General features: G+C 33.6%; 12 protein-coding genes and 1 non-coding gene across 23 annotated transcripts in view; 4 read left to right on the plus strand and 9 right to left on the minus strand.

The window, feature by feature from the left end:
• Nucleotides 1-812: 812 nt before the first annotated feature.
• On the plus strand, nt 813-1397 carry LOC120258106 (E3 ubiquitin-protein ligase RNF181-like). The gene has a single exon (XM_039265451.1). It carries the CDS (start codon nt 813-815, stop codon nt 1395-1397), a length of 585 nt encoding a protein of 194 aa, XP_039121385.1.
• A 4755-nt stretch (nt 1398-6152) lies between these two features.
• On the minus strand, nt 6153-7408 carry LOC120258310. Its single transcript, XM_039265673.1, has 3 exons — nt 6851-7408; nt 6584-6753; nt 6153-6470 (listed from the first exon to the last, which is right to left on the minus strand). Exons 1-3 carry the CDS (start codon nt 7301-7303, stop codon nt 6374-6376), a joined length of 720 nt encoding a protein of 239 aa, XP_039121607.1. The 5' UTR covers nt 7304-7408; the 3' UTR covers nt 6153-6373.
• A 4144-nt stretch (nt 7409-11552) lies between these two features.
• Nucleotides 11553-14072, minus strand: LOC120258312. Its single transcript, XM_039265676.1, has 4 exons — nt 13732-14072; nt 13509-13647; nt 12101-12186; nt 11553-11975 (listed from the first exon to the last, which is right to left on the minus strand). Exons 1-4 carry the CDS (start codon nt 14008-14010, stop codon nt 11847-11849), a joined length of 633 nt encoding a protein of 210 aa, XP_039121610.1. The 5' UTR covers nt 14011-14072; the 3' UTR covers nt 11553-11846.
• A 91-nt stretch (nt 14073-14163) lies between these two features.
• On the plus strand, nt 14164-14258 carry TRNAY-GUA. The gene is made up of 2 exons: nt 14164-14200; nt 14223-14258. It is a non-coding gene; the product is annotated as a tRNA-Tyr (tRNA).
• A 3072-nt stretch (nt 14259-17330) lies between these two features.
• LOC120258311 (cinnamoyl-CoA reductase-like SNL6) lies at nt 17331-18897 on the plus strand. 2 transcript variants are annotated; one of them, XM_039265674.1, is made up of 5 exons: nt 17331-17472; nt 17587-17748; nt 17894-18082; nt 18154-18494; nt 18563-18897. In XM_039265674.1, exons 2-5 carry the CDS (start codon nt 17680-17682, stop codon nt 18633-18635), a joined length of 672 nt encoding a protein of 223 aa, XP_039121608.1. In that variant the 5' UTR covers nt 17331-17472; nt 17587-17679; the 3' UTR covers nt 18636-18897. The 2 variants fall into 2 exon arrangements, with proteins under 2 accessions (XP_039121608.1, XP_039121609.1); XM_039265675.1 differs by having other exon boundaries at nt 17590-17748.
• A 181-nt stretch (nt 18898-19078) lies between these two features.
• On the minus strand, nt 19079-22796 carry LOC120259470. Its single transcript, XM_039267081.1, has 7 exons — nt 22558-22796; nt 22378-22479; nt 22173-22287; nt 21959-22074; nt 20449-20637; nt 19618-19760; nt 19079-19412 (listed from the first exon to the last, which is right to left on the minus strand). Exons 1-7 carry the CDS (start codon nt 22677-22679, stop codon nt 19231-19233), a joined length of 969 nt encoding a protein of 322 aa, XP_039123015.1. The 5' UTR covers nt 22680-22796; the 3' UTR covers nt 19079-19230.
• A 1822-nt stretch (nt 22797-24618) lies between these two features.
• On the minus strand, nt 24619-27871 carry LOC120258893 (WEB family protein At3g02930, chloroplastic-like). Of its 3 annotated transcripts, none has more exons than XM_039266357.1 (3): nt 27586-27871; nt 27193-27406; nt 24619-27078 (listed from the first exon to the last, which is right to left on the minus strand). In XM_039266357.1, the coding sequence occupies exons 1-3, from the start codon at nt 27810-27812 to the stop codon at nt 24832-24834; spliced, it is 2688 nt and encodes an 895-aa protein (XP_039122291.1). In that variant the 5' UTR covers nt 27813-27871; the 3' UTR covers nt 24619-24831. The 3 variants fall into 3 exon arrangements, with proteins under 3 accessions (XP_039122291.1, XP_039122290.1, XP_039122289.1); XM_039266356.1 differs by having other exon boundaries at nt 24619-27081; nt 27193-27403; nt 27586-27870; XM_039266355.1 differs by having other exon boundaries at nt 24619-27081; nt 27586-27869.
• A 320-nt stretch (nt 27872-28191) lies between these two features.
• LOC120257942 (8-hydroxygeraniol oxidoreductase-like) lies at nt 28192-30730 on the minus strand. Of its 3 annotated transcripts, XM_039265251.1 has the most exons (7): nt 30582-30730; nt 30329-30472; nt 30181-30218; nt 29623-30025; nt 29286-29525; nt 28623-28784; nt 28192-28483 (listed from the first exon to the last, which is right to left on the minus strand). In XM_039265251.1, exons 2-7 carry the CDS (start codon nt 30383-30385, stop codon nt 28355-28357), a joined length of 1029 nt encoding a protein of 342 aa, XP_039121185.1. In that variant the 5' UTR covers nt 30386-30472; nt 30582-30730; the 3' UTR covers nt 28192-28354. The 3 variants fall into 3 exon arrangements, with proteins under 3 accessions (XP_039121185.1, XP_039121184.1, XP_039121183.1); XM_039265250.1 differs by lacking the exon at nt 30582-30730 and having other exon boundaries at nt 29623-30218; nt 30329-30409; XM_039265249.1 differs by lacking the exons at nt 30329-30472; nt 30582-30730 and having other exon boundaries at nt 29623-30250.
• A 3252-nt stretch (nt 30731-33982) lies between these two features.
• On the minus strand, nt 33983-36774 carry LOC120257926 (8-hydroxygeraniol oxidoreductase-like). Of its 6 annotated transcripts, none has more exons than XM_039265232.1 (8): nt 36575-36774; nt 35735-35835; nt 35490-35634; nt 35366-35403; nt 34873-35275; nt 34555-34794; nt 34326-34484; nt 33983-34240 (listed from the first exon to the last, which is right to left on the minus strand). In XM_039265232.1, exons 2-8 carry the CDS (start codon nt 35770-35772, stop codon nt 34109-34111), a joined length of 1155 nt encoding a protein of 384 aa, XP_039121166.1. In that variant the 5' UTR covers nt 35773-35835; nt 36575-36774; the 3' UTR covers nt 33983-34108. The 6 variants fall into 6 exon arrangements, with proteins under 6 accessions (XP_039121166.1, XP_039121165.1, XP_039121163.1 ...); XM_039265231.1 differs by having other exon boundaries at nt 33984-34240; nt 35735-35903; XM_039265229.1 differs by having other exon boundaries at nt 33984-34240; nt 35735-36363.
• Nucleotides 36775-48128: 11354 nt separating this feature from the next.
• On the minus strand, nt 48129-50298 carry LOC120259159 (transcription factor MYC2-like). The gene has a single exon (XM_039266705.1). The coding sequence runs from the start codon at nt 50258-50260 to the stop codon at nt 48338-48340; it is 1923 nt and encodes a 640-aa protein (XP_039122639.1). The 5' UTR covers nt 50261-50298; the 3' UTR covers nt 48129-48337.
• Nucleotides 50299-59552: 9254 nt separating this feature from the next.
• LOC120258073 (exosome complex exonuclease RRP46 homolog) lies at nt 59553-62989 on the plus strand. Its single transcript, XM_039265415.1, is given in 9 exon segments — nt 59553-59757; nt 60403-60516; nt 60946-61046; nt 61229-61249; nt 62086-62158; nt 62236-62249; nt 62251-62304; nt 62439-62571; nt 62717-62989. Coding segments are annotated over 9 exon segments (732 nt in total). The 5' UTR covers nt 59553-59651; the 3' UTR covers nt 62833-62989.
• Nucleotides 62990-63401: 412 nt separating this feature from the next.
• On the minus strand, nt 63402-65723 carry LOC120258109 (subtilisin-like protease). The gene has a single exon (XM_039265454.1). It carries the CDS (start codon nt 65721-65723, stop codon nt 63402-63404), a length of 2322 nt encoding a protein of 773 aa, XP_039121388.1.
• A 2438-nt stretch (nt 65724-68161) lies between these two features.
• LOC120259297 (inosine-5'-monophosphate dehydrogenase-like) overlaps nt 68162-69523 on the minus strand; it is a 3943-nt gene continuing 2581 nt past the window's right edge. Inside the window, 2 exon segments of the mRNA XM_039266878.1 lie at nt 68162-68448; nt 68948-69205. Coding sequence (XP_039122812.1) covers nt 68377-68448; nt 68948-69205 — 330 coding nt within the window. The 3' untranslated portion in view covers nt 68162-68376.

Raw genomic sequence — 69523 nt, forward strand, 5'->3', positions numbered from 1 at the left:
AATAACAAATACAATTAATACAATATTGTAACTTACTACGGACATCTCTCTGTTATCTATCTCACATATCCAAATACCCCGACAAGAGGATGAAATATCAAGAAGTTTGCATGCTAATTAAATCCTCTTTCTTATTTGCTTTTAATTTTAATTCAAGTATATATATATATATATATATATTCGAAAATACACATGTAAGCATGTACTTTACAAGTTTCTAGATACAAACTATACATATATTTATGTTTAGTTCTACTAATATTAATTCAAAATAGCCCATCTTATCTAAATTCAAATTAAAGAAACAAACTCAAAATTACATCCTAGTTTGAACCTCATAATAATTTTTAAAATATTTAGAATAATCTATAAAAACAAATATATCCTAGCTACCCTATCAAGGTCTTTATACTCTAAAAAGTAAAAACTCACTTCTCTCTACGTATATAAATATATATAAACATCCGCTTCCTGTTCCTGTTCCTGTTCAAGAAGAGTAAACAAAGAAAGAAGCAATGGACTCTTACACTCCTTACCGTCACTCTGGCTTTCTGACAAGAGAAAACGGTGATTTTCAGTGGTCCTATGGACTGTGGCATCCGATCACAAATACAGATGCCAGCCACCTCTCAGCCTTGTCTATGCCTGCACCACCACCACCACCACCACCACCACCTACCTCTATAATAACTTTTATAATATATTTTTTTTCTCATGACTTGCACTATCCGAGAGACAACGGTGAGGGCAGGACTCATCTATACGCAACACTATACACAACTGAGAGAAAAGAGTTCAACAAGATGAACATAATGCCTTTCATCACAAGTAAATCATCCGCAGAAGATGCCCTTCGAAATATGTTTTTGAACACCAGAACATGGAATGACATGGTCATCTCTGAGACTTGTAGTGAGATGCGTGAATCAATGTTCTCTGAGCTCTCGGAAAGTATCTTCTCTTTTCTAATTGATAGAGTATTTGAACATGAGGTTTCTGAGATAGTCTTTGAAATTGATGTAGAAAAAGAGAGAGTGTTAACAGTAGATGACATACCGGAAGAAGAATATGATTTTTTAGAGTATTTGGTGGACTCCATTGATCATGAGCTTGATGAGATTGAGGATTTGGTGGACTCCATTAATTATGACCTTCATGAGCAGGACTCTGAATATAGTTGTCCGGCACCACAGGTGCTTTTGGAGAGCATGGTGACGGAGGTGTTTCACAGTACTGAAGAAGAGGGCATGGGTTGTGTCATATGTTTAGAAGAGCTTGTTTCCGGCACAGAGGTGAAGCGTTTGCCATGCTTTCATTGCTTTCATGGACAATGCATTGATCGTTGGTTTCAAGAAATGGATAAATGCCCAATGTGTAGATTCACCTTGCCTGCATGAAGATAATTAACAAGACTAGTCTGAGTGTTGTTAGTGCCGAAGATTTCTCTTAATAAAAAAAAATACTAATGTTTGATTGTGAATATCACTATATATGTTTTTTTTTTTACTAATATATCACTATGTATGTTTGTTCATGCTGCCGAAGATGAATATTAAATCAGAGTTGATTTTTGTTGTTCTTAGTTCCTAATAATATTTATTTATTTATTTTTATTTTTATAAAAAATGGATAAATCAATGTTTTATTGAATAAAAAATACCAAATAGGTAGACAAATGCTGAAAAAAAAAATATTACAAACCGAAACATAGAAGGAGAGAAAAAAGACATGCAAAAATAGAAGGATAGGAAAAAAAAATGACGAAGTCACCGTCTAGTAACATAGGCATGTCTAATTTGAAGCATGTAGTGTCCAACTTTGAGGTAGTAGTATCTTGGTCCATCTTGCCAGTGAGATCCATGGCCCTTGCGTTCATGAAAGTTAAGAGAGCACTTAATTCGCCATGCCAACTGGTCCGCTCAAATTGATTAAAAACCTAAAATTAGATTCCAAAACTGAGGTCTCTAGTTATATTTAACAAAATTAACTTGCACTGTTTATTATTTTGACATTGTGGTAACTCAGTGAGCAATTTGCTAATCTTAAAAAAATAAAAATAAAAATATACGCATAATTTTTTTAAAAATAAGTTATTAAACAGAATAATAATAATAATAATAATTATTATTATTATAATAATAATAATAATTATTATTATTATTTAATAAAAAAAGTTGAAAAGTGATATGAAGTTAATTAATTTCAATTTTCAGCATTGCATTGATATTTTATTTTATAATCCAATTATAAATAAATAGATAGATCTAATTAAAATATTTAATATTTTATTTTATTATTCTCAAATTTAAAAAGTTTGATAAAATTATATACCACTAATTAAAATTTTAAGATTTTAATTTATTATAATAATATAATTATTGACAGATGTCTGACATTGAGAGGCCCAAATTGATCATTTAAGACAAATAAGATATACATATATCAATTTACATATACATACTTTTGTATTTCTCTGGGTTCTTGATGCATGAAATCAAATTTATTGATTACTTTCACTCAAGCTGGCACGCTACTTTGGCCCAAAACTTAGGTACGGGAAAAAATTCCCCTCATACCCGTTCTCGTGGGGATTACTCGGTTTCGAGGACTCCCCTTCAGGGATTACTCATTTTCAAGGTTTTTTGTTCTTGATTTTTTTTAATTAATTATTTTTTTACTATAAAAATACATCAAATATATTATATTTAATCATATATATATATATAATATAAAAAAAATTATAATATTATATATAATATTTAAATTATATATTAGCCGGACGAGGTGAGGGAAGGGATTCCCTGTCCTAGCCCCCACCCGCCCGACGGGCATTTACATCCCCGGGACCCCGCCCCTAGCCCTGACCCTTCTCTATATTAAGTTTAGCCTTGGCCTTAGCCCCATCGGATGGGGAATTGGGTTTTTCATTGACTCATCGTGTCTCGGGCAAATTGACAACCCTAGCTACCTTTTGTTTCACGTGTGTGTATATGCATATCATTTGAGGCTAATTGTATTTTATTTCTTTTAAACATTTGTCTTAAAAAAATAAAAATAAAAAGAATACTTGAATTAAAATAAAACTAAATAAATAATTGTATGTTGGTCTATTAGCATTGAATCTTTCTTTTATCTGGGTGTTTGTTTTAGAAAAGATCCAATTCAAGTATTTATTAAGTTTGCAGTTACACTTTAAACTTGTGGGGAGTATTTATTACCTATTTATAAAAAAATAATAATAAATACCAAAAATACGGAGGTATACATACAAGGGACTACAACGAACTTCCATTCAAAATGAATAAAGTCACTACAAGGGAAACAAAATCTTCAAAACTTCAATTAAATAATTTAACAGTAATCCTGGGAGAACATTAATTTCCAATAAATTTTCGACTTTTGTGCGCAGTGTGCATATTATATATATATATATATATATATATATATACTTGTAATAAAGGTTGACCCATATATTTTTAAGAATGTACGTTTTTACATGTTAGACACTCAAGCCAGATATCATATATGTATATTTGTGTTCATGTTCAGAAGCATGGTAGTGATAAGTGTTAGTGCAACCGCACTATTTATTGGCATGATTTGACACCTAGATCAAGTGACGTGGCAAATAAGGGTGACAAAAGCATAATTGATGATGTGGCAAGCATGGTGACATGGCAAGCGAGACTCTGAGTGCAAAGAAATATCTTGAAGATCTCGATGGAGCTATTTTTAAGTAAGTCTCAACATGGAGCCAAAATATCTCGAAGATCATGGTGAAAACTATCTTAAAGATCTTGGTGGAGTTATTTTTTTAGCGAACGATTACATTTCGAAGACAAGATCATATCAACACCATATTTAGGTGATTTGATTGAAGACTAAATATGATGGAGCTAAATTAAAGAAAGATCTATTCATGGCATGAAGGAGATATGATTTGAAGAATCCTCGATGAGAATCATCGAAGTCTATTAACGACAAGATTTGAGGAACAAACTTGGGTGAATTGAAGATCAAGTTTGGAGAATCTTTGAAGACCAAATTTAGGAGAATTTGGCAAGTTTCATGGAAGACGCATGAGGGACGTCGCGCCCTTGCGAGGGGACTCGCGTGATGAGGAACCGAGGAGGTAGAGCTAGTTCTGCCCGGTCAAGGGATCGGGAGATTTGGGCTGCATCGGCTCGGGACTAAGCATGACCGGGAGGTTGATGGGTCTTGAGGTCGTCATCGCACGTAACCGGAACTCGATCAAGTCGCTGAGTTAGGGCCATGTTGCAATTCATGTTACAACGAGGGAGTTGCAATGACTAATTTCGCGAGTTTTTAAATTAGTAGCCAGCGGAGATTCTAAAAGAGGTATGTGCTTATATTTGGGGACGTTGAGGCGCCTATATAAAGCTCTACTTTGCTCGTAGATTGTAAGGTGTGACTCTTGAGTGACTCTTTCGAGGAGAGTGTGTGAGCACCAAACAATCTGAGAGGGTAGTGATCTTCATTGTTGAGAGTGTGAGTGACAAGTGTTTGTACTCATCTATTTTTACCTCTTTTAGTGGATTGTTTTATCTCCGGGCTTGGCCCCAGGGACGTAGGCGAGTGGAGCCGAACCGGGTTACCAACGTTGTGTGTCTCCTTGTGTTTGTTTGTTTGCTTTTTCTTTATTGGTTTGTGTGAGACTTATATGAGTGATTAAGTGTTACTTAATACCCACAAACCACACCGGAGGAACTAACAATAAGTGTCCCATATATGCTATTTTTTATTTTATTTTGTATTTTTTTTATTGTAGTTAAAGAACACGTGTTGTGATAGGAAAGGAAAATAAAAAATAAAAAATAAAATAAAATAAAATAAACTGATTCTGAAATAAGAGGAATTGACTTGTATATTTGCCTATAATCTTGTATACTGCCACTCCGTTGATTTTAAGTTTAAATTTTCATTTTGTCTGGTATGATAAAGATGAACTTGGTTGTCTGCAATTAAAAGGTTCATGTGATAAAGGATAAATCTCATTTTTCATTGTATGATTCTCCAAGCCTAACTCCTCGTCTTCCTCTACAGTCACTGAGATTCAACGTACAAGACACATGATATACACCACAAGATCCTACCAGATCGGTTTCAAAGCTTGCTCGCCGGAACTCATGATGCGGGGCGTATTGAGGAGATGGCATGCGCGTTCATGCGGAAGTGGGACACAAAGTAATAAGGGTATTTTGGTAATTCGCCAGGGCAGGGTAGAGTTTTTAGGGTTACTTGGGCCTAGTCCGATGAGAAACGGGCTAACAAACACAGTCACCGGGTTCTTTGTGCAAACTCGTGAGTCATCGCTATTTTTAGTAATAATTGATTTCGCTATTTTCTTTTTCTAGAAATCTCGATTTATAGTTCAGCTTTATAGTACTTTTATTTCTGTTTCACTCTTTTTATTTCTTTTCACGATATTTGAAAAATTACCAATTTTTGGTATATTTTCGAATTATCTCCGCTTTTTAAAGCTTAATTTCATATCTTTGATTTTTTTCCCTATTTAATGTAGTTCACTGCGAGAGAATTCAGTTTTGTAATAGCTTATTCTCTCGGGTAATAAAAATTTACTCTTTTTCCGATTCCCTGCTATCTTTAATCAGCAGGGCTTTTGAAGAGCCAGACGGGTATTCGTGCGCGAATCAACAGTTCGAGTATACCGCTGCATCAACTCATGTCTGAAAGCGATCTGGATTTCGGCGTTCATCACCTCCGGTGAAGGTGGCTAACTGATGACGAGCCTTGCATGTTATTTATGGAGTTGTATGGGATGGAAGACACGTGTAATTTAAAAGAAAAAGCACCGGCTACTTCTTTGGTTCGACACGTGCCAGATGGTAGGGGTTCACGAGTTTTAAAAAAGAGAGACGGTGCATGAGCTGCCACGTTACACAAATTCCTGTTTTATAGGTAGTTGACTTGATGATGATGGTGGTAAATTTGTTATTTGTTAAGATATTATGAGATTTTAAGATATTTTTATAAGTATAAACCTTTTTTCATTTTCCATTTTAGTCATTCCTCTGAATAATATCAAATGTACTAATCATCTCCATATTAAGTAAAAGTAGCATCATCTCTATCTACACGGCAAGAACCACACACTGCTATGTATTTTTTTATTATGTATTTATTTTATTTATCTTTTATTTTTAATTTAAATATTTGTACATATATTTATATATTTTTATTTAGTGAAAATTAGAGTAGTAGGTCAACCTAAATTAAACATGAAACATAGTTAAATATCAAAAAGCAGCAGCAGCAGCAGCTTATGTGCATCACGATTAAAGCGGGGGGAAAAAGAAACCAAGGAGGATCTCATCTCATGATCGGAGAGACTTCAACCCTGTAGAAACTCAGCAGTGTTCTCAACGCCAACTTCATCCTCATCCTCATCCAAGCTCCATAAGAAATAAGCTTGCGCCCCAAGCACAAAACTACATCCAACATCATCATCATCATTATATGATATTTTTTTTTATTTATAAATTAAAAAAATTAATTTTAAAAAACTAATTTTTTTAATTATTTATGAAAAAAAAAAAAGTACCGATCATCAGGAGAGGCTTTGGCAGCAAGGTCATAGTAATGGCCGGCCTTCGTCTTCTCTCCCTCATCCCACAAAAGCTTAGCGTACAACGAGAGCAAATCACCATCCCGAGGACTCAATACTATTGCTCTCGAATAGTACTTCTCCGCCTCACCAAAATCCCCTATTACCTAATGAAATTCAAATTTTTTCAGATTTAAAATTTAAGAAAAAAGTTGAGAAAAATTCACAACAAAAGAAAAAAAAAATCCGAAGAATCATTGGTACCTCGTGCAAGAACTGGCCGTAATTCCTGAGAAGCAAGGTGTTGTTAGGATCGGAGCTTAGCATCGATTTATAGTATTCGGAAACGATCTCGTTCTGGCTCTGATCTCCACCGCCGCCACCACCACGGCCGCGGGTTCTTGTCTGCTTACCGGAACCAAACCCGCCGCCGAATTCCATCTCCAACCTCTCCTCCTCATCCTCCCCCACTACCGTCCCGGGGAACGACGCAAGAGCGATAACGCGAGCCGATCCGGCCAGATCGGTGTCAGATCTGGCTCTCCGGAGATGTTCCGAATCGATCTGGATGTTGTTACCTTTCTTCTCTCCCTGTGAAGCCGATCGCGGAGAGAAGGTGAAGGTCCTGTTCCATCTGATACCTTTCAGTGATCGGATCGAGAAGTGGATCGGCACGCCGCCGCCGCCGCCGCTCCGGAGCAAGAGAGATGTTTTCATGGCCGATCGAATCGAAGAAAGAGATCGAAAAAGTCAAATCGAGAAGGGTTTGGGAAGCCGAGAGGTGCTCGATTTCTCTCTTTTTCTCTTTAACCACCATTAAAAACACTTGAAGACCTTTATTTATAGCGCCGGCTAATTACTGATTAAATTTTTAATCTAATTAAATTATGATATATATTTTTTTTTATTATATATTTTTAAAATTTTAAAATTTTATATTTTATATTATTAGAATTCGAGAAAAATTAGGAAATATCAGATGATGGTGTTCTGAAATGGAGGCCAAGTGTGCACGGAGCACGTGATAGCGTCTTTCGGGTTTGGGTTTGCTTTTTCCCGTAAAAGGTCGACACGTGGAGGATTGTGAGGTTTACGAGGGTGTTTGGATAGACGGTGGAGGGAGTGACACGTGTGTTAAGATTATTGGGTATTTGACCCTTAGCATGTGCTACAGATGAGTGTTTTGTTGAAGGTGTTACCTTTTTATTATTAAATATTGTCCTGATTAGTTGTTATTCTTCGCTTGCTTGCTTTGGAGTGACTTCAAGATTATAAGAATCTTTAGTCATCACTCGATCTAGAAGTTTTATTTGTCTGTAATTATCTAATTATACTTTTAATTGTTTTTTAAAATAAATTTAATCTTATTAAGTTGATGGAAAAAGAAATTTATAAAATAAAAAAATAAGTTAAATATTTATAAAATTTTAATTCAAATATTTTTTAAATTTTAGTAAAATTTATAATGAGACAAAAGACTAGTGGAATACCAAATGTATGTTTGATATTATATATAAATATAATAATTTTTTAATCTTTTATTTATTTATGGATTAAAACTATTAAGAGTTTTAGAATCAAATAAATCTCTTATCGCATGTGTTTTTTGTTCACATATTTAAAAATTTGAATTCAAAATCATTTCGCATAATCCATACAAACCTCTACCACTGTGATTAATCTTTATTCATAAAATATAACATTTTTATTTAAGGTAAAAACAAACATTAATGCGTCATTTCATGAACAACAATATAATTGTTTTTATGTAAAGAGCTAGAATATTAGTTAACAAGCATTTGATTAACTGTTGTATTTGTAATATAAAACAGATAACTATTTTAGTTATATTAAATATTACAATTAAAGTAGAATTATTTTTAATCACTCATAAATAATTATATCTTAAAATTTGATAATTATATATACATAATTTAATTTTGTTATAAAATAGAAAAGTCACATGAACCTCTATCCTTTCATTTGAGAGTAAAATAAAACTACTACTCTTTTGCTTTTGATGTAGTTATCAAAAAATATTATGTGATATCAACAATAAAAAAATAAATAAATAAACAACAAAATCGATAACTTAAAGCTGAATTTATTCTGAATATGAATATAAAGAATAAGTTATTAAAGATTCCTTCTATGCCGGCGACTGCCTCTTTCACACTAGACGCTGAATAATGTTAATGTTCAATGTTGACGTTGATGTGGATGCTGATGAACGGAAATGATATATAATTCCTTCTCACTCAGTCAATCGCTTTAGTGATTTGTAATCAACGGTGAAAGAGTAGAGCTAGAGTAAATGGCAAGCACTCAAATCAAATAACCAGACACCAAAACAAAAGCCATCAAATGCTCCACACAACCCTGAGTGTCCCAAACTGTGGTCCAGTTGGGCCAGCTCTGCTTAAAGTCTCCTGGTTTCGTATCTCTCATTTGATTTTCTAATCCAATAAAAGACGAGTTTATTTTGTTCATTTATTCATCATCCTATGGCTAGATGACAGGTAGAGAACTCCTCCTTCGTTCAATTAAAAAGAATGAGTGCGTGCTTGTGACCCCATCTTCTCACTCACTCTCACTTTCATGCTTCAGGCTAATGAGTTTGATTGATGGCAAAGGATGTGTTGCTTTTTTTATTTTTCTTTCTTTTTGTTGTTTTTCAAGAAGTGTGATTGGATATTAATCTTATTAATGAAAATGGTGATCTTAATTAGTTCTGGTTTTGATTATGATTGTTATTACAGACACAGGCAATGCTGTTCAGTAATAGTCTCAAAGATGGTTTTTAGTGCAAATTGAGATGTGAAATTAATGATAGGCAATAATGCACAAAACCTGGATGCGGGGCTGGCTGAATATTGCGTCCACAGTTAGTAAGTTGCATAATACCATGAGCACATGCAACTCCTTGTGGTATTGGCGGTTTGCTTTCCTGTATGCCCTGATGAAAATCATTTTAATTGACTTCCAATAAAATTATATATATATATATAGGGAAATGATAATTTAGATACTTCGTAAACTACTGTCATCTATGGACGCTCTAATTACAACATTTAATCATTATCCAATGATATTTGTTTATATAAATACTATTTATAATTATTGTATGGCACTATAGAACATGTTTTGATACTGTTTACGATGATCATAACTGTTCAGTGAATGTTCTTAAATTACTGGTCCTTATATATATATATATATAATCTTGTAATGTAGTGTCCCATATATATCATTAAAATATATTATTAAATATTAAAAATTCAAAAAATATAAATTTATCATTAAAAGTTTCAACAAGCGCAATTAAGTTAATATTTACTTTTTAAATTCAAATCGAGTTTTTGATTTAAAAAAAAATACTATTTTTGTATGATTGTATCTATACATCTAAATTCTAAATGTTTTTAATAGTCCTCAAATTAATATTTTTTGTATAAATATTATTTAAAAAAAACTTGTTATCTCGATCACAATTAAACAAAAATTAACACCGCAAAAATCTAATAAAAACTTATTAGAATGATATAGTTAAAAAAAAAAAAAAACAAATTTCATGGAGCATTATATAATATTTAATCTCAAAAAAAAAACATACACACACACACACGTAATTAACTGAATTTTCAGTGTATAAATGAGGAAAACCCAAGTTTTAAATATATTTAGAAAATCAAAAACAACAACTATATTTTTCAGCTATTTTTTAGTTGTCTCAAAAACTAAAACATGCGCTTCCATCCATGCATGAACCTTCTCAAGCCTTGAGAGAAGTGCGCTTTTACTTGAATATTTATATTGTAATACACTGCATATGCAATATGTTCCTGAGTAAAAACAAAATAGTCAATTTATGAGCAGAGAAATCAAACTGAGTGTCACGTGACGAGATGGTCCCCAAAGTATGAGCTTTCATGCAGTACAGACAGATGCATGCATGGGCACAGTTTGGCTCATAGCTGCTGTAGTGGGAACCCATACACTCTCAGGTTACCATCAATCTGCACAAGAACACAAATCAAAGCCATTCTTCCGACAGGTCAATTAGGAAGCCTAATATCATCAGTTTATTACTCTAATTTTCAGCAAAGTTTTCAATTAATACATAGAAAGCAAGTCATACCTTCTCAGCCATCAGACAAAAGGAATAATATCATCTGCTGGATAGCCAAAAACCTGCTCTTTATTTCCGTAATAGTAGCCACATGCTGTTATCAAGGAAAGAAACAAAGACTCTGGCACTTGAGCGGCTGAGCCTGACTTAAAGTGGTTATTAAGGTCCACCTTACCTTATGAATGAATGCATCAAGAAGTAAAGCAGCCTAATTCCATGCCTTGAAAAGCAATTAGGCACCTTTTAATGATTGAAAAGGTTGGTAAACCAGTTCTATCATGCAACTTGGAGCTGTAACAGCTTAGTGATGCAAACCCATTGATTCATGGAAAACTCTACATGACTTTGTAAAGGAACAGTGACAAGTCACAGAGCCAGAGACCTTCATTTCAATACTTACATGATGCACCAAGATCATTTGATATCTCAATTATGTCATTGCTGATGATTTTTAAGGGGAGGGATATTTTAAACACTATGACGTTGAATGAGAGGAGCTCATTATACCTACAACCCTATCCTGGCCCTCTTAAAGCATAACCTTGTGGACATCGTTGTCATAAGTCACGGCAAATATGATGGCCAATCCCTAATAAACCTCTGGTACGACACAAAGAAAGAAAACAAACAAGTCCAATCAAACAGCTCTAGGCAATAATACACATCTTAAATAAAGGCAACAACTTCCAATGACTCAATGAGAATAAGTATTTCTGTTTACATATGGCTGCAACCATGTTTCAAGCCTTGCATAGATCTTGAAATAACATGTGAGGTGTACTAATTCGGAGAAACAGTGTGCAAAATAACAAAACTCTTTGTAACCCTCCTGACTCCTTAACAATCAATTTTAATTAATAATCAATTTTAGCATGTCACCACTAAGCTATTCATCTGCATAAACTGAACTTCAAATGGAAATATAAACATCAAAATGCTGAATGCTAACATTCATGAGCATTTCTCTGGATATGGTTTAACAAAATGTACACTATGATCTGTGTTTTGTCTCGACTCAAACACAGATAAGCAGAAATTACAAACAAAAGACAATATAGAAATGCTCTATAAAATGCCAAAAGAGCCTTTATCATTCACAGCAATAAGTAGCATACCCACTAAACGACAACATTATTGATTTTTCTTTAGCTTTGATGTAGACTTGGAAGATGCAATACTTCGGTTGGAAGTCCTAATAATAAAAAGAACCGTTTCAAGAAGCATACCACTCACCAACCCTAAGATGCCCCCAGCAACATTCTGAAAAAGAAAAAAGTAAACCAGCTACTTACCCAAATCTGAGAAAAAGCTTTTATATTCCAAAGTGTTAAATTAATATATTGGAAAATATGAATTTGACGAGAGACAGATTGCTTGGAAGTTACCATTACAGCACTGTGATTGAATAGGGCTCTGAAAGTAGCATATCCAACTAAATAGCCTGTAAACATCATCAGCACAACATGCATACCTATGGAGGAAATTTCAAGTTTGAGCAGCCGCACACAAGAAAAAGGAACTTAATTGTTTCTTCTACTTCAAGACTAGAAAATTAGCATAAGGGATGTGAATTTGAACTCATAAAATGGAAGAAGTTAATAGTTGGATGTTAATAAATCATATGGATGTTGGTATGGTGTTCTTGTGTTCATCTTTATTATAGTTGTATGCCTACTTCCCATCTTAGAACATTACATTTTACTGAAGTTACACCAGAACAATATACAGAATGTATCTCAATAACATACTAATATTAACATGCAGATAACAAGTAAATGTCAAGCTTGCGTAAATGGGCCTTCAGATAAGTGGCCAAGAGCATCATAAATTACTTCCTAGAAATCAAAAGAATAAAATGGTTCTATCCATTGCCTGCCATACTTAATAGTGAGTACAATTAAATGTGTTGGAAAGGGTAATTTAGCAACCTAACTCCTAAAACTTACCAATTACACCCCATTGTGAATAAGCAATATTATACCAGTCTTCCAACACCACGGTCTATGAAACAGAGAAATCATTTCATCAAAGAGTGTAACAACTTATACATAACCACTAGCTCATGTTAGATAACCACACCTTCCCTCATCCTCATAACAAACAATTTTTTAAGGCAAATATTTTCCAACATCCTGGAATCAAAATCAAAAAGCTATTGCCTTATCATAAACTCATACACAAAACAAATTCCTAAAAAACATACAAAAAGGAAGCACAACCCAAGCACCCAAGAAATCGGAAGCCTATAATTGGCAAACACATATAGATAAGATTCTTTTATTGTTCTTTTTATTTCAATTTTTAGATGACAATATAAGAAGTAGGAAATTGCCGAAGCATCAGCACAACTACTTGATCAGCCCAATGACCATAAGCAGAGTTGTCCAAAACTACTTCACTCTGATTCTAAATCCTATTTTCCTAAAAAAGAAGTCAATACCTGTGCCAGAAACATGACATATCTTCTAGTTGAGAAGAAATGCCGGTTTAAGGTTAAGAGAAGTACGATTATATCATGCCTATCTATCCTAAATTCTCGAATAATGCTCCAGAAGAAGAACTATAACAGAAACTGAAGCAAAGAGATGGCTTCCTAGAATCATATGATAACCATGAAGACAGCTCCGATCTTCACATAATCTACCAATCGCCATCAATTAAGATGACCGGAATAAGAAAGCAGTCCATAGCGAAATCACAGTAATCCAAATCAAATTTTGGTTTTCGAAAATTAGCATCTTTAATCTTCAAACTAGGAATAAAATCAGAGATAACTCGATGCCAATTACTCACCAAATCCAATCTGATCCTTGTATGAAGAGAATGGCTCCACATTCTCCTTCTTGGGAGCGATATCTTTCACGAGGTCCGCATACGCCTTCGTCTCCGCCAGCTCCTCCAACTTTCGCAGCCTTTCCTTCAGCTCCTCGCTCTACCAAAAACCAATCAAAACTCTCAAACCCTAATCGACCGAAAACAAAAAGAGAATGACATCCGATCGTTACGGTTCCCTCACCTTCTCCCTAGGCTTAGGACTCGAAAACACAAATTCGGCGCCAGCAAAGAGGCGGCGAAGGGCCGGGCGGTCACCGGAGGGGAGAGCGAACCAGACAGTGCGGAGAGATCGATAAGGGATGGAGCTCTGCGAACAGAGATCCGAAGCGAGGTGGCGGAGTTCAGGCGTGAGGTGATCGTGGTCATCGGCGGCGGAGCGTAGGAAGGATCGAAGCGTCTCGTTGTTGTTAACGACGAGGCCACCATCGTCGCCGCCCTCGCGAGTTCGTTCTCCGGCCATCGAAGTGGGAAATCCCGGGCTTTCAGGCCCAATCTCAAAGTTATGATTGGGTTTGTGACTGGGCCTTAACGAACAACTTAGAGTTTCTACTTGGATCTGAGAAAATTTGAATAATTAATTTTAAATATATTTTCTTTGTGTCGTTACCACAATCCGACCTTAGCTCAGTTGGTAGAGCGGAGGACTGTAGTGGATCAACATCTAACAGATAAATCCTTAGGTCGCTGGTTCGAATCCGGCAGGTCGGATTTTTTTTAATTACGATCCATCCTTCTCCATAACTAATTTCATTTTTTAAAAAAAACCCCACCGATCTCAAAAAGATAATTTAAAATCAATAAATAAAATCTTTTTTAATCTCATCTGAAAGAATTGAGTTGACATATTTGTAGCAAATTGAGATATTTTTTTATAAAAGCAAATTAAGAATTCTCTAATAAGTGTTGTGTTGTGTTGTGTTGTGAGGTTGTGATACATAATTATGCCAAGGCATTATTATGATAACAAATAAGAACAAAAGACACCTTGAAAATAAGATAGTGGAGGGGAATGCATTAGAAAAATGAGATGACAATGACAGCAATCGAAATAATATCATCACAAAAGGCCAATTCGGTGAACGAGGATGGAAGAGCATGTGATTCCCTTAATTATATTTGTGTATGTATATATAATATATTAACATGTTTATGTAAACAAAGGTAAATATTCCAACTAAAATACCATAAACAAGTATTGTTTCTTAGGATTGAAATTAATAAACATAGTTATTATGAAATCAATCAATCAATTAATTGAATTTTATTTTTTTCTCTTTGAAACAAGTGTGAACAAGTCACATATAAACACTCTTGACCTATTAATACCACACTTAAAAGTATTTGTATCATATTAAAGAAGTAGATTCGAACATCAACTCATATCTCATAGATGAGGACAAATGTGTGTTGAAGGATTAACACCACACTTATCTTTATCTATGACATATCCAATTCATATTTTAAAAAATTCTCTTGATCTGTTAATAATAAGTCCACTATTTAAAGTGTTTATATTCTGTTAAAAAAAAGGTTCAAACCTCAACTCATTGATAAGGACAACAATGTATATGTTGAGAGATTAACACCACATTAATCCATGTCGCTGGTGTATCTCATTTATTATTATTATTATTTTGATTAAATGTGGATAAACCACAAATTTATTAAAAGAAAAATAACAGTACAAAAAAAAAATGTACAAAGAAAAATGTACAAAGAAAAACCACATTAATCCATGTCGCCGGTGTATCTCATTCATTCATATTTTTAAAAAGAAATCATAAATAAAATTTGATCCCTGGATATTAGAATTTAGAACTAATAATTTTATACTGATTAATTTTTAAGAAAAATGTACTTGACTTTCATCTTTTGTCATATAAAGTTTAAGATGTCCAAATGATAAATTTTGATTTCAAAGTACAAACAGTTTGAAGTTTTAAAATTAATTTAATTTTATCATTAAATTTATTTGACATATGGTAAAAAGACAAAAAAAACCCAGAAAGTTGGGCCATAAAATCAATTTTATTATTTCTAAACAATGTGTGCAGCTTATTTATAATTAAACATAATAATTTTTTTTCAGTAATTATATACGTCTTGTTTTAGCATCAAACACACCTTAATAATTAGCACATATATATATATATATATATTCCAAAAAACATTGTTAGAAAAATATTAGTATCTTTCATCTTCGCCCACAATTTTCTCTATAATTCAATTCTCACACATGCTTTCCACCTTGTCCACAAATACTTTTGAAAAAGAAATCCCCAAAAACAAAAAATAATTTTCTTTTTTCCGAATAAAATCAATAATATATCTTTCACAGGGTTTTCCCAAAGATATGTAGCAATTTAAAAAATTAAAAAAATTAGCATGAAATTGTTTCATAAATTTTAACTTATTAAACATAATATATTAAATTAAAATAAATATTAATTTCTTTCAATAATATGTCTTGTTTTAGCATCAAGCACATCTCAATAATTAGCATATATTCCAAAAAAAATTATTAGAAAAATATTAGAATCTTTCATCTTGACCACATTTTCTTGTATAACTCCATTTGGCATAAATTTTTTTTATAAAATTTGACTTTAGTAAATATAATAATTTAAATAAAAACAAATACAATAAAAATGAAAACCAAGTTATAGAGTAATATCTCAATATTTATTTAATTTCTTTCTCACTCTTGACCATGTGAAAATATCTACGAATTATAAAAAAATGGATTTTTCAATAAAAAACTTAATTGTCACATCAATAAAAAAACGTGAAAACAATATCATTAAATAATTGACAGAGCTCATAATGAATGTCTCTCGTTCACAATAAACAAATATATTTACATAAGTTGTTTTTTCACACTTCTCTTCTTAAAATATACAACAACGTGATTTACGACTTTTTAGTACCAACATTTGCATTTTAATTCAACAATTATACACTATTTCTAAGCATGTGAATACTCGACCTATTATTATGACTATTTACTGTTGTAATTGACATTACTACAGTATTAATAATATTGCAGCTGATAATATATGTTTACAGTAGCAACAACAACACTGTAGTGGATGCCTATATTTTATTATACAGACCACCACCGTTATTAGTAATCCACCAATTATTATATTTTAGATGGTTAAATTGAATTAATCCAAACCGTTCATTTATCTAGTGAATGTTTATAAATACAAAAAAAATAAAAGAATAAGAAAATATGAGATAATAGCGAGAGTGTTTGATATATATATATATATATTTCTTTATACTTATATTATTTATAAAAATTTATATATATTTATATGGAGGATAAATTATCAGAAGTATTTATAACAAATATATATTTTTTTTTATTTTTTTAGGTTTTAACCATTGAGCAGGGTAATCCTCATTTTATCAAAGCACTTATTTTTATTTTTTATTATTTTATTTTATTATTTTGTTAAGATATCAAGTGTTATTTTACCATCAATTATCATTTTTTTTTTCATGATAAAATAGGCAGAGCCATTCTATATATATATATATATATATATACACAATGACAAATTGACAAAAGCCAGTGGGCCAAATACTAATTGATGCATGTTTGTCTCTCCCTTATTTATTTATTTTATTTTTTACTTGTCACTACCAAAACTATATCTAACCACTACCTCTCCACCATTACCACTCATGATACACACCCTTTGAATGCTTTATCATCCTTTTTCTCTCAATAATCCTTCTTAATCCTCTCTCTTTTTCTCCCAAACATCAAGTCTCATGGCACATTTGGAAGATCAGCAAAGTGAAAAGGCTACTGTTTGTGTGATGGATGCCTCTGGTGTTCTTGGCTTATCACTTGTTCATCATCTTCTTCAGAGAGGATACTTTGTTCATGCTGCCACCATTGATGGAAATGGTTTTACTTTATTCTTTTTCTAATCTTAATTTGCTTCTTTTTTTTGTTTTAATTTTTTCTTTTCTCCAACTTTCTTATGTTCATGATTTCTATTATTATTTGAAAAAAAAAAAGAAGGTGAATTGAATGGTTTGGAGGAAGAATCATGCAGTAACAAAAGACTGAAGATCTTCAGAGCAGATACTTTTGATTACCAGAGTATCACCAATGCCATTAGAGGCTGCTCTTGCTTGTTTCTATTCCTTTGAGCCAAACCTAGAAGAATGTTCATATGATGTAAGCCATTATTGTTCTTTAATTTTTTGACAGGCATTTTTAGCCACTTTTTTTTATTGATAAGTCTTAATTATATAACTACATGATGGTAACAAGTAACAACTCAATTAGAATGAATGCTTCATTGAATTTTGGAGTGTTTTAGGAGTTAATGGCAGAAGTGGAAGTCAGAGCAGCTCACAATGTCTTGGAGGCTTGTGCTCAGACAGAGACAGTAGAGAGGGTGGTGTTCACATCATCAGTTACTGCTGTTGTCTGGAAAGAAGATCACAAGTCAGAGGCACAGGTTGATGAAAGAAGTTGGAGTGAACCTAATTTTTGCAGGAAATTCAAGGTTTTGTGATAATAGATTAAGAGAGGCTCAAATTTATATATTTAAATTGAATGCACTGCTTATACTGCCAGCTATGGCACGGTCTAGCAAAGACATTGGCCGAGAAAACTGCATGGGCATTGGCAATGGACCGAGGTGTAGACATGGTGAGTATCAATGCAGGGTTGTTACTCGCCGGAGCTCAATTATCGTCTTCATCTCCATACTTGAAAGGTGCTCCGGAGATGTATGAATCCGGTGTGCTTGTGGCTGTTGATCTTCAGTATCTTGTTGATGCTCACATTTGTGTTTTTGAGAACTCAGCGGCATTTGGCCGATACATCTGCTTCAACCACACCATCACCCGGCCAGAGGATGCTCTCAAGCTCGCTCAATTGTTGGACCCTTCATCCAAACCTTGTTCTCCTTCAAGGTCTGATTAGCTTATTTTTACCATTTAGAATTCTAATGGGGTTTTAATTTTGATAACATTGTTTGCAGTGATGAATTGAGGATTGTTCAGCAAAAGATCCAGAACAAGAAGTTAACTGAATTGATGATGGAGTTCGCTTGAGAAAACACCAAATATATGTGTTGGAGAATCAAGAAGTTTCACTCGGTAGCAGTTATGTGATTGGCTGTGAGGTTCTTGTATGATAAATTATTCTTCGTTTTAAGAAAAAAATCAGTTCGTTGAAGTTGTGTGATTGTTTGTGAGGTTCTTGTATGATAGATTATTCTTAGGCTTAAGAAAAAAATTTAGTGAGTAATAATAATTGCGAGCTTGTTCTCGCTTATGTTCAATAAAACCATACTAGCAGAGTGTTCAAATGTGACACCTCTCTGAACAAAGTTTTGTTACTTTCTTTCAACCACAACCACACGCACACACTCACAAAAAGGAGGAACAGGGTAAAAATCTGAACAAAATTTTGTTACTTTCTTTCCACCACACACACACTAACAAAAGCAAAAACAGGGTAAAAAATCAGGACTTAAAGGAATGAAATAATCAAATTTGTAAGACCTTTCAAGATATCAAGGCAAAATATATCTTTGATCATATGTATATTCGGGAGCACCAGCTCTGTGGACACTGAATAAGTTTGCTATACAACTTGGATATTTCAGTCTTATTACGACCTCATAACTTAAGATTTAAACATTTTTTATGCACTAAGGCAGACAGAAACAATGCTTGTGATCCTTAATTTCTTGACTTTTTTAGAATTCCTTGGCTGAAATAAAACTTCCGTACTTGGCTTAACAGCAACCTCTTTCCAATCTGAAGCCGACAACCCTTCGCTTCGGTAATCACGGGGTGCATACAGTACCTGAACCCTAGATCTACCTGCAGGTGCAATAACTAGACAAGTTCAAATATGGCTATCAAACCTTATTAAGTTTGTCAGTGATAATAACATATTTCTAAATGCATTAAAAATGCAACACAAAAAAGTGATTTTCATGAATCTTGTCTACAGACCACAGTGGCTGCAAGTCTCACAAAATCAGCAGACAATTCAATAAAAGCTTAGCAAATGACTGAAAATTACCTAAACCAAGCATAGTTGAACTTTGGATTATGAACTTGCTAACTTTTGATCTCTTCACATTGATCAAAGCTTGCATATCACCTTGAGTTCCCTTAAATTCCATGAATTCACCAAGAATGAATCTGTCACCTTTAAGCTCTAACCTGTCATGTTAATTGGGATATCCAAATAAGAGGATTTCTCTAATCATAATTGGTGTAAACAATGGCGAGTAACACATCAACACAGAGAACGAAAAAAGACAATGATTTTGCAGGCGTAGTATACATCACAAGACAGATAACTACACCAAAACAAAAATCAATTTTCTTTGCACAACTTTAATTACAATCTCTGCTTTTGTCCTCTTAAAAACTAAACATGAGTAACTGTGTCAAATCCCATGTATATCATAGACAAGAACCTTTGCTCCAACTGCATCAAAGTTGTCGATGTACTATTTACATACAGAGAAGAGAACAGAGAATATAACACTTAAAAGTGAACTGAGCAGGCCAGATAAGAACATACAACAGAATTTAACCAGATAACCTACCCAGCAAACTTACAGCCAAGACCATTCTAAAGTTTATCCCAAACTTTTAATTCTCTTGCAATTCAGAAAACGGAATATTTAGAAAGCAACAGAAACTTGTTTAAAATTCTTAGTGTCAGTTCAAAGCAAAACAATGGAATCTAAAAGGGACACATAAAGCAAAGAATTAACTAGGGTATCAATAAAAGAGACTGGCATCATCTTCTTCACCATCACCAAAAGAATTTCTTCTTATCTTATTCAACTATATCTATGAGGTAGAAGATATTGCAAGCATATAGCATAACACTGCATACCTGTCCCACATGGGTGCTGTGCTGAGAATAAAATGAAGCTTTTCATAAAACCCATCCTGCGGATCACTTTTTCCTCCATGAAATGCATCTTTTATCCAGCTTGAAATTTTACTCTTGGGTTCTGGCTTAAGATCACTCCAGTCATCAAAAGAAATGATCTCTGGCTGACTAGCAATCTTATATGCAAGCCTAGGGAATGGAACAAAACTCTAACTTATCAGAACTTCTTAACATAAACAACCCTAACATATATATCAATATAGAAACAAACAGAACAGATAGTAAACAAGGGGAAAAATGACTCCTTTCAAAACGAAAGGGCATTATTCCTAGCATAAGATATAGTAGAACTTTATTATAATCAAAATAGGTGTCATATTGTCTTTAAGAATGCCCTATACCAGCAGTTTCTCAATTCAAACTACAAACCCTATAGGTGTCAAGCAGGCACTGTTACAAAGGCGCGCGCCTCTGAGCCTAGGCACAAGGCTCAAGGCGTGGGCCTAGGCGCGCCTTCGTAACGTCAACAAATTTATTTGGTTATTTTTAAAATATTTAGTTTAACTTTTAATCTTATCCACACATCTTTGATGATTAAAAATAAAAGAGGCCAACATACAACCAGAGCCGTTTAAAATTAGGGTGATTAACACAACCAACCAAGTAGAATCAAGACCTCATCTCTCCTCTTCGGGCCAATCCACTATTTAGATGAAGAGAATGATAAATTTGAAGAGGAAATTGATGATGTTGGATGATAATGGATTTGATGATTTTGATGATAGTCACTAAAATCTAGATTTTATTATACAAGTTAGGATTTGGACTATATACATGCATTATATCATATTATTGCATTTTGTATTATACATTTGAAGATTACTTTTCATGTTATTATGTACGTTTTTTTTTCTTCTAATGTCTGATCGTCTTCTATGATATTAATCTTTAGAACATTTTAAAACTTTAATACAAATTAATCTTTAGTACAAATATTTCTAATTTTTCAATTTTCTTTAGTGGAAACTAGTGCGCCTAGTGTTAATCGGGCTCGCGCCTGCGCCTTGCACCTGTGATAACCTTGCCAATATCAACAGTTTCTCAATTCAAACTACAAATCTTTTCTGTCTCTATGTCATTCTTCGGCTAAAAGCAAACAATCAACCCACAGTAATTACAGCAATTGGCAAGAAAAAAAAATCACTTTGTTGCATATATGTAAAGGTCCTCCACAGAACATGCTACCAATTAGCAAAATTCTGAGAAGTCACAGTTTACCAAAACCATCAACAAGTAACAACAAAGACATGATATTCACTTCAGCTCATAAACAAGCATTGCAGACAAAGATTTTTTTTAACTCAAGCAACAGTTTACCAAAACCATCAACAAGCAACAACAAAGGCATGATATTCATTTCAGCTCATAAACAAGTATCACAAACGAAGATTTTTTAAACTCAAGTCTCAGACAACAAGAAATAGGTGATTGAAATCTCATCAATGCAGACCTGCATTCAGGATTTGGAAGCAAAACTTTGCCAATCACGCCCCCTTTTGGCAAAGGCAATCCCCTCTGCTCCAAATACAGTTCAAGAGCCTCAGCTTGCCTCCTCACCTCCAAAACCTACAAACACGAACCCATGATCTCTCTCTCACTCTCAAATTCAATTACTCCATTACAAACACTGAAAAACACACCCAAAAAAGGCAGGGAAACCTCACCGGATCCGAGAAACTCTCAGGCTTATGCTTCTTATCACCAACGCAAACCCAGTCTCCATCCTTCCCAACCTCAACGAACCCACGAATGTTCTTCACAGCGACAACCATCACCTCCCTGAAACAACCAACAAACACCTTCATTCACTCAAATCAAAACCAGCAATCAGAGCACAAAGATCAAAGACAAAGACCGAAAAATCCTCACTTCTTCGTGACAAGTACGACGTCAATGTGCTGGCGAGTGCTGGTCTCCGGGTCAGGGATCCGAAGTCCGACGAAGCTCTTGCCGCCATAGATACTCTCAAGCCTGCAGACAGAGATCACGCCAATCGTAAAGCTAGGGTTTGAAATCGAGAAGAGAGAGAGAGAGAGAGAGAGAGAAGACCTGGAAGCGAGGGAGAAGGAGAGGTCGGAGTCGGAGGGAAGATCGGGGATGGGATCGTGGCCGTAGATGAAGCGGGTGAAGACTTTGTAGATCACGAGGCCACAAACGATCTCGAACCACATGATGATGATGATGATGATCGAGTTTCTCTTGTCTCGATTCCTTCTCTCGTCTTCGCAGTGGCCTGCGAAGGAGATGGAGATTCGAGAACGAGGTCTTTGTTAATGGGCCAGACAACGCGTTGTCAAACCAAACCTTCGGCGCTAAGAAACCAAGTTTTGATTCTGGGCCTGCTTTTGTCGTTCAAAACTGGCCTTGTTTGAAGGTAATGGGCTGGGCTTTCTTTCTTTCTTTATCAGTTAATGCAATCTGGGTTGGGCCAAGCTAATATTGGCTTTTGTTGTTGTTGTTGTTGTTGTCGGGCTAATGCAAAAAAAGTCATATGGCTCTTTGAATTTGAAGGAAAATGGTTATATTTGTGGTTCTTGGAGTTATCCTGTCGGATGTAAATCATAAGTTACATAAGCCTAATGAGCCAAATAAATCAACATTGGTAACTTTCTAGAAATTTAATAGCTTTAGTTTAAAAGTATGTTTTGTCTTGTAAGAATCTAAAGAAAAGAAATGACAGCATTAATATATAGAAATTATAATTGGTTTTGAATTCAAAATTTTTTTAAATATAAGAAAACATAAATGAAGAGGGATCTATTTTTGTTAAAAAGATCTCAATTTTATGGGTCATCTACAGCAATATCTCAATCTCTAGTTATGTTAAATTATAATAAAAACTATTTTTAAAAATAATTTCCTATGGATATATATTTTTTTTAGGAAGCGCATAAATAGTGAGAATTGATAAATGGCTTTAAATTATTAGTATAACTATAATTTTTCGTTCGTTTATAATGAATGCATGGTCAATTTGTGCATGGTGTGATTATTGAATATTTATAAAAAAATATAACTAAAATTTCCCATTATGCTCATAAACCACATGATGAATTGTTGAGTAACATTCTTGTAAAATATAAAACAATATTAATTACAAAATAACAACAATATATTATTTCACATCAAAAGGGTTGGCAAGGTGGTTAAGAATCCCTAATCACCATCATTAAGCAAAACTTTCTTTAGTTCATTATAAGCATCTTCCAATACATAATCGACACATGCTTATCTTTCTTAGTGTTCATGCAAGAGCGTGCAAATTAAGCAAAATTAGCAACGTCTTTAGCAAAGTCATCCCCCAACTAAGCGGATCCAAATTGGGCCCTTAGACTCGGACTCTCTAACAAACAAATCCCAACCACCATCCAAAAAATTTCCACAAATAAAAATTAAAATAAGATATATAAATTTTTAATCATAATTTTATGAATATAATTTACTCTTTAATCTCCATGAAAAAAAAAAAGAGAATGGAAGTGAAAATTCATTATGATGATCATTTTGTAAAGAAGAGAAAACATTCCATGTGAGTTCCCAGTCAGCACCAAACATGGAGGGTAGTTGTCCTAATGTTAGCCACCCTAACCTCATCACCTCACACCAACTTAATTAATTTAATGCATTTAATTAAATAGCTATAATTATCAGTAGTTAATTAACAAGGTCCAATGCCATTGTGCTGTCAACGTTGTCCCCATGCATTCCTTCAAAATATCATCAAGTAGAAGACAGAGTGGTAAATTAAATAAAGGGGTCAATAAAGGAGCAAAGAAGCACTCTGACATAAATCCTTTACTACTTTCATGCATGCACAGATGTCTACAATGCCAAAAATGCCCCTAATTGTGGGACCATGTTACATATCATATATGTGTATATATATGCATATACTAATATAATAACTAACTCATTTCATGCATGCAAGAATGTGCAGGTGGTGCTGCAGCAAATGCAGGAAAAGTGGGGATGCAGTTATGTATGTGTGTGTGTGTGTGTGGATGAGTTTGCAATGCAGAGCAATAATGGACACATGGGAATGCAGGGTGCTCTCTCAAAGAGCACATGGTGTGCTTGGTGATTGTAGGGTCAGTAGTAGAATTAGAATAATTAATCTCAAAGAAGGATGAAAATGCTCATTAAACATCATACACTCAGATAATACATCTGCTATCTTGTTACAAATCTATAGAAAATACAGCTGATTGAATATTGGCAAGCATCAGAAACAATACGAAATTGATCAATCCACTCATGAAGCAAACAACAATAAAGTTTAGCAAAATTCATGCAAATGTACTAGTTGTACTAATTTGTTTGCTGCTACTTGTGGTTATTCTTCTTCTTCAGTAAATTACCAAACTTTTGCAGCAAAGCTTTCTTCTTCTTTTGCTGCAGATGTTTAGCTGGTGATGTTGCACCATTGTCTGCATTTTCTGATGATAATCCATTTGTCTGTTCTACACTAGCATTGTCCGTCTTTGCTGCATCGTTTTCATCTTCAACTGATTCGGCTTCTTGATCTCTTTCTGATTGTAAATCCTTGTCTGTGATCTTGCAGCTTTCGTATGTCTTCAGTTCTGTGTCTTCTGCAGCTGCTACCGCTGCTTCTTCTTGAACATTTCCATTGCCATTCTCCTCTTTTGCCATTCCAGCATCTTCTTTGACAGACTCCTCAATTTTTGTATTTTCTGTTGGTTCAGTGTCATCTTCTGCATTCTCCTTCACAGTTTCAAAGCTCTTCTTCGGTAACACTTCATACTCCTTTTCACTCTGTGGAGTATCAACCTCATCATTTTCATCAGGTTTCTTTGCAGTTGCCTCTGCAAGCAATGCAGAAAGCTCCTTTATTTTCTCTTGAGCAGCTGCTTCTCGAACCCGGAGTTCATCATTCTCTTGAGTTATACTCTGAACTTCATTCTCTTTGTCCAACAATCTTTCCTTCAGCTCTAAACTCTTGCCTTCAGCTTCTTCCACAGCCTTGTTCACAATAGTTAGCTCAGATTCAACTTGCTTAAGCTTGTTCATTAGCTGCCCTCCATCTTCTTTCGCAGCTTGAGCTTCATTTTCTGCTCCTTTGAGGGAGTCAGCCAAATTGCTCATTTCAACCTTAATTGCCGTAATTTCTTCTACAGACTTTTTCACAGCAGTTATAAATTCAGATTCTTTTTCATCCCACTCAGCCTTTGAATTTTTGGCTTCAGTTTCCAGTTTCTCGATAGAGTTCTTGAGGCAAATAGCTTCATATTTTGCTTCGTCAAGCACAACCTCGTACTTTTCTTGAGTGTTTCTCAGAGTCAATTGCAGCTCCTCTATCTGATTGTTTGCATTCTCAACCTCAGCTTGTTTTACCAAGAGTTTTTCTTGGGCATCTCTAGCTTCAGCAGAAACTTCATGCAATGCTGAGGTTAGATCATCCATGGCCTTCTTAACTTTTTCACCATCCTCTCGAGCCATCTCCAATTCATCAAGCAAAATTTTCTTTTCTTCAGAAAGGCTTTGGAGGTTTGTAGTGGCAGTCTTTTCATCATTCAGTGCTTGCATTTTCTCTGCCTCGGCCTTTTGAAAATTAGACTTCAAAACTTCGACAGTATTTCTCAATTCAATTGCTTCTTTCTGTGCCGAATCAAGGGACTGGTTTGAATCATCAAGACTCTGTTTGTACGTCGCCAACTCAATCTCCAATGACTCCAATTTTCCTTTAAGAACAGAGATTTCAGATTCAGCATCCTGCAAGGAATCATTTGACTCCTCAAGTTCTTTCCTCACAGAAGCTAAAGAATCCAGCAAAGATCTTTCTGACACTCTAGCTTCATCAAGTTGAGTTTCTAACAACTCAGCCTTCTTCTTCCATTCATCCACATTCTTAGCGGCATCCGATTCAGCTTGCTTAGCATCTGTCACTTCAATCTTAAGCCCTTCAATCAATGCCTCCATATCAACTAGCTTCCCCTCGGCTGCCTTGGCTTTCTCTAGCTCTTCCTTCAGAGCAACAATCTCAGAATCCAACTTCTTTACCAACTCTGCAACCTCCAGGCTTTTACTCTCAAGCTTGGAGTCCAGCAAAGTTTTCAGGCGGCTAACCTCGCCGGACAAAAGCTCTACCTTCTCTGCATTGATTTCGGCGATCTTCATGGCATCATCGGCGTGGCTCAAGGCTGTGTTTTTCGCATCAGTGGTCATTGCCAATTCATGCTTCACCCTCTGGAGCTCCTGAGTTGTGGCAAGCAATGCAGATACATCCAATGCATGCTGGTCTCGGACATTCTCAACCTCTTTCTGCCATTCCTCTTCCCTTTTCTGAGCAGCTTCAATGCTGGCTTGCTCCAATTCATCAGCACGGAACTTCTCAATCTCTGAATTCTCCTCAGCCCTCTTCAGAGCAGCAAGAGCTTCTTGGAGTTTCTCATTCTCCTCCTCAGCTGATCTTTTCACATCCTTCAACTCCTCAAGAACCTTTATCTTCTCTTTCTCAACAAACAAAACTCTCTCCTTTGCCTTCTTAAGCTCTTCCTGAACCAAACTGAGCTGTGTTTGCAGTTCTGATCCTTTGGTTGGAGCACGAGGCTGCTTCTGAGATCAAGAAACAAAACAACAAAAGGTTCACACTAGAGATATCATATCAAGAAACGAAAAAATGCAGCCAAAAAAAAAAAATCCAATTTTTGGTTGTTTTCTCAATACATCTTGTAGTGTACTAATCTTCGGTGACCGGCGCTGCTCCACCGGAGTTTTCGATTCAGCTGATCTCGGTGAGCGTTCAGTGGAAGGCCTAGCATTCTGCAAGGGAGACGCTGAATCAGGCTCTGTTTTGGCCGTCCCTGGGCGTCCTATTTTGCTAGCTCTTGGTGTTGCAGGAGAAGATTTGTTAATTGAAGCATCAGACAAACCAGATCTACTACAATCACATACAACACAACAACACAAAACAATTTAAACATGTCAAAAGATCAAAGAGCATCAGTTGTGATCAACAACAGAAGAATAACCAGATCAAACAGAAACTGCAAAAAGATCACAACTTTGAAATAGAAGACAGTGAAGTTGAGATCCCAGGGAAGAACAGTTTGTACTTACTTGGACTTGGAAGACAACATTGTAGCTGCAGAGAAGGGAATGAGCAGCCAAAATGCAGACAATGAACAAGTCTGAGGAGGGAGTATTTCTGGGAGTTGGGAAAGGTAGGCTTGTCTGGGAGCTGCAAAGGAAGAAGAGGGAGAGATGCAGTCAATTATTTCAGTTGGTCTGCTGGAAAATTCCCAATCTCTCCATTGATAGTTATGAAGAGAGAGAGAAAAAGTCATGCATTCTTGTGCCCAAAATGGCCTTGCTTTTACTGAGTTTAACTCTAGCTGCTAGCAAAGGGTAGATGGGAAGAGAGGGGATTGCTTATGCTGGATGCTCTGTGGTTGAGAAGTTGCTTTACTGGTGATGCTTTTATTGGTGTTTGTTTGGGCAAAAGCATTGATTTTGAAAGGATGGAATGATTTGTTGTCCTTTGGATAATTAGGATCTCATCTGTTTAATCAACCACTAAATCTTTTTTTCCAATAATGATGGATTTAAGACCTGAGTTTTACATGTTAATAGAAAGTTACTTTTACTGATTAGATATTAATAAGTCTAGTCTAACACCTTTGATCTCAATTATGAGTTTACTTTATTTGACTCAAAGAACATGCAGAGCACTAAACACAAACAAACAAAGTGTATCATATACATATAGTGCGTATTAATAACGAGAATATCAAAGTTTTACAAATAAAGATAAAGGTGCAAACTGGCTTGCTTTAACATTGTGAGCCTAAACAAGGGAATTTAGTCATTTACTGCCTAGTTTTATTAACTAGCTTGCACTCTTGCCATTAATTTCAATACACACTTTGAGACAATCTGGTTGTTTGATGAGTTGAAATGCATCATTTATATCATCCAAAGCAATTTTGTGGGTCACCATCCTATCAAGTTGAAATTCCTGCAAAAGGAAGAAGAGCATTTCCGGTTGATACCCTTTCTGTATTTGATACACCAAAGCACTTGAATACTCTAAAAGCAGAATATTTCTAGACAAGGTACATATGGATAAAAAGCAGATAAAATAAGAGCTGGTATACCTTGTTCACACACTTGGCAATTAAGGCAGGCATGTCGGATTGAGGTTTGATCCCACCAAAGATGGAACCTTTCAATGTTCTCACGCCATGAATAAGTGCACCAGGACTGAATGGTACTGTTGGCTCCTTTGGAGTGCCCACAATGACAGTCACTCCTGTTCCCTGTCAAAACAGGAATAGGAGCCATGAGTAATATAAACACTAGTTCATTTCCTAATTTTCCTGCTTATTATGGTGATTTGCATCATAAAATGCCTCTCAAGAGGGGTTGACATGATAGCTTGAGCTATGTTGATTGTTGAAGCTAAACATAGGCATAAATGTCTATGATAATCCTTTACAAGCATCAATGAAGAATGATTGGTGAAGTAGTGCTAGTTGATTTTTATATATAGATCACTCTTTATGACCAGGTGAAAAACCCACATGCATTAGATTACTCTTTAAGTCAAGAAATGATGTGTGATTTACTCTTGTTCAACTTCTATAATTGTCACTGAATTGCAAAATTATGATCCTACAGACTTAAATTTGCTGTAAACAAAAAAAAACATACTTGCAGAAAATACCAAATATATTCAAAATTTAATGTGCGTAATTAATAGATTTGAACGAATATCTATTAGGTAACTTAACAAAGAAATTCACACATAATTGGCTAACCTCTAAGGTTGCTTCAATGGCTTCATTAAAAACTGAAGGAACTCCAGTGCAGTCGAAGCTGTAGTTGACACCCAACCCACCTGTCATATCCTTAATTGCATCCGAAATTGATCTTCCATCAAGTTCATTTGGATTGATAAAGTCTGTCATCCCAAATGCATATGCAGTCTGTTTCTTATTTTGAATCAAATCCACCCCAATTATTTTGCTTGCTCCCATACAATGAGCTCCTGCAATTGCCTATCATACAAGCCAAAAAATAAATAAAAAAAAAATCAGATCTTGCTTAATTAGTAATATTGAAGTGATTACAATGGTCATCCTACATAGGACATACCCCAGTCCCAACACCTCCAAGACCAAACACTGCAACAGTTGATCCCTTCTCAATCTTGGCCTCCTTCCATGGCATGCCAAACCCAGTTGAGAAACCACAAGAAAGAAGGCTGGCATGTGGCAGAGGTAATTTTGGATCAACCTTGACAACAAAGTTAACATTCACCACCATAAACTCACAAAACGTAGAACAAGTGAACATGTGGTAAAGCATTTGGCCTTTCACAGACATCCTAGATGTTTGATCAGGCATAAGGCCACTCAGAGAAACAGGGAACTTTAAGCATTTATTGGTCCTCCCAGAACTGCAATTCAAGCATTCCTTACACTCGGCTATAAGGGCCGGAATGACAGTATCTCCATCCTTCAGCTCCTCCACTCCTTCACCAACACTCTCCACAACTCTACACAGATAACACCAAAAAAAAACCCAGTAGTACAAAACTCCAAGTTCCTTTATTTCAAAAACAACCAAAAAAAACTCCATTTTGGCATTTTGAGTCTTTGACAAGCACATATAGCACCCAAGAAAAAATCAAACAGAGTGTGGTAGCCTTACCCAACTCCTTCATGGCCCAAAATTCGAGGGAACAGTGGCTAATCGGCAGTCAAGAAAACGAGAACAAGAACCAAAAACAACAACAACAACAATAAGAAGAAGAAACAACTGATTAAAGATCCATGAAATACAGTGGAGTTCTGCTCACAAAGGGAAAACCATGCCATCGTATTACGTCAGTGTGGCAAACGCTGGCGCACAGCATACGGACGCGAACCTCATACGCATGCGGCGGCTCAACCTGGATCTCCTCCACCGTCAGTGGCTCTTGAGGTTCCCCAACAAACAGCTCCTGTATATCCCAGCAATGGAAACAAGAGAACAAGATGAGCTAAGAAGAAGAAGAAGAAGAAGAAGAAGAAGAGAAGGCATAGTTCTCTCTATGAGTGAGAGCTTAGTACCTCTGCATGTAATGGTCTTCTTCATCTCCGTGGAGGAAGCCATGGCGATGTCTTCGTCTTCTTCGTCTTTGTCTTAATATCACCAAAGGCTTTGCTTGGGAGAGGTGAAGGAGGGGTTCATAATGGAAGGTAGGGTAAGGTAAAGGAAAGGAAATAGAATTTTTAAGTTATATTTTGTTTGGGACAAAGGTAAGATAAATGAAAATGTTTGGATTGAAGGTAATAATAGAGGGTAAGGTTTTATGGTAATATTACTAAAATACCCTTATAAGAAAAAAAAGACACATATGATATATAATTATGTAAAACTATCTACTCATTATATTTATCTATTAATACACAAAAGACACAAGACATAATAACAACAATAATACTAATATTAATATTAATATTAATATGAATACTAATATACTAATACTAATACTAATATGAACACAAATACTAATATACTAAAACTAATATACTAATAGTAATAATAATAATACTAATATACTAATAATATTAATAATAACACCCGTACTAATATGTTAACACTAATATGCTAATATACTAATACTCATAATAATAATAATAATAATAATAATAGTACAAATATATTAATATACTAATAGAAATACTAATAATACTAATACTAATAATATACTAATATATTAATACTAATATACAAATACTAATATGAACAAGAATACTAATATACTAAAACTAATATACAACTACTACTACTAATAATAATAATAATACCCGTACTAATATGTTAACACTAATATACTAATATACTAATACTCATAATAATAATAGTAATAATAGTACAAATATATTAATATACTAATACTAATACTACTAATACTAATAATAATATACAAATATAAATACTAATAGTAATAATAATAATAATAATAATTAATAATACAAATATATCAATATACTAATAGAAATACTACTAATACTAATACTAATAATAATATACTAATATACTAATACTAATATACAAATATGAATACTAATATAATAATAATAATAATAATAATAAAACGAGTACAAATATACTAATATTAATACTAATAATAATACATACATGTAATTATTTGGAAAGGTTGAGGGTATTTTGGTCAAGATGAAAATCAAAACCTCCTCAACCCCCCAATTTGGAGGGTTGAGAAAATGGGGTAAATGGAGGTTTCTCAACCCTCCATTTAACCCCCTAAAACCTTATCCTCTAGATAACCCTTGATCCAAACAAGGGATGGACCATAACCCTACCTTACAATACCCTCACTAACCCCCTCCCAAGCAAGGCCTAAGTAACAACGCTGCACAAATGCATGTTTTTTTATAACTTCTTCTCATAATTTTTTTTTTTTAAATAATATGCGACAAATATTTTATTTTTTATTTTTTATTTTTATGAATATAAACATTAGTACTGGAACCAACCTAAATGTACAGTATATATATAAATAAATAAATAATATAAAAATTCCTGGTGAACTTCTCACAAAAATTATATTTAAATATATAATGTATGTTTTCTTTCTTTTATTCAAATGATTTATCTATTTAAATAAAATATATATAAAAAAAATATGTGATGTCAAATTTAGCTATACATATTTTTTTATATACATCAATTATTAATTAAGCTTAAACTCTGATCTTTTCACTTGTCGCCATATACTTGTTTTGGTACCAATATCAATAACCATAGCCGGCCTAGATTTTTTTTTTTTTTTAAAGTCCCCAATTCATGACTTATTATTATTATTATTATTATTTAATTCTGCTATTTGTCATTGGTCTACTAACATTAGGGCGTGTTTGGTTCGCCGAAGTGGAGGCAGAAGTGGTCGAAAAAGATGAGTTCGGACCACTTCCTTGTGTTTGGTTCGCCGAAGTGGAGGCCGAAGTGGTGATTTGACAACTTCCAAAATCAGCCACTTCCGGATTAAAATCTCCGAAGTGGGATTTGAGGCAACTGACTTCCTTCATGTGGTGTGTCATGTGGGTTACTTAGGATCATCTCCAAAAAAATTTTAATAAATAAAATAAATTTGTAAATTTAAAAATTAAACCAATTTATTGTAAATATTAGTGAACCATTTAAGTTGTAATTTACGGGTTGATTTTTTTACAAGACTAAAAAAATAATTCAATTAAAAAGTTGGGAAATTAGAATTAAATCAAATTATTGATAAACCATTTAAAATTAATTTGTAACTTACGGGCTCATTTTTTGCAAAATAAAACAAAAATAACTCAATTAAAAACTTGTAAAAATTAGAATTAAGCCAATTTATGTAGATCAACTATTAAAAAAATATAATGTGTGGTAAATAAAAAAATAATTAACATAAAAAAACTTTTAAAAACAACATTATACTTTTAAAAAGCATTTATAATAACCTCTTTAACAAATATGGGCTAACCTCACCCCCTACTCAAGTGGTGATTATAACCTCACTTCGATGATACTAAACACAAAAGAACCGTTGAAATCACGTTTCAGGATTTTTCACTTCCATCATCCAAAACACATGAAGTGGTTCACGATGTCACAATTTCCTCTCAATCAAATACATGGAAGTAGAGACCTCCAACTGAATTCCACACTTCCACTGAAGTGGTATTTTCAGACTTCCATCACTTCGGTCATACACTTCCTAACCAAACAGGCCCTAAATATCCATTGAGATTCTGAGAAATAGAAGTTCATTTATAACATTATAACTCTAAATATTGCATTTTATTTTCTTAATAGAAAATTATTTATTCTCTTTCTGATAAAATTCTTGTATTATTTTAATATTTCTTTTTAATTATTATCAATTTCAATCTCAAGTGTGTAACAATAAGGAAAATAGGTATGGTTTTAAATTTATTTTATTTTAATATATTTTATAATTTAAATTAATTTTTTAAATTTTTACTCTTTCAAGTAGTTGATTGGTTTTATCATTTTTAACTTTAATATTTTATTTTTTGTAATTTTTACTATATCATGATCTATATCTTTTTCTTTATTTTTTATTCTGTAATTTTTTTAATAAAACTAATTAAAAAAATTTTGTTATAATTTTTTGCTTATAACATCATTTTTACTAAAGTCTAGACCAGACAGTTATTTATTAAATTTTCAAAATTAATAGCTTATTAATTACATGACATGGTTTTTATATCAACTTCAAATAAAATTAGAAAATCCCAAGAATGATCTGGACTAAAGGCCCCTAGATTGATCCTTAGCAAGAATGACTCTACACAGTTATCATTTTTAGAATATTCTATCTATCTTTTTTATTTTTATAACGAAATTGTAGTTTATCCAATTTTATCAAAAATAAATAAATAAATAAATAAAATTAGAGAATAAGTTCATTATGACCATAAATTATTGATTTCAAACTTTATTTGCATTATCTCACTTGATAAAAAGATAAATATGCAATACATGTACCATCACAATGGCTAATGGAGTAGATTAAAAAGGCAAATATTGGTCATTACATGAACATTCATGTAAAACACTGCTTCTACTCTCCCATTTCACTTCCACCCATGTTCACCACCACCTTGAGACAATCTGGTTGCTTAAGTAGTTCAAATGCACGATTGATCTCATTCAAATCAACTTGGTGGGTTAACATGCCATCAAGATCAAACTCCTGCAAACCAAAACCAAAATTTTCCTAATTACTTTCTCAATCCTAATTAATTTCATTTTAATCATCTGATTGCAAGATGGTCTACCTTATTGATACACTTGGTGCAGAGTTGTGGAAGATCAGAGTGAGCTCTAACGCCCCCCATCAAACATCCTTTTATAGTTTTCCCAGCCATCAAAGTCCAGTAAAGGATTGGAACATGTTTCTGAGCTACAGTTCCAATAAACACAGTAACTCCACTTCCCTGCACAATCTCACTTACATAAATTCATCCAATTTTGACACTTGTATATATATATATATATATCTCATACCATTTTAGTAGCATCAAGAGCTTCATTGAGCAAAGATTCAACTCCAGTGCATTCAAAGCTATAATCAACACCAAGTCCATCAGTCATCTCCCTCACCTTGTCTGCAATAGACTTGCCATCAAGTTCCTTCGGATTGATAAAATCAGTCATCCCGAAAAACTCGGCCTTGGATTTCTTATAATCATTCAAATCAATTCCGATAATTCTACCAGCTTCTAAACTTCGAGCTCCGGCTACAGCCTAAATGTATGCACATTCACTAAAACAATACAACTATATAAAATAACAATGTAATACAGAAAAAAAAAAAAAAATTACCCCCATGCCGACACCTCCAAGGCCGAAAATTGCGACACTTGAACCTTGTTCAATTTTTGCCTCCTTCCACACAGCACCAAACCCGGTGGAGAAGCCACAAGAGAGTAAACTAGCATGCCGGGGATCGATTGCCGGATTAACCTTAACCACATAATTTGAGTTCAGAACAGTGTATTCTGAAAATGTTGAGCAAGTGAACATGTGATAGATCTTTTGTCCTTTGATAGACATTCTTGTTGTCTGATCAAGCATGAGACCAGTGAAACACAAAGGGAACTTATAGCACATGTTAGTCTTGCCTGTCCTACAATTAGGACACTCCTTGCACTCTCCTATAACTGCAGGGATTATAATGTCTCCTTCTTTAAGCCCTTCAACACCTTCACCCACACTCTCTATCACACTGTATGTATCAATGCTAACATGCATTAATCTGGAATCTGTATCTCCATTTCTATCAAATTACAAGTTTTAAAAATGAACATATATTTACCCGAAGCCTTCATGGCCGAGAACTCGAGGAAATAATGCCTACAGACAATGAACAACTTAATTTGGCTAATAACAGAAAAAGAAACTGTTTTCAATTCTTAGAACAAGGGCAAGAGTATACTTACTATTGGAAAGCCTTGCAAGGCTATTATATCACTGTGGCATATGCTGGCACAGAGCATCTTGACTCTAACCTCAGAGACACTTGGAGGCTCAACTTGGATTTCCTCCACTGTTAATGGCTTATCAGGTTCCCAACATATTGCAGCTGTTGCTCATCCATAGCCATGTGGTGGAAAAGATGGTCATTTTTAACAGTATCAACATTGGAAACTATGAATACAGAGATAGATAGATAGATAGATACCTTTTGCATGTTATGGTGGTCTTCTGGTCCTTGAGACTCATCTCAAACAGATTGATGAAATTTGATGGAATTGTGACTTTTGAATGCAGATACCTGCAACTTCACTGAAACTTGGATGCTATTGCTTAAATTATCTTTGCAGATATTTTGATGTCAAGTTTAAAAATCAAAGCTGCATGCATCAGCAAAACAAAAAAATATATATATAAAAATAATGTTAGATAGATGGCTTTGGTTGTTTTCCGTGTAAGACAAAGTTCAATACAAATAGTTTAGTGTCTTGTATGAATATTATATAGATAAGACCATTTGGAAGGCAGAAGCATTGCTGGCCTTGCTGATGCTTCTATTTTTTTTTTTTCGTTTTTTTTTACAAGAACAAACAGTTTGAAGTCCTGGTAAACTATTAGAACATGCACAAATCTTGGTAGAGCAAGTGGAGATAGGACCCGCACATACATAGGTGCTGGGTGACCACCCACACATAATCACCGCTCACATCTCCCAGAAATGTGCCCTCAACCGAGAATCGAACTCTCACCACTTGCTGAAGAGTTTTATCGGCGACTCATATATCAATAGACCATTTAGTCGTTGGCGATGCTTCTATTGGATAACAGATCAAAGCTTGACTGGCCAATTCAAACATTCAATTGGTCTCCCTTCAACATTTGGATTATATTAAAAATATAGATCATAAAACTAGATGCTTGAAGTGATAAATCATGAAAATTTATTGAAGTAAAAATTAAAAAAACAGAAGAAAACAAAGTACAACAAATCATTTTTTATTTTTATTTTTTATTTTTTTTAGAAAGCAGAGTAGAGTTTGTCGGTGCTTACCCAAAGGAGAAAGGACTTTTGAGCTGAATCCTGAACACAAGAGAGATGCAAAAATAGCAGCAGAATGAAGCACATGTAATCTAATTGTAATTGAGCAAAAGAATGTATTCAGTAATAAAGAGATACCAATCTATGCTTGAGAGGGTTGATTCATTCACTGCAACTAATGAGCTGTGCATAAACATACATGACAAGGACAACACCACATTCTCCCCCCCTGATCATTCTATATATCACTTGTGAAGAGGATTAGAGGCTGACTTGACGACGTCAGAGACTCAAGAACTAATCAATCTATGTCAAACAGATCACGTGAATGTGGTTTCAACAAAAGGCAGCTTTTTTTTTTGTTTTTTTTAATGATCAGGGAGTTAAAAAAGACATAGGCGTGCACAAAACTCGACGAAGTAAATGGGGAAAAAGTCAGTGCATATATGGGCACTGGGATTATCCGCACATAACCACTACTCACACTCTCAGAAATGTGAAAGGATTTTAAAAATAAAAAAATACTAATATAATAAATACCATTTGTAATACAACTAATAAGAGTTTGTTATTTGCAATTTCATTAATTAATAAATGATTGTTTTATTTTATTTGAGAAGACGTCTCATTAATGAAATAGTGTCTTATTAGTATAGTGGTGTACCTGTTTAATAAAGTGGTGTGTCTAATTAATGAAATAATGTGTCTTTTTATTGATGTGATATATTAAAGTGATGTGTCTTTTTAAATGACACTCATTATTAAAATGGTGTGTCTCTTTACTAAACACCACTTCATTCCTATAAAAATAATCTCCTACCATCATTCAAGTCAATTAAATGAAAAAAAAAACAAATTCTTCACAAGTTCATTTGCTTTGTTCTTTGAGTGCACAAAAGATAGAAGCAAACTTTCACTTTGTAAAAGTCATTATTGTCTTTGCTTGAGTTTGGAAGTGCAAACCATACTCAAGGATCTTCATCAGATCCCTAATAAAAAAATTCGCTATTCAATCCATTTTCGCATCCAAGGGTTTCAAATTAAGTGGAGGCGAATTAAAGCTCTAAAGAAAAAAATGCTTTCTCACGCCGAAGACTTATGCACTATTTTCTTTCTAATCTCTTCCTCTCTATTCCTCAAAGAACCATCCCCACCAACAAAAATGTGCCTTCACTTATGATTCGAACTCTCACCACTTATGAAGAATTTTAGGCTTTGTTTATATTGGCTTATCAAAAAAGTGTTTTTTTTTTCAATTTAGTAGAAGTGCTTAGATAAAAAAAAATGCTTCTCTAAAGTAAGTTAAGCACTTTTTGTATTTTATGTTTAGTATTAGTTTTTCTGTAAAAGCAGAAGCTGTAAAATATAAGCTAAAAAATAACTTTTTTCAAAAACTGGTCATGACTATCTTCTAAAAAAAAACTATTTTTCAGTTTTTTTTACCTTTTGTGCTTTTGCAGAAAAATCAATATAAACAATTTTTTTTAACCCAGAAGTGTTTAATTTATAAAAAAAAAACTCTGGGTTTTTTAAAAGCTAATCCAAATAAACCCTTAATAGGGATCCAAACTATTAATAGAGCACTTGGTTGTTCGCTTTTGTTTGACACGTTTTAGAAGGTATTAATGTGTGATGAGTCTGATAGTAAAAAGAGGGTTTGTGATCTTAGATGGTTACATCTCAGAGGCCGCATCATGTGGTTTTGAATCATTATTGTTAAGTTATAAAAATATATATATATATATATATACTGCAAATTTGAATGCTCACTATTGGTAAGTTATAAAAATATATATATATAAAATAAACATGGCTCATGTTTGCAGTTGTACTTGCCACCACTAAAAGATTGAAATTCAAATTTACATAAATTATTATTAGAAGAAAAAAAAACACAACATGATAAACAACAATGATGATAAATTAAAAATTCATATTTACTCTATGTTTGACGATAAAAAAAAAAAAACTCATAAATGAGTTAGTTTTTTCACGGACATGAGACAGAGGTAGAACAGAATCTAATGTAACCAATAGATAAATTAGTGTGGCAACTCTTATCTAAGATAAAAAAATAAAAAAATATAAAAAAATTTGTGTGAGTTTTAATTTGTTTGGCACTTAAAAAATTTATTTTTTTAAAAAAGTGGTTAAATCGTTATTATTGATAAGAAAGATCATCACAACAGACTCAACCCAAGATCAAAAACAAAAAAACACAAATAAAATAAACAACATAACCATTAGCTGTGGTCACAAGAGAACAACAGACAAAATGAAAAAATAATAAAAAATATTTGACAATAGTTGGTTTTGGGGATTCACGGCAAGTTGACCATTTCGGTAAACCAGACCCGGTTAACCATTCGCCCGGGCAGCCTTGTTTTTCAATTGGGTCCACTATAAGCATGTCATTATAATTTGATTGAACCTATTGACAACTCCAAAATTTGGATTATTATTCAAGTTGTCCATTAAAATTTAAAATTATTAGATTTGGATTATATCCATTGGTCACTAAAATTTGACGTGAAAGTGATGCCATATATTTTATTATTTATAACAAAAATATAGAATATATTATTGATAAAAACCAAGAATAAAATTTTATGATGAGAAGTTTTTGTCTCTAAAATAAAAACTCTTATAATCTCTGCCCAAATAAAGTTTATGGTCATAATTGTTTTTAAAGGAAAAAATTCTAAAAAATTATACAATTATCATCGTTTAATAATTTTTTTTTTTTAGAAAAGTAGAGTTTTAATATTTTATGTATAACATTTAAGGGGCGTTTGGATCACGGATTGAGGGCTTGGGAATGGGAATCTTATTCCCAAGCCCTTGTTTGGTAACCAGGAGAGGCATAGGTTGCCTCCATGCATGGGAAGAAGATTACTCCTGCGAGAGCGATCTTATTCCACCCAAAAACGGGAGGAGAAGTATGCCTTGAGTTATGAAAGTACTAATTTACCCTTAGCATATATAAAGCCTCTTTTCTCACTTTCACGCTTTTTTCTTTCCCATTCTCCCAGCACCGAACCCTACTCCACACAACCCCTGTCTAATCCCGGTTTTTGCTATCTCGCACCCTCCCACGTCATCCACGAGGTACTTTTTCCTTCCTTCATTTCAAGCTTCTTTGATTTCATTTTTATCATAGTCAATGGATTTTGTGATTGATAATGGCTAGCATAGCGCATCACTGGGAGGCTTGGGGGCATTGTCAATCGACTCGGATCTCGCTCGGTCCTATTGTCGCACAATCTCTTTTCCGAGCACAAGGTATAGATCTAGTATTATATCAAATTTTTTTATTATTTATCTATGCGTATGTCTCGTGAGGATCTTGTGATTGTGTATTATAATTAAAAAAATTCTGTTTTTGAAATCTGTTTGTTTATTGAAGATAAGGTTCACACGGTTTTGCTTTTGATGGTTTGGATCTAGTGTAGAAAGTTTCCATAGTATTTGAAATTAAATGGGTCTTCAACATTTGATTCTTTGGTTATATAATTGATGAAAATGTTGGTTTTTATTCTTATAACATTTTACTTGAATTTTATATATTGGGAATTTAAGAGTGATGAGTATGATATTATGAATTAGCTTTAACAAGGTGTACAAGATTCTCATACTAGCATACGAAAACTTTTCTTTTTATGGCTAGGATTATTAGCATAGTACTAGTGGATAATTTAGTATATAATGGGGCAGTGTTGGTAACCCTTGAAGTATGGATGAGAGAAAACCCTAACCAGTGTGTCAGACTGACGTGATAACCGAGACACCAATTGATATGATATTTTTTTAACAAATTATTATTTTTTTATCTTAAGTGTTAATAATACAAAATAAATAAATCAAATCTTAGTACAAGTACTATTAGATTTAAAAAAGTTAAAACCTTTAGGTTTAAAATTCTCAACCATAATTGAAAAGGATAATGGATAAATAAAGAATATAAATTGTATAATTTTGTGTTGACTTAAATGACCAGTTTAGGATGATATTTATTTTTAAAATTATCACATATTCATGTATTAACAATAATCTTAATTAATTGACATATTTTAAAGGATCTTCTTTAAAAAAAATTATTAAAATTATTTTAAAATTTTAAATATATATATTATCCTTATAAAAATCCAACTTACAACTAATTAGATAACTCCATAAATTTTAATTTATTAATTTTGATTTAATTAATACCATTATCATGTTTTTAGATTTTTTTTGTTTGGTGCAAACTACATAATAAATATGATATTAAGTCCCTATATCTTTTTAATAGTTAAAACAAAGATATGCTTAATTAAATATATTAAATTATAATAATTTAAAATAGATATACTACTTAAAATAAGTAGTATTAATAAATTCTTTCATAAATAAAAATTTTCTTTTTTTTTAATATATTTATTTCAAATATTATTAATGTAAATAATATTACAATAATGAAAATTAATACGAATAAATAAAATTAAATATTAAATTAAATATTTATTAATAATTTAACTAATATAATTACATATTTATATATTTAGCTTTACTTATTACATAATTTAATTAAATTATTTGGGAAATTAAAATTATAATCAATAAATGAAATTAACTTAATTAAACATATTTAATGATATTAACTAATTTAATAAATATATAATAGTTAAATAAATAGTTAAGATTAATTATATAATTATAATATATTGAAATATATATATATTTATATTATAAATATTTAATAATAAATAATGTTAAATATTTATCATGAAACATAATCCGTTATTTTATATAATATTTTAGTATTTAACTACAAGGGTATTGATGTAATTTTACTACATCCCACCTTTTTACTTTTTCTATTCTCAATCCTTATTCCCTCAATCCAAACACATTATTCTCATTCCCCTTATTCTCATTCACATTTCTCCCTTTTTTCTATTCCCCCTAATTTCATTTCTATTCCGCAATCCAAACGGCCCCTTAATTAAGAGTTTATTTTGAAGCCATTAATGTGTAATTACTAGGCTACTCAACAAGCACAGATTTAATAAATGATTGATTATTTTATAATTTATAAAATATATTCTTTAAGATACCAAACTTGATATTTACATTTATAGGTTTTTGTTATTTACATTTATAGGTTTTTGTTATTGAGAGCATGTTTATTTGTTAAATTTTAAAATTATGATTGAAATTTACTTTGTTTCTTGATTTTTATTTTTATAATTAATTTTTTTTATTAAAATAGATAAATCATAATTTATTCAAGCTGCAACGGGACAAGTACAAAATAACCGAGATTTTATAATTAATTTCTATAAATAATTTTAATTTTTTTTTAAAGCTCCACGATTTGACAACTCAACATAAACAACAAAAATAGAAAATTTGGTGCATTATATGTCCATCAGTGATCACATGTTTTTTCCTAATCGCCATATTATCTCGTATTATTTTATATTTTTTTCTTATCTATTTTTTTAAATAATTTTTTTTTACTTTACTCAATTATAATAAAAGAATTTAAAATTTTCTTTTTTACAAATAAGAAACAAGAGGAACTATTTAAAAAAACCCGGGGGCATGCACATGTATGAACTCTCACCTTATATAGATTTTAGGATTCATTTTGAGTTTTTTCTAAATAAATGTCTTACACAAAAAAAAAACTCAGTTTGAATAATGCGTGAAGCGATTAAATTTTAATAAAATTTTAAAAATTTAAATTTATTTATTTAAAAAAAATAGATAAACAACTTATTCATTCAAAATAAAACCCTATTTATCACCATAATAATAATATCAAAAAGAAAATAGAAAAGATAATAAAATAATTAAACATATATAAAGAAAGAATCTTTACTTAATATAAAATAATTAATATCATATCTTAAAATTTAAAATTCCAATTAATCTCATTCAAACCACAATCTCGTAAGACTCGCCCGAGCCTCCATTTGTTCTCCTTTTTCACCCTTCCCTTTTCTTTACTCACTTGGTTTACTTTTCACCCCCAAATAATTTTTCTCCTGTTTTTCCCTCAACTCAACTTTCTGCTCATCATCAAGTTAACATTTGGTATGATTCATTCTTCTCTTTAGTTTTCTGTTAAATTTTCATTCTAAGATACAATTTATATATTTTTTTTTAATTTTCAAATAATGGTGATCTCTAATTAAAGACTTTCAGGTGAACCAATTTGTCATGTGAACAGTTAAAAATTTGTATGATTTGATTTTGGAAATTGTTTCATACTACTTCCAAATTGAAAACTTTGTTACTAAAATTCAGGAACTTCTCAAATTAATTTGTTGAAGTTTGTTATGAAGTTGATGTTTTCAGGATCTTGGAGGAATGACAGAGGGAGATGATAATAGTAATTGTGATTTATTGAAGGTTATTTCTCTAATTTGACTGTGTATGCATTATTTCATTTGGAAAAAATAATTTTAAAAAAGGAAAAAAAAAAAAGTTTATTGTACAATGTGGCAGGGAATTCATAGTGTGACAACAATTGAAAGCAGTTCAGAAATGGCTAGTGTTTTGGTGAGATGCTCTTCAAATGATACTGATGAAATAATGGCACGGCGACTTAAGAACAGAGAACGGCAACGCCGTTATCGAGCTCGAAAAAGACTAGAAGAAGATATGAAGAGGTCTTATATGGTGCAACAATGCGATTGGTTGCCAAATGAAAAACAGCAACAACAGCAGCAGCAACAGTTATGTGGTACTTCTACTGAATTTGGAAATCAACAAGTATCTCGATCAAATGCAACTGTTAATTCCTCATCGGACCGTGTTCATTGTAGTCGGAAGTGGAAGAAGGATGCAAGACAAGCACATTTGTTCAGAAATCAAGAGAATTTGCCAAACAAGTTAGTGCATTCTGTGAAGGCAACGCTTGAATCTGAATTCACTGTCAAGACTAACCAAACTAGTTCAACTCGTCGGAGAGATTGGAAAGCTGAAGCAAGAAGTAAGAGTAAAACGGAAATCGGAAAGAGTGAATATAGTTTGTAGAATTAACTTTCAGTGTCTTTTGGAATGAAAAACACATGTTATGTTGCTTTCTGTAGTGTGTCTTAGACTGATGACTGTTATAATTTTGGGCATGAATTTACAATATGAAGTAGACTTATAGTATCAGTATTCTGCATTTGTTTCAGTTATAATCTGAATGTTACTTTTGTTAATAGCTTTGATATTTATTCCTTAAACTGAAACAATAAACAATGACTAGGTATTGTGATTTAGCTTTCCTTTTCATTCACTCTTTCTTTCTTTTTTTACCAAATCCATTGAAAAGTATACAAATGATACTTCTTTTGCTTGGTCTATTATGAGGTCTTATATCACAATATGCACATTCTGGGGGTCTAAATGAAAAAAGCTCTTCTTCTATATAAAACTCATTTCAAAGAACAAAATTTGGGGTGGCTATGCTGTTGACTGGAGAAGACTTAGAAAGGTAAACTTTTCTTTTTATTATTATTTTTTTTGTGTGGTTTCCTATCAATTGGTTCTATGCAACAGAGCAATTGAATTTGAATTTGTTGATTGCTTTCCACTTTTCAGATTCGTAGCTTTGTTGTTCTTCAGTTTTTACTCAGAATTTAGGGTTCATGCTCTTTGCTTTTTAATTCATGATTTCATTTTCATTGAGATGCATTAAATGTCTAAATTTCATGGTGAGCTGTAGTTCTTTGGTACCATATATCAGATCACATGTTTATTGCCTCTTTGAAGGGAGATTTTTTGTTTGTTCTTGGCACTCTGTGTGATGTTTATGAAAAAAACCCCAAAAAACCTTTTGTATATGAATTTTGAGTCCAGGAAAGGTATATGTATACATGGATAATAAAAATAACAATACACTGCATTAGCTCCTAAATTGATACATCAATTCCATGATTTTAGATTGTCAAGGATTCAATTGGCTGTCATGATTTGGCTATTATGATTTTCCTGATCCCGTGCCATGTTTATCTTTTTGACAGAGTTTGTTTCTTTGTTTGATTTTGCTTCCTTATCAGTTTAGGGCTTTTAAAGTTCAGGGTCATCACTGAATCTGCCATACCTGATAAAGTAGGGTAAAATTGAAGCTTGATAGAATTTTGTTGATCTTAGTTTTAGAACTGTTAGCAAAATAAAGATCATTGATTACAACAAATTAGCTTATGTGGAACATGATCATCTATTGCTCAGTTTTTGGGTTTTTATTGAGTTATGGTGGGAAAGAAGAGGCAACTGAGAAAGGAGGAGTACGTGTTTTATTGATACTTTTATTTGTGTTGTTCTTTGATAAAGACAATGAAAAGGGGAAGTAGGTATCCTTTCGGTGCTGGAAATTTGATTTACAAAATAGAATCACTATTTGATGTTGAGTTTTTGCAGTTTCAGAATGAAGAAGGATAACAATCAATGCAGGAAAATGAGCAAGGAGCCTCCACAAGAATTGTTGATTGAAATTCTTGCTAGACTGCCTACAAAGTCGGCCATCAGATTCAGTTCTGTATCCAAGTTGTGGCTTAGCATTATAAAGGACTCGGCTTTCCAAGACCTCCACTCTAAGCATTCGAGGCAAAGTCTCAGAACCAATAGTTTGATTCTCATGCGTGGAAAAAAATTGGGGAGAAAAAGCAAAAATCAGCTTGAACCTGTTGTCTATCCAGAGGCCTATCTTGTCGAATGCAATGTCACATTTCATTGCTGATCATGAATACTATTGTGTTGGCACCTGCAATGGTTTGCTTTTGTTTTGCTCGGACAAATCACAGGAACCGTTATTTCTATGCAATCCAGTAACCGGAGAACATATAACTCTTCCAAGAGCTCATTGCTCATTCCGAGCTCAGTATCGACATTATTATTGCTCATTTGCGTTTGGTTTCTGTCCTTACACAGAGAAATATAAAAATCATTGAGATTCTTTCACCTCGGCTTGAGCTATTATCAAGTTATGGAACGATGATGGTTTATACTGTTGGCAGTGGGAAAGCATGGAGAAAGATCAAAGGTTTTCAACATTCTCTACATTCAGACTCTGTATATATCGATGGCAAGTTATATTGGCAAATCAATTGCAAGAGAGAAGATGGAGAGACTGGTATAGTATGTTTTGATGTAACAAAAGAGACAGTGACAAGGATGGAATATCCATGGAGCCGTGTTTACAGACGTGGTTTTGAGAATTTTTCTGAGACCATTTTGGAATTGGATGGACATTTGACAGCGGCTTCATGTCATCCAGGTGCCAATCATATCACGCTGTGGATGCTCAAGGACTTCGATAAGCAGCAATGGGAAAAAGGATATTCTTTTTCTTTGCCGGTACTTCAGAATTTGGATGGGAAAATCAATAGACTTGTTAGTTTATGCGAGTGTGACGGAGTGCTGCTCACCTGGCTTTTAGATGGTCTGGCTGTTTATGATTCAAAGAGAGGAACAATGAAATGGTATCGAGGGATATGCGATCTCCTTGTTGAGATGAACTGGAACTTGTGCAAAGGTTACAGGCCTAGCTTTGAGTCTCCAAAAAGACTTATCAGTGGCAGTGGAAAATGCAGCAAGAGTATGTTATCTACAAATGAAGATACTTCGAGTAATGATTTATGGCGTTTATTTTGGAATAAAACCTGGCAAGCCCCTGGTGAATTGTTTGAGAAAGAAGGGTGCTTAAGAAAGAGCCGCGGAGAAGAGTTTCGATCGAAGCTTACTTATACATTGTGTTCTCGCACTTTTGATTTCTTCCGTTGAATCTTTGCGTTGTTTTTATCGGCCCAAATATTTATAATATATTTAGTATCATTTTGTGTTGTGGATTACTAGTTAAGGGTGTTTTGTATGTTGGGTAATATTACTAGTTTGTGCACAAAACATCTGCATAAATCAGGAAATGTATTTAAATAAAAAGCAAGTAGTTTTATGTATTATAACTCATTTACTTTTTGTTCTCTTGTTATTACTCAGATATTTAGAAGGGTGGATGGGTTGATAGACTCAGGTCTGATATGATATGATGCTGTTATTGCATATAATAATAAATATTCATTTCAATTCAAGTGCATCATTCTCAGGAGCTACAATGATGTTCTGTTTACTGATTGATAAAAATAACAACAATATCATGCATTGCCTATGTACATTAGTGGAGACTGCTTGAGAACAGAACAAAGTTTCTACTTTTGCAACAACATCAGAATGGAACAGGCAGGGTTCAAAGTTGTGCCTTCCAAAATTCAGACAAATAGGAACAAGGTTCGACCCAAATCTAAGAAGGCAAGATCGGTGCACTTTGGAATGGAGTGAGACCACTCCTTACAAACCAAGAATTGATCCAACCTTACCCATGTATGGTCCGATCAACCATTGGTCCTAACGCAAGAGGCCATATAAAATTTCTGCCAATGAGTTGTAGAGACTGACTAACAATCTTTGTTACACATTAGCAAATATATTAACATGGTTTCTCAATTGTGCTCAGTGTATCTGTAACATATCTAATCAATTTCTCTTGTTACATTGCCGTTCATTTCCGGGGAAGTGGGCAAAAGTGGGGAAGTGGGGAAGTGTCACTTTTCTGAAGTGGGGGAAGTGATATCACTTCCAGTAGTTCTAGTATTTATTTATCAGAAAGTGAAAAAAAACCCAGAGAATTTAGGTGTTGGGTGAAATTCTATGAGTTCAAAAATGACTTTGGAAGTAAAAAAGAAAGTGAGTTTTTATAGATTGGTTCGACTCCTTTTACTCGATTCTCGAAGTGGATTTAGTTGAAAAATTCACTCGACTCTGCTCCCCACTTCAAATATGAATGAGCTTTTTAGAAATGGAGGAAGTCGACCACTTCCCCACTTTCGTCCGGTTCCTCCAAAATGAACACACTAATGTAACAAGCAGTCCCTCTTGGTAAGTCTGATGTTTGTTGTCTCATGCCTGTGAGCAAATATATTTTGTGAGATGCCATTTTTTTTTAAAAAAAAAAATATATATTTTGGCAGTTCCGCATGTGTATTATGCTCATCTGGCTGGACTCCCTGCATGCTTTATTATCCCTTTATATTCATGTTTCGGTCTCACAGTTTAATTACCTACAAAAACAAAAGTTGCCTGCAATTTTGTAGAAATGATCAACTGAAAGTGGACTTTTCTTTGTTTCATTTTCAGTACTCATGTTTCGCTAGCATAGTTTAATTACTGAAGAAAATGAGGTTGCTGTGGAGACTTGTAATTTTGAGATTTTGCAGTTCTTGCAATGTTGTAGAAATGATCGATTAAAAGTGAACCTCATTTGTCTTCAATCAACGTCGTTTTACTATCTTCTAGTTTACAGTTTGTGATTTATAACATCAAATTGATGTTGAGCAGGGATTACTATTGTTTATGTAGTAATACACAAGTTGCAATGTTCCTGTGGATGTGGAGTATTGTTATAATTAGATTTATTTAATATATATACATATATATATATATATATATTCTCATTGCTCCTGGCAGAAGATATTGCTGCTGTAAATGCATATTATGATAATAATTCCTTTCAAATTCAAGTGCATCATTCTCAGGAGCTACAACACTCTGTTTACTGATTGATCAAATGACACAATAACTGCAACAACAACAACAACAAAAACAACAAAAACATAATGCATTGGCTATGTACATTCTTGGAGATTGACTGCCTGAGAACAGAAACAAAGATTCTAATTTTACATTACAACAGCATATCAGCATGAAATCCTTAGCACTGTCAAATTGATCAACAACAACAAACTATCTAGCATTACCATTGGAGGAAGAAGATTCAGCAACCTTGGAGTAGAGTGCAGCAGTGAGCTGCTCTTGTGTGTATGATCTGCTCAACATCTTGACAGTAGCCTGTTGGATCATCATATCATTCATCACGGTAACGCTCGCATAATGCAAGTCGAGATCCAGCTCTCTCATAGCAGTCATTAGCCTCGCGGCCGGGTGGTTCTTCTTGATGCATTGCACTCGAATCATCGCTTCCGGCCCGAGTATCTTCACTTCAATCTCTACTCCAATGCACTTGGCTGCTGCTGCAGCACTTCCATTCATTGGTTTTGAGTCACCGTCTTGATCTTGCTTAAGGTCTTCTAATTGTGACTGCAAGATTTCTTTATCTGATTCTAGTGTTTGCATCTTGGAACGGAGCTCATTGATGTAGGTAATGGCGTCTCCTAAAAGGGAGGCTTTGTCCATCTTTGAGACATTGGGGACGACGGCACGGAGAGCGTAGAACCTCTGGTTCAGCTTCTCCCGCCGTTGTCTCTCAGCTTCGACGTGGTTCAGTGGCTCTTCACGGCCGTTGGCCGGTTTCCGGCCACGTTTTCTCGGCTTTTTCTCTGGCTCAGCAACTACCCTGCTGCTCTCCGCCTCCCGTAATGAGGCCTCGAGATCAGAGTGTTCTGAGTCGCCGCCATTGAGGATGATCCCGCCGGCGTTGCCTGGGGCGGACGAGGGCCGGGCTGGTGTGGAGGTGAAGGAGAGCATTCCGTCCTCGTTGCTTGCCCGTGAGGTTGCTCCAGTGGATCGCTTGTTCTTGTTCTGGTCCGTGATCTGGTGCTGCAGCGGCGCTGGGGTTTTCCGGCCTTCGCTGAAGTTCAAGATGGAGCCGGATTCCGGCTTGCAGGACTGGGGCGGTGCTGCGGTCGTGTTGACATGGAATTCGGAAAAATTTAGCTCTTTGGTGAAATGGGACGATGAGGGATGGTACTGGTTTTGGAGGTTGATCGAGCTAGGGTTTTCCGTCAGGGTGCTGGAACTAGGGTTTGAATCAAAAGGAACATGGGGTTTCGACACTGAGATCTCCGGCGAGACTGAGTCTTTGATCTCCACGAGTGAGGGGTCCGAGATCCAGAGCGCCGCCGGGTCGGTTTCCCCCTGGTCTACCACCTCCGGCTGCTGCGCTGCCGGCTGTGGCGGCTGGAAGAAGGAAGCCGATGGATTCATCTCCATCTCCGTGGCGTTGAAGCTGAAGAGAAACCGGATCTTGTTCATGATCTCGTTGCTCTGGAAAATGAGATCCGTGGAGCCAAGCTCCACCACGCCACCCCCCACCGGCACGCACACCATCGTCCGAAGCCCAAACACCTCCGCCTGCCGAGCTCGCTCGCACGCCGACACCTGAAGCCGGTCTCCACCGGCGATCCAAATCGGCGACCCAGAGAACAACGCTTGCCCGGGGATCCCAGCTCCGTTAACGAAAGACTGCGTCATAGAAACCAAAAAGAACCACTCAGTATCAGTCACCTCCTCCTCCACGACTTCATCCGGCGACGACGAACCTCCGCCGGCTACCAACGAATTGAGCTCTCGGAGCACGCGCTTCCTATGCTCCTGCTCCGCCGCGGATGCCGCGTTCCCCAAAGTCCGCTTCTGCCTATCTTCCTCGCAGCCCTTATAGTAACCATCACCCCAGCCAAGCAACGACGCGCCGGAGGCCTCGTCGACGGATGACTGCCAGAAGATAGCGTACGTCCATTTCTCCTTCGCGCCCTCAATCAAAGCTTGGAATCGTTGCTGAAGAGTCTCCTGGTTAAAGTACATCGGCGGAGGCGTAGCCGCCACTGCCGTCGTCGGCCCCGGAGTAGCCGGCGGCCAAAATCCAGCCAGGTCCATCGACGTAGTGAAAGCCTCCATCATGGAAGCGTTATCGTCCGTCCAAATGTTCATCTCCTTTCACGGTGGCGCCGCCGCCGGTGAAGCTGAAGAAGAGAGAGCACACGCGATAAAAGAGGAAGAAAAGGCCTTCGCTTTTGGTTGGTGAAGGGCTCTGACTTAAGGTATAAAAACCTCGTCATTTGATATATTTTTTTTAGTTAAATTTTTCATTAATTGCGCATTAGTACAGTAATTATTTATTACATAATGGTTTTAAGTTTTTACTATTTTTCGTAATTTTTATGATTAAAAATTAAGTAAGTTGTTAGGATAAGAAAGAGAGTAGTTTGATTGATGATTTAGTCTCCGTAATTTACTTAAGTTTAGTTTGTTTAGTTTTTGATTGGGTTTAGCCGAATTGTTTGACCGTTAGTTGGCGGGGAAGTGGGAGGGAACTCATCTCATGGAACACAATATCAACCTAATAAATTTGATAGTTACTTCTCCCATGATCCCATCCCACTACAAGTGTTCATTTTAACCATTTTTAAAAAAAATATATATTAAAATTAATTTTTTTAATAAATATTTTTTTTATTTGATATATTTTTCTTTGAAGTTGTGTATTTATGTACATTTAAATAAATTTATAAAATTAAATTTAAATAATAATTTTAAAATTAATTATGTAAATAAATAATTTGAGATATAAAAAATTTAAAAAATAAACATTTATAATGAAACAGAGAAAGTGGATTCAAAAGTGTATATTAGAGTGGTAAAAATTAAAAATAGAAACAAGTGATTGCACTGAGTAGTGTTTCAAAGATGGATGTGATGAAATGATGAGATGAGGAAATAAGGAAATATTTATAGGAATTCAGTAGCAACACGTTTTGCTTGTTGCGTTGAATGGCACGTGTGTAAAGTTATTTACCATGTGATGGAGTGGCCCCAAGCTCTTTATTTTCTTTTAAATTTTTTTTTTTAATGTGAAGGTATTTATTGTTATCAAGGGCAGACCCGGTCTTCTTGAGCTAATTAGTGATGGACAGATAGACAGCTGTTTGTTGTTCCAAAGTGATTTGAATCTTATTTACTGTGCTTTATTTCATCTCTTGGCCTTTAATAATTTATTTATAAAAAAAATATACGTTAAAAACCACGTGGAATACTTAGAGGCAGATATTTCATGACAGAATAAAAAAAGTGATTTATTATAACTTAAAAGAGCAGTACAATACTATGCAGAGAGGTTTTTATAAAGTCGACAAGCGAGAAAACAAATAATAAATGAGTATAGAGGTGCATCAGTTATGGTGACTTGACTGATTTTCTAAAAATAAATCTCCCGCTATGCAATTTTGAAAGGAAGAATAAGAGTTATTTTTTACACAAAACACCTATATGGTATTGAGAAAATGAATTGTTATCTAATACGCTCAAATTTGAGACCTCTCAATTATAAATATGGGTAGTTACCACAATTTCTAATAACTTATTTTTGTACTTATATTTTGACTAGTTTTTATTTTAATGAATGAGTTCATGTAATATTTTATATATTAACACGGATTACCAGTATAAAGATGTTATAATTTTGGAAAAATAATATGAAAGAAATAACACATGATAATAATAAAATATTTTATATATATATACAGATTTATTTGGAAAATGTTTAGGTGAGTTCAAATAACATTCGAATCACAAACTAAATTTTAATAACTTATAGAAAAAAATTTCATGTGTTTGGTTTACAAAAATGGTTGTATTCTTCCAATTTTTGTTGTCTTATTGTTGTCTCCATTGACTCAATCAACAAAGACGTAGCTAATGATATATATCATATCATACGGTTAAGGAAGTTCAATGAGCACTAGTCAAATTTGGTTGTCATGTGGTTCACAAATTCACATGTGGGAGATAAGAATATCTATTCTACAATAAAGTTCTTCGGAATGACAACCACACATAAAAAGGATAAATGATCCAAAACGAGGGCTCTCAACTTTAGATATAAAAGATGTGAAATTTTTATACATCATATAGTTACATATTAAAGTTATCCCCACCGATAGCAATGCTTTCAAATGATTTTTTTGGGTGCAAGTTTGTAAGATTTTAATTGGTTATTATTTTAATTTTTATTTATTACTTTAAGGATGTGTAGTTTTAAAAAAATGATATATATATATATATATATAGGGTGGGTCATGTGCTTGTATGCAATACTATATATATACCATTGGTGTTTGGTTTTTTTGGGATTCTTTAAAGTGACGTATTATATATATATATATATATATATATACATTTATTATATTTTGTTGTTAACGTTTCTGTTTTTTTATGTAAAATATATGATATATCTATATAATATATATATATATATATATATACAATATCTATATATATAATATTTGTTTTTGGTTAGTTTTTCTTTTTTTCAGTGATTTTATCTTTTCGTTAATTTTTTTTTACAATTCTCATTATGCTACCTACCGGCATCTATACTAGTGTTTATTATTAATGTTAAATTTCTATATTTCAACTGCCCTTGTGATCCATTTCTTGAAAATGTGGAAGTTATTTATAATGATATAACATGTGTCACGAGGAACAAATGCTTTGCAATGAAAATATCACCTATGAAGATTCTTTTTCTCATGTTTTTTTGTTTTTTTCTTTTTTTCCAATGATGTGCATTCCTGAAATAATTTACAAGCTAATTCACTTGAAAGAAAGATTTATTTTAATAATTAGGCATAGCTTAGAAGGGTCGCTGATTATTTTAATGGCTAAATCTTTGGCCTTTCCGTTGGTTGGGGTGTTACCATATTTGGGGCCAACAAATGAATAAAAATATGCTATCTCACCTAACTATTGAAAAATAAGTACTATGTCAACTAATAGAAGGGCAAAAGAGAAATTTTATTGGAGAGACTTAGGTGTTGTTTGGATCAGCTTATTGCTGATCCAAAAGCATTTATTTTATAAGTTAAGTGCTTATGAGGTTTGTTATTATGTTTGGATGGGCTTTTGAGCTAAAGTTGTAAAATAGCAAATGCACGATACTTATTTTATAAACTAGCTAAAGCCAGATTTTATGAAAATAAAATTTGTTTTTGATAAAGTTTATTTAGTTAAGTCGCAATTACTTACGCGCCTCAGTCAATCCAGTAAAAGGGCATTTTAGTAATTTGTTGTACAGAACTCTTTCAACTAAACATCCGAAATATTTTCACTATACTACTGAAGTCGCTTTCTAAAAACTGATCGTCCATATGACGTAGAACTTAACTTTATTAAAAGTCTTATTTTTCAAAAAGTGCTTCTACAAAATAAAAAAACACTTTTTTAAAAACCAATCAAACAACCCTTATAAGATGGAAACTCTCATTTGTATGAAAAAGGAGAAGAATATTATGAGATTAAAATTGGAGAGAGACCCCAAGGGATAAAGTGAAAGAGGTTAAGGTTTGCTAGCTGCAAGAAGATCGGATGGTATTCATTGTCAAATTATCGCCACACTTTTGAGTAGTGCGTTCTTGCAATAAAATCTCCTAATTCACCGGTTTTATCTCTTTTTAATCTCTCCTTTAAACTATTGTTATCAATTCTTGTGTAATGATGATGTTTTTGTATTATTGAAAACTTATGTCATTATGCTTGTATATTTCTAGTCAGCTAGAGAAACTTTTTATTACCCATTGTTGAACATTTAAAATGATTTTAAAAAATTGTGATTTTTTCTCTCAATTTGAAGAATTTTTTATGCTAAAAGTTGGTGTCACTGTCTCCATCTATTATTTGTATTAGTTAGTTTATTGCTCATTATCATATTTTTAAATCACAAAAAGAGATTAATTTTGCATTTGCAAGAATTATCTTAACTCAAGGAGGTCATCCATTCATCTGTGTAGAAGACCACATAACTTAACTTAGAAGCCATACGAGCAAGTGTATGTCTGTACATGTGACCGTATACGTAAACAATTAATAATAGTACTACATTTATTGTAAACAGTGACTTCGCTCAAATTTTCAACTATTGCGACACCTTTGGACCTTACATTTTTTTATTTTCATTTGTTTATTATAATATTATATTTCCTAATAACAATGCTTCCTTGGGGTAGGTCTCTAAATTCAATGGTACCAAGAACAACAACACCCTTTGTGTTAAACGTTTTTGTTGACAGACTTTGTTTTAGTTAGGTGGAGAGAATAACCAAACCTTTTACCAAATTCAATGATATGATTAGTTTGACAATCAAATCATCCAAGAATGTGCATCTATTTAAATTTCTATCAGGCTAATTCTCACTGTTATTTTTTAATAAAAATTTGTAAATTAAATTTAAATTTTTTTGGCAAAGTTAAAACATTTTTTTACTAATGTTCTATTAGCAATCTAAGGATTCGTTTGATACGCAAGATTTCAAAAACAGGATAAGACTATAGCACAAACTACCAAATCGGTACAGTACAACTTTTTAATTTTTTTTTACCACCAAAACTACGGTACAAAATTTTTTGGCAAAGTACATGACAACTAATGACAAAATTGTCCATATTTTAAATTATTATTAAAGTGATAACATGATTTATTTATTTTATTTTATTTAAAAATTTATTTATTTATCTATCTATTTAAAAATTTATATATTTATTTATCTATCAATTTATTTGTTTTTTAAGGATTAAGATATTAATGAAAGTTTGTTTATTTTGGATTAAATATTTTAAAATTATATTGATTTTTTAATTTGTTGTTATGTTGTTAGCCATCGTAAAATTTGATAATATTTTTATAAAATATTATTGTATATTTTTTATTATAAAACAAATATACAATAGTAAAAAAGTATTATTGTATTTTTTTTTTTGTGTTCATACTTATGTAAATCAAGCATTAATCAACACAAAAAATTTTGTACTGTTCGATGAAAATCAAACATAGAACAGCACAAGCACTTATATTGTTCTCTAATTATTTGTACTGTACTATACTATTTATGCTGTTCTCGTTAACCAATCAAATGGACCATAAAGATTTGAAGCAGATGGAGCTTGGGGATTCCCTTGGTGGTAATTAAACAAGTCTCCAACTTTCTATGTGCTCTTACATTATGATACATAACATGGAGTCCTTGTAAAATTAAAGAGATATTCGTAGTTCTTTTGTCCTTTTTTTTTTAATCTTCTTTTATACTCTATTAAGTCACCTATCCACCTGGGTGTCACTCATTTCTTGTATCTTTTCTTTTGTCCAACCTTTTGTACCCTTCTTTTGTACACTTCCCCTTTGTACTACACTCCCTGGATCTATGTCTTAACAACTTTATTCTTAATATATTTTACATGATTTTTTTTTTAAATTATCATTTTATATTTTACAAATTCAGCAATATTTTTGCGAGGAGGATAGCCCAGACCAGAGAAAACAGCTATCCATCTCTTCTTGAGTTGTTACTATGTTTTGTTGTTCTTTTGCTTGCTTTTGTTTTATCATCGTGGTTCTAGTGTTTTTGTCACGGGTGTCTTTAATTTGAATCCAGTAATAATGGATTAATGTTTGTCATAGTTTGTTTTTTTTATAGTTTTGTTGTTTTGTATTTATTTTTTTTTGTTGTGCTCAATTTGTACTTTTTATTTTTTCCACTTAAATGAAAGGTAGGTTATTCATTTTTTTTAAATACATTGTGAATGATTTTAGTTAATTCTGTTTTTCAATTTTTTGCGAACAAAACACTAAACTTTCAATTTTATTTTATTGTTTAGTTAAATAATTATCATTTGTTAAGTTAACATTATGTATGTAATGGACAAAGATATATTTTATTTAATTAACTCTAAAATTTGTGGTTATATATATATATATATATATATATATATATATATATATATATATATATACGTATACGATCTCATAATCTACTCGAGAGCTGCTTTTTAGATTAATTTTTTAATAATATTTAAGTTTTTATTTATATTATTTATGATATTAGTAATTGAAAATATTAATTACACCTAATTATTTATGTAATAAATATCTATAAATTTTTGAAATCCAAAATATAAAATAGTAGTTTTTATGATATGAGTTATTTAATTATATTATTTTATATATTATATTGTTTCAAAAATTTTCTAAAAATTTTAAAAACTTCGATACGAAGCACGAGAAAATGCCAAGTATATATTACATCTCAAGCGGTGTTCATTTCAATCGTAGTTTTGAGGGTAAAGTGAAAAGTGATGTCTTCTACATCAAGTGGAGAGACGATATCACTTCTGGGTGATTTTTATGCTCATTCTGTCTAGTGGTAATTACAGTGACCGATTTACGAGTGTTGGATTAAATTCTACGAGCTTTTAGACTTTAAAACGAAGTAGCATTTAGCTTTTTATGATCGACTCACTTTCTTCTCACTTTAGTAAAGAAAAAACATCAAGTAGGTTTAGTTCAAAAATCCACTTCACCAAAAGTAAAAAAGATGTTATTCTCTCACTTTCATAGACAAACGAATACTATAAATAAAGTTTAATCATATCACTTTTTCTCACTCACTGCCTCTCTCTCTGTCGATGAGCGTCGCTTAAGGGCGTTTGGTTGGATGTAATTTTAAATCGCGGTGGTTCATTACAGTGTAATTAGAAACTACTTGGTTTTCAAATCTGACTGCAATCGAAATCTTCAGTGTTTTAGTTAGATGTAACTTTGAAATGCTGTATTATAAAATTTTATGTTTGTTTGAAAGGATTTGTAAATCTGTAATTGGAAAATACGTATGTATATGTGTGTATATATGCATATATGTATATATGTATATGAGTATATATATGTATAAATATACATATATATATATGTGTGTGTGTGTATATATACATATATGTATATGAGTATATATATATTTGTATAAGTACATGTATATATATGTGTATATATGTATATACATATATGCATACAAGTATATATATGTATAAGTATTAGTATACATATATGTATGTGCATATATACATATACATATATGGATATATATGTATATGTGTAAAAATATGTATATGAGTATATATATATATATGTATGTGTATATATATGTATATGAATATATATGTATGTATATATATATATATGTATGTATAAGTATATATATATATATACATATATGTATATGAGTATGATATATGTATATGTGTAATAAAAATACCTGTATATGTTTATATAAATATATAAATGTATATGTATATATATATGTATGTGTATGTATCGTCATGTATTTATATATATCGCATGGTATATTCACGAGGATTTGGTTTCTGCGCACTTTGGGCGTAAAAGCCAAATCTACCAAAAAGCTAGTCGTGATGTAATCTCACTCATCAGTGATTCTGAAACATCTGTCTCAAATAAATAATGAATTTCATAAAGTAAAGTATTTGGTTTTACATGTAAAACCAAATACACCCAAACAAACACACCCTTAAAATCAAATACACCCAAACAAACACACCCTTAATGTTAATTGTTTCACATGGACTCCATCACATCTTTCAATTCAATTGATTGCATTAAATTTTTAGAAACAAGTAAAATGTACAATAGAGAAACAAAATAATATGTCCATTAATATGATAATGATCTCTTCATATATTATAAGTCCTTAGCATGAAATATTAGTTTTTTACTAAATAATCTCTTAATTTATTATCAGTGAGTCCTCAACATGAGATGTTCTCCTTTTACTTAAAAAACAACATATTTAAATATTAACTCATGTAAAACAAAAATCTGAATGTGTTGAATTTATTTATATTTTTTCTTGAATAAAAATTAAATAATATATATTAATTATTTTTATATTTTTAAACGTGGTCAAATCCGGAGGTTGCAACGTGATGACTTGGTTTTTCATTTCCCACTAGTTGATTAAAATTAATAAACCAAGACAGCCTGGTTGATAGATAAACTTAACTTGTTCCTAATCTTAGCTCTTGACCACTATTTATTTAATTTTTGGGATCTTTTGAAGCATGTGCATTGAAATTCTCATGTTGCATATGGTATTTTATTTATTTATTTATTTTCCTTTTTCTCTTTGTCAAGGCATGGTCTTGTGACCACATATTATTATAGTTTTGCTTTCGTTGGATGGTCATCTACTCCATCTTTAATTTCTCACGCATGTGACCAAAATGAATTTTATTTTTATTGAATAAAATAGAGGCCAATAATTATGTATGACACATGATAAGCACAGTGATTTAACTGATCTCCTAGTAATAAACCTCCGTGTCATACAATTTTAGAGGAGAAAACAAAAAAAAAATATTTCTCACACAAAACTCCTACAGGGGATCCAAAGATTTGAAATTAAGATTTTTTAATCACAACTACGAGTAGATAGCCTATTAATTCTTAAAAATATGAAAAAAAATTAAAATAGAAGAAAATAAAAACAGAAAAATTATATAAAAGATAAAATCTTTACAAAATATGGGAAAGATTAAAAAGAAAAATTTGCACGTAGTTTCTTTTTTTTTCTTGTCATTTATTATTATTATTTTTTTCTCATATTTGATATTATTTTGTAATCATAGTCCTGTTTCATTCAATAAATTATAATTTCTTTATATATATTTAAAAAAAATTTAAAAAAATTCTTAACATCGACAAAAGAATAAATAATCTAAATTTATTTATAAGTTACTCATACTTATTTGTTTACGGATAGATTAAACTAAAATTCCACTTGGGATAAACTTCATGTTGAAAGTTGAGAGCAATGGCTCAACCAAACTTTTATTTAATACCCAATATCAATTAATATGTAGGAGTATGCATAAACAACTAGTATTTTTATAAGGGTATTTAAGTAATTTCATGGTTTTTATAGGAGTATGTAAGCAATTTTTCTCTCTATATATAAAATATATATACATATCATTTATCTAGTGTAACTTTTAGATTAAGAATGTCATAAATACCTTAGCACAGTGATTTTATCATACATTATTTAAAGCCTTATATATAATGGCCTTGTACTATCATGTCTATCTTTTTATTTTATTTATTTATTTAATAAAAATAGATAAATTATTATTTTATTAACAAAAATATAATTATATAGTAACATACTAACATTATAATATAAGAAAGCAATTACATGATAGTGCACTAGCAGTGGAGGTGGGACCCCGTCCATCTTGCGTGGCACATTATAAGATATTAGCCAAGCCTATTATTATTATTATTATTATAGTTAATGGGCTTAGATATCCATAAAAGGCCCATAAAACTTTCTGGCCAGCCCATTGAGAATCAGTTAGTGAAATTTCATTCTCGTTAGGGTTTTAGGAATTCTCAGGTTTAGGAGGAGGGAAGGGGCTAGGGTTTTGATTTGGCAGGGAGACTTTGAATTTCGGCCACTTTCTCAAACTAAGAATCATCGGAGCAATGGGGATGGATCGGGGCGATGGTCGTACTCCGAACCAGATGCGGCCGCTCGCGTGCTCTCGCAATCTCCTTCACCGTGCCCATGGTTCTGCTCGCTGGTCCCAAGGTAATCCTGGTAGCTCTGATATTAAATTTTACTTTCTTGAATCTTTTATGTGTTGATGTTGTTCTCTTTTAGTTCTTTGGTTATTTCTCTATGCAAATTAATTGTTGTTTTTCGCTTCTCTTAGCCTGTTTTTGGTTGCTTTATTGATTTATTTAATGTTTTGTGATTTATTTGCCATTTTCTATGATTTGGAAATGATTATTGATTTCAAGATTGATTTTTTGGTGTATTTGGGAATTGATGGCGCTCCAGGAAAAGAAAAGAAATGAAATCAACAATGAAATGGTTTATGTATTTTTTGTTTTTTTGTCATTTCCATTGCTTGACTTCCATTTTCTGCCAATTCAAAGAAACTCTTAAAAGGCTGTATATTTTAGCAAAAAGAGATGATGTTGAGAAAAACCTTAGCCAAAAACACAATAGGACGAGGATGAACCTTCATGCGCGTATCATCAGATCTAATGGTTACCAATAATGTTCTTCCTTTTAACATGCACTTGTTTTAAATGTTTTCCGGATGGGAGTGAAGCTGGTTGTTCTTCTATAGTTCTATGCATGATGATCATGATGTAAAGCATTGGCATTTACTTACATAGGTCCATTATAGCAGTTTTGATGTTTTTCTGACATCCTTGCTTTCTACAGGCAATACTATTGTTCTGGCTGGTGTTTATGGACCAAAAGCTGGGACGAGAAAGGGTGAAAACCCTGAACTGGCTTCTATTGAAGTTATCTGGAAACCCAAAACTGGACAAATAGGTAAATATGATAACTCCACAAAGGTCCTTATTTTTCTTATTTGTTCATTTTGTATGTGATCGTGAACTCCTTTGCTGCTCTGGACCATGAAGTCATACCTGCTATTTGGGTTGATTAAATATAATCAAAACAAAATCCAGCTTGTCCCAATCATTGGAAAATCTGTCTGTTCTCTGCATTCATTTGACTACCATGGCATGTAACTGTTTTCATAGTTTCATTGTTTTCTGGAATCTTTTTTGTAGGAGTTTACTCCTCTTAAGCCCTAATATTTGCGCATGAACACACGCATGCAATCTGATTGACTGAGTTGCTTTAAGCTATTTTATGAGCGGCATTCTTTTTATACCTTTGAACATTATTGTAGTGTTTTTGGATGTTACCGTTAGATGTCATAGGAATTCGAGTCCTAAGAGTTCTCTAACTTAGGTAAACAGGAGAAAGAGTATGAGATTATCCTAAGGAGAACCTTGCGAAGCATCTGCCTTCTGACTGTTCATCCAAACACAACAACTTCAGTTATATTACAGGTCAGTTGGGTTAATCTTCAGAGTATACTCTCTGTGTCTTCTTCAATTCTCATGCATTTCCATTTCTGGTAAGTACTATGATTATGCTTGTTGCTTTGATTTTTATGATGCTTAAGAGGAGTGCATTTCAATCACATGCAGGTGTCTCATTTTAATTTTTTAATGTTTAACTTTTCTTGCAGGTTGTTGGTGATGATGGTGCTGTATCTTTTGCCATTGATGAAATGTTCATGTTTTTGGTTTTAACCATATATGGGTTCGAAAAGTAGTTAAATAACCGAATCATTTGTCTCAGCTGTTCAATCCTTTTGCTTTCCTACAAGTGTCTAGTGGTGATCCTTTATCAAAGCAGCCAGTAAATTTTATTGGCATTTATTTTTAGAAATTTATTTTAGAAGGCAAATTGGATTAAGATAGTACAGGTGGTAATTTAAAGCATCTGCTGCTGCAAACCGATTTTTATCAGCCATTCAAACATCTGCATGCATTATTTGGCAATTTGACTTTTGGAGCATATATTGCTCGTAATAGTAGAATTTGAGCAAGTGTTTGTTTGATTTCCTCGCCCCTTGATAGAATCATGTCCCTGTTTTATGTTTCTTGCTCCTAATTGGAAAGATGCAAACATTTTAGGCCTTTAAAAAGCTAGCTTGGTGTAGAATTTAAGGGAACTTAGGGGGTCAATATTCAACTTGTTTTGTCAATATGCTAAGCATGCATGTTCAAAGTAACAAAACACTCTGGTCTATAAGTTTTCTGTTTTAATAAATTGGTTCTCTGTATCAACTCATTGCAATGCTTCAAATTTCTAATGGACAATATTTATCTTTCCTGTCTTATATGAAGTGCACCTGTCTTGAAATGTTTCTCCCCCTTTCCCAAATCATTTCTTGGACCTTGCGAATGACTGCTGGGGCTTCATTACCGTGCAACCTCAGTTTTTTAGGAACTGCAGAAGTCATATTTTCTTTCGTTGTAGTCATTTGATTATCCCATAATATTGGTTTTGGTGATAAAGTTCCTTGATAAAAGATCTTAGCTTCTCCCATGTGCCATAAATGCGTCTTGTGCTGCACTTGTTGATGCTGGTATCCCTTTAAAGCATCTTGCTGGTAACCTGGCTCTTGCTTTAATTCAGTGACTCCATTATCCCAAACTTGTGATTAACCTTTCTTGCTGGCTTCTGCAGTTGCAATCTGTTGTGGCCCTAACAGAGCATGGATCTTTGATTCTAGATCCTACAAAGATTGAGGAGCAGGTATCTCATTCACTGCTTAAGAGCTGAAAAAAACAAATATTCTTATTCTTTTTTTATTTTTTTCATAAATTGACAATCAGTAAAAACTATCGCTATGATTTTTTTTTTCTCTTTTTTTTTGGGAATTTGGACAGAAATTGCAGGCGATTGCAAATTTGGTTTTTCCAAATCCTCCTACTTCAGTCATTCCTAAAGGCTCGTCGCCATCTGCAGAAGAACCATTTGAGCATGGAATTATAACTTCTGTCACCCATGGAGCAATGCCAGGTAAGATGTAAGCTTAAAATATATATTTTTTGAACAAATTTAAAGATGCACATTGAATTGAATTATTGTAAAGAAAAACTTCTAAAAAGCTATCTTTTTATGTCTTAAATCATAACTTTCTCGTTTCTGTTTGTGAAAAATCTAGTTGATGACTACTTCAACTGCCTTGAACGTGGACGTGCTGCTTGTTCAAAAATCTCAGAATTTTTTAGGAAAAGCTTGCAGTCAGATTTGCCAGACAATGCTTCAAAAGCTAGATAAATTAAAGATCCTCTGGTAAACCTCACCGTTGAATGTCATCAAAAGCTAGAATTTTTTTTTTTAATGAATAACTGTACTTGTATGATTGTTTATTAAAAGTCAGATGTGTTAATGTTATATTAATCTTGATTGAGCCTAAAAAATTAACAGTATCATATGCCTTGGTTTGTAATACTATTCATATGTGAGAATATGTTTATGTACACGTGCAGTTTTTTAATAAATGTTATAATTTATGCACATTTAGTTAGGTCTAAAATTTTAAATTTGAAAGTTTTGTATACAGTATGTATTATTATATTGCAAGTGCCAGCTGAAGCATTTAAATCAAAATCAATGACTTTTAGTTATTAAATTCATCTTTGCAAATCATCTTTGTCAGCACCAACCGATTGATAAAAAAATTCCTCCAAGTCCTGTTAATAATTCCTAGTTAATAAATAATAATGCGTTGCCAGCATCTCAGTGGAAACAAACACAAAATGAGCATCAATTAATAAGAAAATCTCATTACAAAATATTTATTACCATGGTAACATAGATATTTATTCAATACAAACAAGTAATTCTCAGGTAAAAGTTACAACAATAGGGCTCCTGACCAAATTTGTAGGGGAAACCCAAGAAAGCTGGCCTTCTCTTGTCATCCCTGCTGCAGGTGGCACTCCATCAACAGTGAACTTGACCTCAAACGTCAACCTCTCTTCTTTCTGACTGAACTGAAGTGTGGTTGGATTAACAGCAATGTTCACCCCTTCCGGTTCATCAAACTCAACCTGATAAGCAGAATTAGCGTCTCCTACATTAGTCACTATCCTAGTCACAGTCACAGGGTTCCCTGCTCCCAACTTCACTGAGAAAGAAGGGTAGTTCAGCTGCTCCACTGGAATCCCATTGATCTGAGAACAACTAGCTGTAGTCCGGATTATGGCTGATAGTTGATAGTCTGCCATCCCAGTGCCACAAAGATAATGCACATAGTTATAGTACTGAAGATCATAAACCAGACCTGGATTAACAGCTGCCAATGGATCCACATGTCCTGAACCCATAGCATAAACACTGGCATTTCCACTGTACTCATCTTTGATGGGTTCTCCATTGGTGTTGAGTGCATAAGCTGTGGTCATGAGAGCTGATTTAATCCGAGCAGGTGACCAGCTTGGGTAAAGGTTCATGAGGAGTGCAACAATGCCAGAAACATGAGGTGTGGCCATGGATGTGCCACTGAGGAACTTGAATTTAGAGTAAGAACCGGTGGGACTTGGCCCTACTCTCTGTGGCCATGCAGCGAGGATGTTTACTCCGGGGGCAATAATATCCGGCTTTATGATACCGTAGTTCATCTTGCTTGGACCTCTGCATGAGAAGCTTGCGACGGCCGGTGATGGCCTGACACCGAGCTGTGTGCCGTCCAAACTGATTGATGCTGTTGGGTTTGCAGTGGAGTTTGTTATATAAGTCACAATCTTTTGACCGGCGTCAAAGCCAACGTTGGCCACCGGAAGTACGTGTGGCTCAGGTGAGGTGGTGTTGCCGGCCGGCCATGTGTTGACTAGTATCATGCCTGCTCCACCAGCTTTCTTCACCTTCTTTCCAGTTTCAACAGGGTCATAAATTGCATTCCAGCAAACAACCAGCTTTCCAGCCACGTTGTAAGTCTTGAGATTAACATTGCACACTAATCTATTCTCCTTTTGTTTTGGAGTGCCAGTGTCATCTGCACCCGGGTACACAAGATCCAACTGATCCGAAGGAAAGTTGTCAGGCTGGTAACCACCTTCTCCTTCCAACTGAGTCCCATCTCCAAGATTAACAGTAGTTAAGATTCTCCTGTCAGTGGAGGCTGCTCCAATTGTGAAAATCCATGGTGCATCGTTGGCTATTATGTTAGGACTAGGACCATCATTCCCTGCTGCAGCACAAGGAACAATGCCTTGTCTCATAGCTGCAAAAGAACCTATGGCCACAGGGTTATGAAACATCTGCAAACTCACAGCTCCAAGTGACATTTGAAGGATATGAACACCATCACGAATGGCCCAATCTATTCCTGCAAGTATATCAGCACTCTGTCCAACCGTTTTCCCATTGTTATTATACAATACCTTGTAAATGGATAAGTGAGCCAGAGGAGCCATTCCGGAAGCTCTACCATTGGCCTCACCGAGCACATTGGCATCATCCACAAAGTTCCCAGCTGCTGTACTTGCCACATGAGTCCCATGCCCGTTGCGGTCGTACGGGTCTGGCGCCCAACCGTACCGCAAAGCTCTAATGCCGATAAGTTTTCGGTTGCACTTGTTCGCCCAGTAGCATTGCCCGTTCCAAACCGGAGCCTGCGGCGGCTGCGGCATGTTGTCGTCTTTGAATGAAGGGTGATCGGGGTCAATGCCGCTGTCGATGACTCCGATAATCTTGCCAGCGCCGTAGGAGGAGCTGGCCCAGAGGTCATAGTCCCAGTCCTGGTGGAGTTTTAAGTATGTTGGCGTGTTGGTGGTGTGGAGGATGTGAGTTTGGTCTTCTTGAGCATACACAAAGCCGTCCCTGGATTTAACTGCTTTGAGTTCGCCATCGGTTAGTTTTGCGGCGAAGCCAGTGATCACATGGTGATAAGAGTAGAGTAACCGTGGATCGCCGGAGTCGAGGCTGGTGTTTGGCAAGAAGGATTTGTACCAGTTCTCTTTGTCAGTGAAGTGGAGGAACTTTGTGTTGTTTGGCTCTGCTACGTGAACGATGTAAACCTTTGTTTCACTGCTAGAATTGCCTCCATTTTCATTGATTATTGGTAGAAGCCTGGCTGCATGGACTTGAAGAATATCAGAAGAGGAGAAGATTATGAAGAAGAAGAAGAAGAAGATAGTGAAAGATGATTGGAAAAACCTCTCCATTAATGAGTTGAATTGGAGAGGATTGTGATGGTCTTGATCTTAGCTTGCTGCAACTCTAGCTCTTTTATACATGATCTTGATCCATGAGAGAGATGGCAATGAGTAAGAGGAGGATGGTCACATGAAGTTTCGGTGAAGTTTTACTAATTTGTTTGATAATAATAATAGGCCAATTATGTGCTTCATTATAAGCATGAACATGTACTCTTGGAATCCCATGTACTGATGAGTACTCACTCTCATGCATGATGAAAACGTTCTTTAGATTTAAACTTTTTTCATTTTAAAACATCTTGCATGGCATCTCCAAGTTCAAATATCTCAAGATATATCTATATATATATTGAGTGATGGCTCTTATTACCAAATATTACATAACCTTAGTAGCTTATTAACATTGAGCCATAGACATCATCATCATATATATATATATATATATATATTGATAACACCAGGATGGATCTGATCATTTTCTCAAGGATCAGTTGAGAAGCTGTGGCTCTTCCCCGTGGACGTAGCCGCCGCCGTCACTTCCGTCATCATATTTGCCACCTTTTTTACCTTTCTTACACTTTTTGCTTTTATCTGCCTTGTCCCAATCCCTTTATCTTTTGCTTTATCTGTCCTTGTCCCAATCCCCTTTACCCTTGTCTTTGTCTTTATCTTTGTTTTTGTCTTTATCCTTATTTTTGTCTTTGTCCCAGTCCCCTTTACTTTTGTCTTTATCCTTGTCCTTGTCCCAGTCCCCTTTACCTTTGTCTTTATCCTTGTCCTTATCTTTGTTCCAATCCCCTTTACCTTTGTCTTTGTCCTTATCTTTGTCCTTGTCCCAATCTCTTTTACCCTTGTCCTTGTCTTTATCCTTGTCCTTGTCATTGTACCCTTTACCGTTATCTTTGCAGTCTTTGTGCCATAATGCATCATCGGAAGGAAGGACAGTGGTGGCAGCCTCAGTGCCGGTGACATTGCCGGAGTGTTGAGCAAGGGTGTGGGCATTTTCATTCAAGGCATGCTCAGGATCAGTTACAAGAGTTCTAGTGGCCATGCAGATAGCTGCACACACTAGTAACACTTGTCCTACTAAGACCACAATTCTGCCACTAGTTCCCATTGGAGACTGCATTGCTTAGGATTCTGAGTTAGTATGTGAGGTTGTAGGAAGGTTTTATAGGGAGTTTTAGCTACGTTTGGTAGACTATATGTTTCATATTACCTTTGATAAGAATTACACTTTAATGATATCAATTTCTTAGTTTAGATTTTGCTTCACTGTTGTGTAAAGGTCATGCCTTTTGGGGCGGAAGAAGCCAAGTTCCCCCCAATAGCTAAGGTTTTATTGGTTTTGGGGATTGAGAAATCAAAGAAGAACACTACTAGTGCTCAGAGTGGGATACAGACAAGTGATTGTCTTGAAAAGAGCATTTCTTAGACACTAAAACAACCACCTTTGATTAGAAATATAGTATTTCAGTGCTAAAGCTGCAATTAAAGAAAAATTTAACAGGTTTATACTTGTGAATTAAGTGTATGATCACCTTCTCTTTTTTGTTAACTAGCACTGATAAATTGCTATTTTATCATCTTAGCTAATGGTTTGAAATTAGTTTATAAAATGGCCACATGATGGTATGGCACACCTAATGAAACTAATATGATTTTACCTTTGTAAAAATTTCAATGAGCTTTTAAAAAGACATGAGAAAAATAGTAATTTTTTTTCCTTATTAAAGAATAGGTCATTAACTTTTTGCATAACATTAGTGGAGCTTTTAGTGGCCTATGCACTTGATTAATTAAGAAAAAATTATCAAAAAGACAAATGACAGAAATTAATTATAAAACTACCCGACCTATTTTAGGCATATTTTTCATTTTTAGTTAAAATGAAAATCTTTCATAAAATGTTTGTGCATTCCTAAAAGCCACTTTTGAAATAATGTTTCTCATTTTGTAAAAACTAACTCAGATGCTTAGAATTTCATGAAAAATGCTTAGACATTGTCAGTGATTGTTATTCATTTATTATGGTAAAATCCAATAGATTTTTAACTTTGAAAATCTTATCATAAATCATATCATATTACATTATATGTTGATTAGAATAGAAAAACATCTACTAAAATATTTTTTAAATCAATCCTACATATGTTTACAAAATATATATTTATGTGATCTACATACATCTTTTGATGACTTGTATGGATAGAAACAAATATCATATTTTATTTTTAAAAAATATTTAACTTCTAGGCAAAAAAATACTATATATATATATATATATATCAAACCAATGAATAAAACAACAATAATTCACAAGTTTATAACAAATATATATATTCTAAAACTTAGTTTCTAAAAATCAACCTGTTTTGTAAAAAAAACACAGAAAATAAGAATAAAAAATATATTATGTAAACAAAATTAAAAGGTTTTAGGGATCAAAACAAAAGGATTCTGAATTGCCACCTCGGCTCTTATTAAAGTACAATTACATGCTCATATAAAAAAAAAGGGGCCTCATAGAATTACATTAAGTTCGGATTAAAAAAAAAAAGACCCATCGGCAACCCTCAACAAGAAGTACAACAAGGGATCAGAGATCCCCACTCAGCTCCCCTTTAGTACACACACAGTCTCAAAAACATATGAGCATTCAGAAGGGTTTCTTCTCATATGAAACCAAACCATGAATTCCTCCCTCAACTTGTGCTGCTCCAGTTCGCACCTGGAAAAAAATAAAAAAACTTAAAAGGCTGAGTAAAGATAACTTTTGTGAAGAGTAGGAAATGGTTATATTCTCTGATATTTATCAGCAATTTTTATAATTCTAATGAAGTAAAATTAATCAGAAATTTTTATATGAATTGTCATTATGTATCACAATTTGTATAAATTGAATCAATTTCTAAGGGAAGTTCTAATTTATAAACTCTAGTTTCTAGAAAAGGAAGCTTAAGGCCATGCATGTTTAGCTGTTCATGATTGACATCCAATTGCAAGATTTTTATGATGCACTAACATTACGGCAAGTTACATAGAGATCAGTATGATTGTCGACATTTTCAGCGTTTTTTTCTTGTGTTTGACAATAAAAATATGTCAGGAATTTAAATTCAAACATAGCAAGACATATATGCTATAGTGTTGCATGCAACATGGATTAGGAATCAAATGAAAATCATAAACATCAAAATTTTTTTAGAAACATAAGTATCAAAACATACCTCCAATCTCAACACATTTGATCTTAAGAGCTCGTGAGCAGACTGCATAGACGATGCCCCAAGATCTTGAAATCCTTGCTTGACAGCTTGCATTGAGTAAGGTATGAACTTCAAAACAGAGCCCTTGTCTGCCACAGCTCCAACTACTCCCTGAGCAATCTTTAATTTTAATTTATCACCAAGATATCGAGCATCACTTCCTTTCGTCATAGCTTCAAGGGAGCCCATGCCTCTGTACTTTTTCACACGACGACCACCCTGGAATTACAACACCACAATAAATATGATAGAAAATGAAAAAAAAAAAATCCAGATGAAGATCAATTTGGCGAAGGAAGACAACCCTTGATGTTGTCAAGGGCCACTTCAATGAAGGTAACACTACACAACAAGCAAAATTAGAAAAACATAAAAAGGATAGCACTCTCAATGCCTGTCCAGATGAGAAATGTGTGAATTGATTATCTTGAAACCAAAACCAGAAAAACTCAATAAAACAAAATATGAAATAAAACCAACACAAACATATGGCAAGAAAAAGAATGGTAGAGTTCACGTAGAAACTCAAGATATTAG

Source organism: Dioscorea cayenensis, chromosome 4 (genome assembly GCF_009730915.1).
Source record: "Dioscorea cayenensis subsp. rotundata cultivar TDr96_F1 chromosome 4, TDr96_F1_v2_PseudoChromosome.rev07_lg8_w22 25.fasta, whole genome shotgun sequence".
NCBI classification, from domain to species: Eukaryota; Viridiplantae; Streptophyta; class Magnoliopsida; order Dioscoreales; family Dioscoreaceae; genus Dioscorea; species Dioscorea cayenensis.

Coding starts and splice junctions, on each gene's coding strand:
- LOC120258106 (XM_039265451.1), top strand. CDS start 813: ATGCCTTTCATCACAAGTAAATCATCCGCAGAAGATGCCCTTCGAAAT.
- LOC120258310 (XM_039265673.1), bottom strand. CDS start 7,303: ATGAAAACATCTCTCTTGCTCCGGAGCGGCGGCGGCGGCGGCGTGCCG. Junction 6,754..6,850: donor ACGGCCAGTTCTTGCACGAG/GTACCAATGATT, acceptor GAATTTCATTAG/GTAATAGGGGATTTTGGTGA. Junction 6,471..6,583: donor AAAGCCTCTCCTGATGATCG/GTACTTTTTTTT, acceptor TGTTGGATGTAG/TTTTGTGCTTGGGGCGCAAG.
- LOC120258312 (XM_039265676.1), bottom strand. CDS start 14,010: ATGGCCGGAGAACGAACTCGCGAGGGCGGCGACGATGGTGGCCTCGTC. Junction 13,648..13,731: donor GTCCTAAGCCTAGGGAGAAG/GTGAGGGAACCG, acceptor GGTTTTTGGTAG/AGCGAGGAGCTGAAGGAAAG. Junction 12,187..13,508: donor CAAGGATCAGATTGGATTTG/GTGAGTAATTGG, acceptor TTTCCTCCATAG/GTATGCATGTTGTGCTGATG.
- LOC120258311 (XM_039265674.1), top strand. CDS start 17,680: ATGCCATTAGAGGCTGCTCTTGCTTGTTTCTATTCCTTTGAGCCAAAC. Junction 17,749..17,893: donor TAGAAGAATGTTCATATGAT/GTAAGCCATTAT, acceptor GGAGTGTTTTAG/GAGTTAATGGCAGAAGTGGA. Junction 18,083..18,153: donor ATTTTTGCAGGAAATTCAAG/GTTTTGTGATAA, acceptor TTATACTGCCAG/CTATGGCACGGTCTAGCAAA.
- LOC120259470 (XM_039267081.1), bottom strand. CDS start 22,679: ATGTGGTTCGAGATCGTTTGTGGCCTCGTGATCTACAAAGTCTTCACC. Junction 22,480..22,557: donor TCCTTCTCCCTCGCTTCCAG/GTCTTCTCTCTC, acceptor CTCTGTCTGCAG/GCTTGAGAGTATCTATGGCG. Junction 22,288..22,377: donor GTCGTACTTGTCACGAAGAA/GTGAGGATTTTT, acceptor TGGTTGTTTCAG/GGAGGTGATGGTTGTCGCTG.
- LOC120258893 (XM_039266355.1), bottom strand. CDS start 27,812: ATGACTTTTTCTCTCTCTCTTCATAACTATCAATGGAGAGATTGGGAA. Junction 27,407..27,585: donor ATGTTGTCTTCCAAGTCCAA/GTAAGTACAAAC, acceptor ATGTGATTGTAG/TAGATCTGGTTTGTCTGATG. Junction 27,082..27,192: donor AGATTAGTACACTACAAGAT/GTATTGAGAAAA, acceptor TCTTGATCTCAG/AAGCAGCCTCGTGCTCCAAC.
- LOC120257942 (XM_039265250.1), bottom strand. CDS start 30,138: ATGTGCTTGTCAAAGACTCAAAATGCCAAAATGGAGTTTTTTTTGGTT. Junction 28,785..29,285: donor CCATTGAAGCAACCTTAGAG/GTTAGCCAATTA, acceptor CTGTTTTGACAG/GGAACAGGAGTGACTGTCAT. Junction 28,484..28,622: donor TTGCCAAGTGTGTGAACAAG/GTATACCAGCTC, acceptor TTCCTTTTGCAG/GAATTTCAACTTGATAGGAT.
- LOC120257926 (XM_039265232.1), bottom strand. CDS start 35,772: ATGAGTCTCAAGGACCAGAAGACCACCATAACATGCAA. Junction 35,635..35,734: donor AAGACCACCATAACATGCAA/AAGGTATCTATC, acceptor TGGATGAGCAAC/AGCTGCAATATGTTGGGAAC. Junction 34,485..34,554: donor CTCTTGATGCTACTAAAATG/GTATGAGATATA, acceptor GAGATTGTGCAG/GGAAGTGGAGTTACTGTGTT.
- LOC120259159 (XM_039266705.1), bottom strand. CDS start 50,260: ATGAACATTTGGACGGACGATAACGCTTCCATGATGGAGGCTTTCACT.
- LOC120258109 (XM_039265454.1), bottom strand. CDS start 65,723: ATGGAGAGGTTTTTCCAATCATCTTTCACTATCTTCTTCTTCTTCTTC.